At 33.5% G+C, this 69,900-nt stretch overlaps 1 protein-coding gene and 1 long non-coding RNA gene across 5 annotated transcripts; both read right to left on the bottom strand.

The window, feature by feature from the left end:
* Positions 1 to 24,244: 24,244 nt before the first annotated feature.
* LOC107918351 (zinc finger BED domain-containing protein RICESLEEPER 2-like) lies at positions 24,245 to 28,823 on the bottom strand. 4 transcript variants are annotated; one of them, XR_005922985.1, is made up of 5 exons: positions 28,678 to 28,823; positions 28,545 to 28,597; positions 26,436 to 26,703; positions 24,531 to 24,560; positions 24,245 to 24,430 (listed from the first exon to the last, which is right to left on the bottom strand). XR_005922985.1 is itself a non-coding variant. In XM_041109080.1 (2 exons), the coding sequence occupies exon 1, from the start codon at positions 25,835 to 25,837 to the stop codon at positions 24,656 to 24,658; it is 1,182 nt and encodes a 393-aa protein (XP_040965014.1). In that variant the 5' UTR covers positions 25,838 to 26,421; the 3' UTR covers positions 24,245 to 24,430; positions 24,531 to 24,655. The 4 variants fall into 4 exon arrangements, 1 of the variants encoding a protein (XP_040965014.1); XR_005922984.1 differs by lacking the exons at positions 24,245 to 24,430; positions 24,531 to 24,560; positions 26,436 to 26,703 and adding an exon at positions 27,423 to 27,926; XR_005922986.1 differs by lacking the exons at positions 24,245 to 24,430; positions 24,531 to 24,560; positions 26,436 to 26,703 and adding an exon at positions 27,423 to 27,922.
* A 26,137-nt stretch (positions 28,824 to 54,960) lies between these two features.
* LOC121225119 (uncharacterized) lies at positions 54,961 to 57,379 on the bottom strand. The gene is made up of 2 exons (XR_005922983.1): positions 56,555 to 57,379; positions 54,961 to 55,130 (listed from the first exon to the last, which is right to left on the bottom strand). It is a non-coding gene; the product is annotated as an uncharacterized lncRNA (long non-coding RNA).
* Positions 57,380 to 69,900: the final 12,521 nt, after the last annotated feature.

Here is a 69,900-nt window from a genome sequence, read left to right as displayed (position 1 = left end):
TCAGAGCCATTCATTATGCAAGTAAGACACTCAATACGGCGCAATGCAAATACACTACAACTGAAAAGGAAATGCTTGTTCTTGTGTTTGCTTGTGAAAAATTCTGGCTGTATTTGATGGCAAATAGAGTTTATGTTTACACTGATCATTCAACATTAAAATATGTCATGAAGAAAAAGGAGACGAAATCTAGATTAATGAGATGGATATTACTACTTCAAGAGTTTGAATTATGAATAATGGATAGGAAATGAACAAAAAATCAAATTGTAGACCATCTATTCAAAATAGAGAATGACTCGGAACAACTAGATTTTAAAGAAATAAAAGAGACTTTTGTTGACGAGCAGTTGTTCAAAGTAGAAATCCACAAAGCAAGGTTTAGAAATAATGCCACTCTGTGGTATGCTGATTATGTAAACTATATCGCTAAAGGCGTCTTTCCACCCCAATTATCTGGGAAGATCCGTATTTTTTCTGGCAGTGTGCAGATTAATTGGTAAGAAGATGTGTAGTAGAGAAGGAAGTAGCTGATATTCTACAAGGATGTCATACATCGCCATGTAGGGGGACATTTTGGCTGAAAAAGAATGACCTAAAAAGTACTCCAATTAGGATTTTATTGGCCAACCATAAACAAGAATACCTATGAATTTGTATAAGGATGTGACAGATGTTAAAGAACTGAGAGTATAAAAAAAAAGGGATGAAATGCCACAAACAAGGATACTTGAGGTAGAGGTATTTGATGTTTGGGGGATTGACTTCATAGGACCATTCCCAAGTTCTTTTGAGAATCAATACATTTTATTAGCTATTGATTATGTCTCAAAATGGGTCGAGGCTATGGCCTTACCTACCAATGACACCAAATATGTAGTTAAGTTTTTGAGAAAAAAATAATTTCCCCAAATTTGGAACACCGCGTGCATTGGTAAGTGATGAAGAATCCCATTTTTGTAGTAAACAATTTGAGATCGCTTTGGAAAAATACAATGCAAGACATCGAATGGCAACAACATACCACCCCTAGGCTAATGGTCAAGTAGAGGTATCAAACCGAGAAATTGTAAACACTAATTTATATAAGGCTTTTATGATTGTTTTTGGCACCTTTAACTTAAAAATAATATAAATCCTTAGTATTTGATCACTAATTGAATGAATTTTTTTATATTTAATAATGAGCATAATTTAATGAAGAAAGTGATTTTATGTTATTTTGTATTAAATTTATGCATAATTTAATTGTTTTTGGCCACTTATTGATCTTGACATTATTTAATGAAGTTGGACCAAGGAAATTATGCATGATTTATTCATCAAAAATAAAGTTACACGGACATGCCTAAATTCACTCTATATGGACGACAAACACATGTAAAATGGGTCATGAAGAGGTTGTTTTTGATCCAATTGAAAATGAATCAACTGATGGATAATTTTTTTTAAGTAATTGGGCCACCAAACCGTACAAACAAGGGAGAACAAGCCCAACTTCGGCAAAGGTATTTGGACTTCTCAGAAATTCATTTTTGGGAGATTTACTGGAGGTCCCTGCACTTGCAAACAAATTAGGAAATAACCCACCAAATTTTTCCAAGAAACCATCCTCCTCTTTCTTGATTCAAGGATGATATCATGCATGAATCAAGTAACCAAACAACTCCCTCTTCCACAATATATGGCCTGCCAAGAAAAGGAGTAAATGGGGGGGATTTTTCACACTATTTTTAGTAAACCCATCCACCAACCTTCACTACAAATACCCACCTCCATTCCCTATTTCAAATCATACCTCATCCCTCACCCCTCACTTAACATTCATCCTTCATTTCCTTTCTCATTCACTAACCTCTCATTTCTCTCATTCATAAACCTTCCATTTTCCCCTTCATTTAGTTAGCGATTCCTTGAGAAAATTCTTTCTTGGTTGGCCACCTTAAGGAGCAACTACGAGGATCAAAGACAACCACCATGATCAATTTCAAAGGATTGCCAAAATTATTTAGAGTGTTTTCTACCTTAATATTTATTTTTTTTCTTATTATTCATCATGTTCGCAATTTGCTTTAATTTTTTTTTCATTAACAATGGTAGCTTAATTTTGTTTAGCTAGAATGATTGCATCAATTCGATGAAGTTTGTTTATATCATGTTTATAGTGCCTGTGCCTCAGTCATTCATGTTTCCAATTAAACTCAAGCATGTATTTTATTCATACATGATTGGATGCATTGGAATTAGCTGAGTGATCTTAAGCAGACAACGACTATTGGACACAATAGTTGAAAAGTGCATGCTTAATTTAGATCCTAACCCTACTAAATTAAAGGCTCATAATAACTTTAACAAGCTCTATTATCTTGCATATGTTTTAGGTATATGTGATTAAATTCCTTCAAACCTAACCCGTCCCTGTTACTTCACATGAATTCTAAGAAACCCTTAGTTTAATATGATCTATAAAATGCATATTTTACTAAGTAAAAGATTTCAAAAGGACATAATTTGGTTTCAAGCTTATGAAAGATTGAGTTGTCATTGAATGTTTTCAAGAGCATTATTAAACATAATTAAAATGAACTAAGTTAATTGATGTGATTATTCTAGCCTATTCATGTTATCATTATTGAAATCTTATGAATTCTGCTGCTAAATCCATCTCATACATTTTATTGTATCCATTGCAATTAGGGATCATCTTGCATTTAGATAATTTAATTTAACTTAATCATCAACCCTCTTAAAAATATTTTGTTTTTCTCACCGAATTGTTAATACTAATTTTACAATTAATTGATTAACATACATAGTCCTTATGGAAACGGTAACTCTTTACTTACTTATTACTTGATAACGACTCGTACACTTATATAAACTACGCATTTTAGAAATCAAACAAATTCTTAAGAAAATAGTGAATCCAAATAGGAAAGATTGGGTAGCATGATTAGACGATGCATTATGGGCTTACAGAACAACATATAACACTCCATTAGGTATGTCTCCCTAGAAGTTAGTTTATGGAAGTATTACCATTTACCAATTGAATTAGAAAAAAAAAAAGCAAAGTGGTCAATCAAAGAACTAAACTTAGATCCAGAATTGGAAAAAAAGGAAAGATTATTCCAATTACATGAATTGGAAGAAATCCGTTTTATGGCTTATGAGAAGATCAAGATGTACAAGGAAAGGAGCAGACTCCAACTTGATGCAAAAATCCTAAAATGAGAATTCTTACCTAGGAAAAAAGTTATGTTGTTCAATTCAAGGTTAAAATTATTTCCTGGCAAACTTAAATCAAGATGGACAAGTTCGTATATTATAAACCAAGTAATGCCTCATGTAGTAATAGAACTCATTGGAAAAGGGGGACAATATTTTCTTTTAAATGGACAACGTGTAAAACATTAGTTTGGAGGAATGATGAACACAATTGTCGACACGTAGTTCTTGCAATGTAAAACTATTTGGAGTTCCGCGGGAATCGAAGGGATGTGGGTAAATGAAAGGGACAATGACGAAGAAAATGATAAAATTGATGACTTCGAAGCACAAAAGGAACATAGTAAAACCTAGCCCACATGTTGCGACACCAGAACCTTATGTCGTGACATCAGACAACACTCAAAGCAGGTAAATTGTCCTTGATGTCGTGACACCACTAGAATATTTCACGCCAACTCTGCATAACTTTGCTATCTGAATTGAAACTAACCACTGACGTTTGTGTAGTTTAGTTCCATTAGATTTATAATTCTTTAACCCTTTACTAAGTAGGATTAAATTATATCTCTTGAATATGTTATTATTTTCCTCAAGAATAAATTGGTCAACTATCACGATCAATCAGGTAACTTCATTCCTTATCTTTTTAGGGCTACACATTGAGGACAATGTGTTTTCTAAAGTGGGGGTAACATAGAAAATTTATTTAAATTTGTATGCTTTTCTTTGATTTTTCTTGTCAATTATGTGCTTGAGCTTGTATAAATAAAAGTGATTAGTTAGGAGCTTGTACATAGGTTGATTGTATTTACGATAAATTTGGCATGATGAAAGGTGATTTTAAATTTTTTATTATTAGACTACTAAGTTCTATATATTACATTGTAAATAGACATTAAACAATTGAATGTACCAAATGATATAGAGAATACAAAGAAACGAACATGCTAGTATGAATGATAAATTGTTGAATTTGTGATTGTTTGGTTGATTAGAGTTGTGAATATTGAGATACCTAGGGATGACTTGAGGCATTATTTGGTATACACCTAGAGCTAAAATGCTACCCTTTATTGATCTATCCTTAATACCTACTTTGAGCCAGAAAACCCTTTTTTATGAACCTCTATACAAAACCAGCGCTAAAAATGATGATTTGTACTTACTTCTTTTTTTGGTCTTAAACTGCATGGTTATATACATCTGGCCATACATATTAAGGGTTAAGTAGATACATTACGGTGATTTTGAAAAAAAAAAGAGTGATAGGAAACATTAGTAGAGTATAGTGATTATAGGTTAGCCTAAAAGTACAAAAAGAAAAATTCAAAAATAAATATTAATGATAAGTTGTTTAACGTCACAGCAATAATGTGCAAGCGTACACTGTTGGTGCAAGTATAGTAGACAGATCTGAGTCCGTCGGATATCGATCCCACGGGGTTGGCTGTCTTTTGTCTATCAATGTCACCGCAATAATTAGATAACAATTAGATAAATTTGTGAATATAGTTGTCGAAGAAATAGCTAGAAAATAATAAGATAAAATATGATACTGATAAATTGGGATTTCCAATATCAATATTCATCAGAATGGTAAGTGCTCACAAGGTATAAAATGATAGGGGATTGTCGATGCATTAAATTGCAATGAATATCTTACCCAGCTTAACTTCTATATTTAATCAAAGACTTAAACATGCACATTAGCCACACCTTCCGATGATGGCAATGGAACACTATTAACAGCAAGTGGGTTAAATTCCTCTAATCCTCAAGAAAATTCCCTTGTCATGCTTGTTAGCTTGAATTGTCACTGCACCTTCTAGTGTCAATGACCTCAATAACACTTCCATGCAAAAAAATTCAAACCCAAAGATTAAACAGTGGAAGCAAGATTGAATAAAATAACATTTAACCCATAAATCATGTGTACTTTCGTACTAACATGAAATAGGAAGTAATCACCAGCGTTTAGAAAAGAAAAATAAAAGAAACAAGTGGAGAATCATATTCCTAGACAACTCAACTTGAATCTGTCTATTCCTCCTTGTGTCGCACTTAGGGCTCCTCGTCAAGAGCTGGTTTACATCCTTTTCAAGTTGGTTCACCCGTCGGAGCTTAAGTCGCCATAGCCGAAAGCTTCAAGAGATAAGTTGAAAAAGATAATCCAAAAAGCTCTTTTTTTTCTTTTTTATGCAAATATTTATATCTTTTTCCCAAATATCCCAGGTGTTCTTTTCATCAGAATCATGCTACCTCTGTATGTAGCGGTTAGTTGTACCAGACTGGCAAGCTCACGCATTTTTGTTCCTATCCGGCCAGCTGTCAGGTGCAGCGACAATTCTGGGCACAATCTGAAATTACTCATGCAGCGACATCAGTACCAAAACATGACAAAATTAAGGATAAATAAGCTGAGATCCACTGAGTTATAAAATGTAAATTACTAAACTGAAAATGCTAAAATATGTGCTAAAGATAACTAAATGGGAACAAATTAACCAATAAGTCGGGAGAAAACATAGGTTCTGTCTAGTACTATCACATCCCCAAAATTGAGTTTTTACTTGTCCTCAAGTAAAATAGAAACTGGCAAGGCTAGACAAGAATTCACTAAGGTAAATGATCATTGTAGCAACTTGAATCACCTAAAATCCAAATGAATGATTCACATTCAAATGACAGAATATTGCATCGACAATACATAAGTATGAATGACTAAGATTGCAACTTCATCAAAACCAACATCATGCTTCAAATCTTAAATTCTATCTACCAATACAACATTTATTGTATATATATTGTGTGAATAAGGGATATCGTTGTATTACTGTACCATAGTTCCTGAGAAGTAACGATGACCGCCAGAAAATATGTAATTATGCCAACATAAACTTATGTCGTGACAGCCTTTGGCTAGATTCATTTTTCTAATGTTTGCATTGGAGTGTTCCCTTTTGAACATTTCACAATGCACCCATTTTAGAGTGTCACTTATTCATAAGTATATATACATATGAGTAGCTCTAAAAGGAAGATTCATTCAAGATTCAAGGAATGCTACTAGTCATCCATTACTAATGCAGCCTAAATCATTCATTGAAGAATTGAAGATACAACATTAAGTCAAATTTATCCAACTCATTCATTGATGGTTCACATAATTCAAGAATTAAGCATTGAATCTAACAAAAAAAATTTCAACACATTTGCATTAACCAAAAATAAACCTTGAATGCTTCATTAAATTTTTTTTTGAAATGTAGGTGTATTTCCAATCCCCATATGCATTACCCCAAACTTAAAGTTTGTATTGTCCCTAATGCACTAAGATTAAAATGCGATAACAATAACAATGCAATGACAATGTTCACTAACAAAATGAAAATTACAGTTACATGCAATGCATGAATACTACAACAAAAACTTGAAATAAAATAACTCAGTTTTCCTCGGCTATCAATGTGGCTGCACGATGTTTCTTCTTCCTCTTCTTTTTCTCCTCCTTCTTGTACTTTTTATCTTCAGAGCATTTTCTCTCCTTTTCTTTGGGCTTTGCATGATTCTCGGATCGTTCCTCAAGTTTCGGCCCTACCCCAGCATTATCAGCTGATTCTTGTGTAAGAGGGGTCACCTTGAGTGGTTCAGTATAGACCACTATAGCCAACGAATTATAGTGCTCCTCACTTGTTACCTCTGTAGCTTCTGCCAATCTAGCTCCATCTTGTTTCAAATTATCTTTAGTTGCATCCACAAACTTAGATGCATTGACAATGTCCTTAACAGATTCTTTCTCAGCAGCTTTTGTCACAGTATTTTCTTTCTCGACCTTCTCGTTCACAACTTCAACAAGGATATCCTCCTCTTCTACAGAACCTTCCTCCTCAACAGTAGGCGCCTCTTTACCAGTAATGACTTCACCCTTGACCAGGCTATAAATCCTTCGTATGCACTCCTCAACATCTCTTGATTCCTCTTCTTTCTCAACATCAGAGATGTGCACAATGGGAGGGGATCCCATCGATCTGTCTTGGTCCCTTAAGTCATCTTCCTCGGAGGAGGGTTCATACTCTCATATAATCGGCGGGAACACCGAAAATTCTGAGAGTGGGGTTGGGCTTAACTAACATAATGTAGCTATAATAGAGTTGTTATAGGCCTTAGTATAAGCGTAGAAAAAATTTTGTGATCTGTCCATATCCTCTATTGTAGTGACAAGCCTGATTTGATTATTGCTGGTAAAATTGGCCAACTTCTCAGTATCATTCATTTTGTGCAGTAATGATGTCTCTGCAGTCAACTTTGTTTCTTTGCTTTCTACTTTGGTTTTGTCCTTCCTTGTCTTGCTGGTCTCTGCCTCCTTCATTGTCAGTGTATCTTTGCCACGAGTCATTCTTTCAATAGACACTTAACTGATCGGGCCCTTAGTTTCCAATATCTTTTCATCATCACAGGGCACGATCCTTTTCTACTGGCACAATAGCATCACCAACAACAGGAAAACCAAAATTCCATTTTACCTTGCAGCGTAATTAGCAATTTCCTGGTGGAGTATTGCACCGACATCAATCTTTTTGCCCTTGAAAATTAAATGTATCATGCATATTCTATCAAGGTTGACTTTGGTGCTGTGAGTAGAGGCCAGTAGCCTACAGTTGACAAAATGAAACCAAATCTTTTTTTTGCAGTGTCAAGAAGCAGCGGTGCATCGTATAATTCTTTTGACGTGAACCCATTTACAATGCTCATTCGATACATAAATCCTTCATCAATAAGTCCCTTTTGTCGTCTGTGATATCTTCAATAAACTTGAGTGTTCATCGACATCCATCTTATTGTTGTGCAACTCATTGATTTTTGCAGTATCCCATGAGATTAAACTTTCTCAAACAAAGATAAACTCTAACTCATGGTCATAAAGGTTAGCGTAAAACTGGTGTACCAATGAAGGAGAATAGCTTCCAAGATGCGTGCAGAAAGTCACCCACTTCAACACAGAGATGGTTCTGAAGACTTGTTTGCCCAAATCTTGTTGTTTTGAAAGGAGAATGTCATATTCTGGGTGGAAGTTTCACTTTAAGATGTTGTTTTGAAATCAGTTTTTGGCCGCTTTCATTAAAAAGATCACCGACACCTTTTTCTCCATTGGCATATAAGATTCTGACTCACGAACTGCAGTTACAGAGGATGAGCTTTCTTCAACAGGTTTGGTGGCTTTCTTGACTAATCCTCTTGTCCTTTCCATATTTTGCTTGTTTTGTGGAGTGAAGATGGTTTAAAGGTGTAAAGGTACGAACTTGGAGAAGAGAAAGTGAATAAAAATTTTTGCTTGGGTGTTTCACTTTTGACACAGTGAAGAGGGTTTTATAATGAGTGAAAGAATAAGATGGAAAGACGTGACTTTCTGAAGAAAAATAAAGCTGGCAGGAATAAATATGTCCAATGAGAATTGCGTCCCCTCAGACAGATCAGGCGGCTAGGTGACTTTTGATCAAACGGTGGGATCTGAATTTCCTGAGCTGCCCTCATTCTTGCTGAGTCAAAAGTGAAAATACAATAGTATGAACTGCTTTGACAATAAAGCCCAAGTGCGTCAACAATGGTACCTAATTATTCTGCAAAAATAACAATAAAAATAATAAAACAATATTGAACAAAAGTAAAAATAAAATAAAATTACCTAGTGATAAATTATAGAAAGAAAGAAAAAATTAAAATGGTTCGACCAATTTAATGGTCTATGCCTTCTTTTGATCAATATTTCTAAGATAATATTTCAATCATGAACCATTCACTTTGAATTGGTTTCCATCATTTAAATATTTGATTGTGACTGCACTATGAGGAAATACTTCGACAACTTCAAAAGGCCCAGACCAACGAGAGCACAATTTACCCGGGTGCAATTTCAGTCTAGAATTGGAAAATAAAAATTGTTGACCTGCGATAAATTGTCACTACAAAATAATTCTGTCATGCCATCGTTTGGTATTTTCCTTGTAAATTTTAGTGTTTTCATAGGCATTTCATCTAATCTCCTCTAGTTTAGTGATATCCAATAGCCTTTTCTTTCCAGTAGCTTCATAGCTCATGTTCACTTGTTTAATTGCCCATATTACTTTGTGTTCCATTTCAACTAGCAAGTGACATGCCTTACCAAAAACCAATTGATACGGCCACATCACTAATGGAGTTTTGTATGATGTCTGTAAAGCCCAGAAAGCGTCATCCAGTCTGGAAGACCAATCTTTCCTCAAAGGGTTCACAACCTTCTCAAGAATGTTTTTAAGTTATTGATTCGACACTTCGTCTTGTCTATTAGTTTGCGGATGATAAGTAGTAGTCATTCTATGATTAGCTCCATATCTTTTCAGTGCAGCTGCCAATTGGTTGCAATGAAAGTGTGTACCCTGATCACTAATCAATGCCTTTTGTGTGCCAAAGCGGGTGAGTATGTGCTTGTGAAAAAATTTAAGCACTGTCTTTTTATCATCCTTTGGGACTGCAACAGCTTCAACCCACTTTGAGACATAGTCAACAACTACTAATATATAAAGATTTCCAAATGAACTTGGAAATGATCCCATAAAATTTATACCTCAAACATCAAACAATTCAACCTCCATAATTAGCTGTTGTAACATTTCATTGTGTCGAGATATAGAACCTGTGCGCTGACACCTGTCGCATTGATTCACAAAATTGTGGGAGTCTTTGAATAATGAAGGTCAGTAGAATCCTGATTGGAGAACCTTAGCAACAGTTCGCACGCCACCAAAATGACCTCCACAATAAGCATCATGACAGTGCTTCAGGATTGAAAGCATCTCCTCTTTTAGAACACAACACCGAATAATGTTGTCATTTCATACCTTGAATAAATATGGTTCGTTCCAATGATACTTCACAACTTCACGAAGAAATCTTTCTTTTTTATGGCCTGTGACATCTAATGGGAGTTTTCCACATACTAAATAATTAACCAGATCTGCATACCAAAGGGTTGCATCTCCAGCAAATAACTTCTCATCTAGGAATGCGTAGACAATTTAAAGTATGTTTTCATCTTCACTGCCAACTCCTAATTGAGATAGAAGGTCTGAAACTTGATTTTTTAAACCCTTACGATCTTTTATATCGATGTCGAATTCTTGCAACAGTAAGATCCAGCATATCAATCTTGGTTTTGAATCCTTCTTCGCAAAAAGATATCTCAACGCCGAGTGATCATTAAATACAGTAACCTTTACGCTAATAAGGTAAGAACGAAACTTGTTGAAAGCAAAGACTACAACCAACAATTCTTTATCGGTAGTGGTATAGTTGATTTGAGCCTCTGTCAGAGTTTTGCTAGTATAATAGATGGCGCGAAATATTTTTCCCTTACGTTGTCCTAAAACAACACCCACAGCAAAGTCGCTTGCGTCACATATAACTTCAAAAGGTTGAGACCAATCGGTTGCAACGATAATGGGTGCATTTACTAGATGCATCTTCAATTGAATGAATGCATCTAGACATGCATCATCAAAGAAGAATTTTCAATTCTGTTCTAGCAATGAGCATAAAAGTTTTGCAATTTTTGAGAAATCTCTAATAAATCTTCTTGAAATGTGGCTGGTGCGTTTGAAATGTAGCTTTGAAATGTGGCTGGTGGGTTGCAAAAATTGAAAGGCATTCAGCAGAAAATGAAAGTACTAAAGGGACAAGTGAAGGTAGTTTTTCCTTGATCCTCTGGTGCAATAGCAATCTGATTGTATCCAGAATAGCCGTTTAAGAAGCAGTAATAGGCTTTTCCAGCAAGCCTATCCAACATTTTGTCAATGAAAGGAAGTGAAAAGTGGTTTTTCCTTGTGGCTGCATTAAGTTTACGATAATCCATATAGACTCGCCATCCTGTAGGAATGTGTGTAGGAATTAATTTGTCTTTGTCGTTGCTAACCACAGTGATGCCACTCTTCTTAGGAACACATTGCATTGGACTTACCCAAGTGCTATCAGCAATAGGGTAAATAATTCTAGCATCAAGCCATTTAATAATTTCTTTCTTAACAACTTCCTTCATCTCTTCGTTTAATCTTCTTAGTTGCTCAATCACTTACTTGTCTTTATCTTCCAACTTGATCTTGTGCATGGAAAAAGATGGACTAATGCCTCGGATATCGACAATACTCTAAGAAATAACTAGGAGAGTATTGTTTTCACCAAGAAAGACGTATTTAAGATGAGTAGGTAGTGGTTTCAATTCTACAGTAGGAGCTTCTTCGATAGATGGTTTGAAAATTGGAGTTGTTCTGTTAACTAAGACTAATGATTCAATCTGTCATCCTTGCTTGAGTTCAATATTATTAGCTTCAACCATGCTGTCACAATCATCTACAAATTCATCGTCAGATGTCACTGTGACCACTTTAGAAACTATTATGCGTTGGTCATTAAATTTTGCCTCAATTAGATCATCTAGCACATCGATAGTATGCCTTTTTTCTTTATCTTTGCCTTGAGTAGATTCAAAAAAACCGAAGGTAACGTGTTCATCATTAAGTCATATGGTTAGGTCACCTTTGAAAATATCAATAAGAGTTCGTCTGGTGGCTAAAAATGCTCGTCCCAAGATTATGGGAACCTCCTTGTCTGCCTCGCAATCAAGTATGATAAAATCATCTGGAAAAACAAATTTATCCACATAAACTAAGATATCTTTAATTTTCCCTTCAGGTTGAGCTAAAAATCGATCAGCTGGTTACAATGTCATTGCAGTAGGTTTCATGTGACCAATTCCTAACATTCTAAAAGTTGATAGCTTCATTAGGTTGATGCTAGCTCCCAAGTCGCATAAAGCCTTGCCCAAATAATGGTTACCAATTGAACATGGGATAGTAAAGCTCCCAGGATCTTTCATTTTGGGGGGCAACTTATTTGTCAAAAGAGCACTACAGCTCTCTGTGAGTGCAATAGTTTACCTATCACTAAGCTTCTTCTTCTTGAACAAGAGTTCCTTCATAAATTTCTCATAATTCAAAATTTGCACAAGAGCGTCTACTAAAGGAATATTGACCTGAAGTTGCTTTAGTGTGTCTAAGAACTGTTGGTATTGTTTATCCTACTCATTCTCTTTGAATCTTTGTAGAAAAGGTAAGGGTTAGACATTAGGCATATGAGTGACAATTTGTAGGACTTCTATGTCTGGTATATCGACAAGCTCTTCAGATTCAACCTTCTCACTAGGATCACTTCACCAGTATCTTGAGGTGCTACAGTAGAGTCTGTAGTCGGCTTGCTAGTTTGTTTACCACTCTAGAGAGTGATAGCCTTGAAGTGTTCTTTTCCCCTCAGATTGGGATTTTTCGTGTCACTAGATAGTGTGCATGGTGGTCGAGTATTCATATTAAAAGTAAGTTGTCCTAATTGTGCCTCCAACGCCCGAATAGAAGATGAATTCCCTTGCACAATAGCTTCTGTGTGAGTCATATGCTCCCGTATTAAAGCTTTAAGAACTGCTAACAGGTCAGAAGGAGAAGCCTGCGTGTACTATTATCGTCGATGTTCTTGACCATGCTGATTCGATATTGAAGAATGTTGTGGCTAAGTCTGGGTCTGGTGTGGATGCATATCAGTGTGCTGATTGTAGTCCTACTATTGTTGATTGTAATTCCCTTGTCTTGAATTATAATTGCCTTAAGTGGATATATTCCTATATCAGAATGTTGCAGCATTTTGTCCAGCATACTGAGTTCCCTAAGGATATTGATTGTGTGCAGAATTATTATAAGAGTTGCCAAAAGAATTTTTGTAGATGTTACTAACATAAAAGGCATTCTCTACATGTTGTGGACAACCTTCATAGTTGTGATTGTCATTGCAAATCTCACAACAAAAGGTAGAAACATCAACTTGTTAAGCGACATGTATAGGTTTAACCTCACTAGTCCTTTGTATATTTTTTATCATATTTGCAAGAGAAGAAACTTGAGCACTAAGTGCGGGTATTGAGTCCAGTTTAATAACTCTCGTAGTAACTTTTGCTTGTGCAGCTCTAAAAATAGGGTATTGGTAATCATTTTGAGCAATTCTCTTAAGAATTCCAATCGCATCATTATAAGTACAATCCGGTAAAGGTCCATTGGCTGATGTGTCGAGAAGATTCCTCGTGTGTGAATTCAGCCCATTATAAAAAATCTTAATGTGTGTTTCCTGTTGAATGTCATGCATAGGAAAACGTTAAAGCAAAGATTTATAATGTTTCCATGTAGTGTGAAGATTCTCATCATCCAATAGATGATAAGCTGTAATATCATTTTGGAGATGAGCATTCATTGTCCGCAGGTTGAATCGCAAAACAAACTATGTTGCTAATGCATTCCAAGAAGTAATTGATCCAGCAGATAACCCAAAGAACCATGTACGAGCTCTTCCCTACAAGCAATAAGGAAATAATTGCATCTTCAAAGCGTCATCAGGAACACCTTATTAACTGAAGGAAGCACAAATTAATAAAAATGATTTAGATGTTCTCGTGCATCTTAATGTGGCAGCCCAACATATTACCCATTAGAATTCAACATTTGGAACATTATTGGCTTGAGTTCAAAATTTCCAGCTTGGATTGCTGGCCTAACAACTCTCTGTTGTAAGTCATCCAAGACAGGTACTATAAAATCTTGTATAGTCATGTTCTGTATTTGACCGTCTTGCTGCAACAGTGGGTCATTAGCATTTTGTTTTAGCATTGCGGGTATAACTGCATTGTTTCTTGGCAAAGCCATATTCCTTTGTTCTCAAAGTCTCCTCCGAACATTTCTTTCAATTTCTAGATCAAAACCGGCAATAAAATCGGAATTGCTTCAGGTCATACAATACCTAAAATGATGGCACACCTCTAAACGATGGCAATAGAACACTATTAAGAGCAAGTGGGTTAAATTCCTCTAATCCTCAAGCAACTTCCATTGTCTTGCTTGTTAGTTTGAACGTCACTGCACCTTTCAGTGTCAGTAACCGCAATAATACTTCCATGCAAAAAAATTCAAACCCAAAGATTAAACAATAGAAACAAGATTGAATAAAATAACATTTAACCCATAAATCATGTGTACTTCTGTAATAACATGAAATAGGAAGTAATCACTAGCGTTTAGAAAAGAAAAATAAAAGAAACAAGTGGAGAATACTATTCCTAGACAACTCAACTTGAATTTGTCTATTCCTCCTTGTGTCACACTCAGGGCTCCTCATCAAGAGCTGGTCTGCATCCTTTTCATGTCAGTTCACCCATCAGAGCTTAAGTCGCCATAGCCAAAAGCTTTAAGAGATAAGTTGAAGAAGATAATCCATAAAGCTCATTTTTTTTCTTTTTTATGTGAATATTTATATCTTTTTCCTAAATAGCCTAGGTGTTCGTTTCATCAGAATCATGTTACCTCTATACGTACAAGTTAGTTGTACCAGACTGGACAACTCACGTATTTTTGTTTCTATCTGGACAGCTGTCAAGTGCGCCTCTCACATAAAATTATTTTAGTAATTCTTAATTGAAATTTATGGACTTTTGGACTGATTTTCGGACTTTTATTTTTGGCTTCGAGTTTGTTGGATTTTAGTTAATTATTTTAAAAATTCTGCATGATTTTTGATAATTAAAATTAAACGTTCAATTTTTAAAGTTAAATAAGTCAAAAGATTTTCCGCTACAAAACAAGATGAGAAATCGAGTAACCTGAAAAATAAATGAGTTATTAGTATATCTTTTATGTCTATTCGGTAATGAATAACAAATTTTTTAAAGAAATCCTTATTGTAGAATGGTTTATTTTTGCAACTAATAAGTGAAAATGAGTTTTCAAAAGTCTCTTTCACCAAAAAACAAGTAGAAGTTTCAGAAAGTAACAAACTAATTTTTGAGAAATTATTGTAACATTCAAAGATCTAGTTGTAATGTCTAAGCCGGGTTTGGGGTGTTACACGCCCCTAAGGAAATATCTAGGCAAGTGAGACTAAGAGGTAATCTTGTTGCGAACTCATTCATTAGTCCCGTATTGATCAGTGAGATCGAAAAATAAATCAGATTAATTCATCTAAGCCTGTAAAATTGAGATCAAAAGATAAAATGGAGTCAATTAGTAATCCAAGTGATTTTTTTAGTAATTTTTTTAGTTAACTTCTTAGTTTTATACTCTTTTTCATTTAGTCCATAGATTAGCATATTTAATTTTCTTGCAAAACTTTCTTGTTATGGTTTGTCATACTATAAAATTGTATTAGTAGCCACTTAGACTCTATTGTGTATGCTATTTATCGCTCAATTTCTATCTCTTTTGGGTTCGATCATTGGAATATGTTGGTGTTCTATTGTAACACTACAAATATTACAACTGACCTATACACTTGTAGTAAAGCCGCACTTATAAAATTGTTTTATAAAATCATTTGTTTTATGCGCACATGCAAACATGATCAAAGTTGTTAGAGTCGATGTCGGGGAGACGATGTAAGATTGAGTAATTCTTAGTGTACATCTTAAGTGGAGATAAGTAGCCAAAGTAGGATTAATAGATACAACTTCGTATTTCTATTTTAATGAACTTTTTAACTTTCTCTTATTGATGATTGATTGGAAGTCATGTTTAATGCTGAATATAGGTGGCCCAAAGGACTGTTTATGTCTGATGTGGATGGTTTTAGATCGGTTAACTGGGATGATTATGGCCCTTGTAGGAGACAAGGATATGATTCTTGTTATGATTCGTATAGTTACAAATGTTTAGTGGAGAGTGAAAATAAGGAATGGGAAGGTAGTTGCCCGATATATGACCCATACAACCCTTATCCTTCAATTTCATACGACGACGAGAATGCATATTGGAAAGAACCTAAAAGGCACCACTACCAACTCACTTGGGAGAGCTCTTTTGAGGATAACATGTCTGAATGCAAGGAAAACATACAAGTCATACGAAATCAGCTAGACTTGGTGTTAGATGCCATCAAATGTCGAATTAGGGAGAAAGCTTTAGAGGACAAGTGTGTCAAACCAAACACTACCTATATTGAGGAGGAGACCTCCTATGCTATTATTGAAAAAGAAATCGTGAAGGTAATTGTCAACAAGATTTAGAGGTTAGAGACTCTAGTGAAGCGTTAGGCGATATAAAAAAGACCCCAAATTGTAATAAAATAATTGTGGGAGAGCCACTACATTTTTGAACATCGAATAAAAGATCCCACATTCTAAGCTGATCGAAGATGTGCCCCATCAAAAGAACATGCAAATAAAGATAGAGAACTCAGAAGAAGTTGAGTTTGTAATTCCATTGTTGATGATTCCTTGGGAAATAGAATGGAATGGGTTAGATTTTGATGAAAAATAGCTCGAAATGAGCGAAATAAAACGACTTAAGTCAAGACAAGACCGATTTGTAGGTTTGCTAAAAAGGGCCCTGATTAACCCAATGATGAACAAGCGAAGGGTTAAATTCTCTAGGACTTTGTGGAAATTTCATTTCAGTGGAATGACAGAATGTCCAAAAATAATGTTTTGAACCCGTTTTTGCATATTTAACTCTAATTTGTGAATAATCAGTGTTTCAACCCGAAGCTCACCTTACACGACCCTTGAATCTAAAAAGAGTAAATACATGAGATTTGAAACAATATAATCACAATATCCATCACAGGATATCGTAACATCACTGGCAGTTCAGTGAAGAGGGTTTTTAAAATTTTTTGGTATTGTGATACCCAAGTCGGGTCATGTCAAAAACGGGTCCTATTTTCGTGACCCGCATGTTTTTAAAGGTTTTTAAACCCCCTCACACTTTAAAATCCCTAAATCCTCCAACTTAGTGCCTTAGCCACATACCACATTCATCTTTCAACTCTTCTCTCTCCAAGAACTCTTACAAGCATCTTTCAAACATGGGAAACTGAAAAAGTAATGAGGTAATAGTATCTATAATTGTTCGAAGGTGAACGTTTCAGAGACGAAATGTCTTAAGTGGGAGAGAATTTTCACAACTCGAGATCAAGGCCGAAAGTTTTGGCCATGCGAAGTAAGGTTCGCTAGTGTTCTGGTGAACCGAGTATTCCAAGATTCAGGCGAGCTAGGTGTTCGCCAATGAAGTTTCAGCAAGGATGTTCGTTGAGCTATAGCGTACGCCAAATAAAATGTTAAGGGGTTCATTAGTTTTACTATGAGATAGGTTCATTAATGTGTTAGCGAGCTAAGGGTTCACCAGTCCTTTTGGCAAGCTGGGGTTCACCATTCAAAGTATGCACTGGGTTCACCGGTCAACGATATAGTCAGACTCAAATTAGGAAAAAGTGATTTAGCGTATCTAAGAATACTTTACGTGCAAGTAATGTCTTTCTTAAATTAGGCAAAGTGTACAACGATATTTAGAACTCTTAGGTCTATAAATAAGCCCATTGATTCGATGGCAATCTTTACTGAATATTCTGTTGTCAAGTCTCTATTCTAAAATTTTGTTTGTAGCAATCCGGGTAAGTCCTTGTCTTGTTAGGATTGATCGTCCTTAGAGCTAAGTTCGTATACATGTGTGAATTCTGCATGTTTTTCTAGTAATATATTTGTTTGTTGTGAACCAGCCGGACCGTCTTCTAGCAAGGATAAAGGCAAAGCCAAAATCATTTAAGTTCTCCATTTCCGGTGAGTGAATGGTAACCGTTAGCTTATGGGTTTTAAAAGGTACTCTAATTATGTTTGCTAATGGCTATAGTTTTCATTTTGAAAAGATGTTTTTTAAAGTAAAATTTTATGCGAGCTCCTATGCGAGCCTTTGATTATAAGAATTTTTTGAAAGAACGGTTCTAAACTGCGTTTTTAAAAGGTACTTAACATGCGAGATTTTTATAAGCAAATGTTTTAAGCTCTGCTTTGTGCGAGGTCTCTATTTAGCTTTGCCTTAGTGCGAGCTTCTATTCTGTGAGCTCCTTAGTGAGCCTTATGATTGGTATACTAATAGTGTGAGTACTCACCCATGTTATGTCTCAAAGTGTGTGCTCCTTTGTAAGTTCGATTGGGTAATTATATATTCAACGAGACAAAGTTTGCTACTTAGTGAGCCTAGCTCTGTATATGAGCTAATGTGATATGTCTCAAAGTGTGTGCCCCTCTGTAAGTTCGATTGGGTATTATATACTCAATGAGACAAAAACTTTGATTGAGGAACCTATCGTGCGACCTAAGGTCGACTCTGTTCGTAAGTGTGAACTGGTCTTGCGACTTAAGCCAGACCCTATTCAAAGGAAAGTTTTCTGAAAATCATGTACGCGTTGGTTTCACGACCAAAGTCGAACCCAATATCAGGTTGTTAAATATTTTTGAAAGAAATATGGCCTCGCAAGTTTAATGCGAGCCCCATTTTTTTAAAGAAAGTTTTTAAGAAATTTGTATGCATTGTTTTTAAACTATTTTCAGGAAAATATGTTTTTTAGATATGAACTGGGTCTCGCATCCTCACCTGTGAACACAACACGCAAAATATTTTCAAACTAAGTTTTCTACTATTTGCAAATACTATTTTGAAGCATAACCTAATGGTTTCTGATTATTCACTGAGTTCTCCCCAAACTCACCCATTCCTCTCTTACTTCTCAGGTAAGTAGATCGCGGATGACATAGGCCAGGTCGATGATTTGGCAAGGCACCTGACTGATATGGGCGAACCATAGATTTGGGCAACGGGTTTATGCTATGTTGTTTTAAAAAAAGTTACAATATTAAATTGATTATCGAATAATTTTCTTAAGTATAAAAGTACACTATACCATGTCATTAAGTTTACTCTATTTCTACGAACCATGTTATGGATTTTGCCTTTTGTTTCTTAATTAATAAATCAATGTTATTCATGCATGTCTAGTTTGTTGATTGCAATCCTTGTATAAATTACTTACATACTCCTGTAAGTATTTTATTATTTACATGCGAGCCATTGGTTATTACAAACTATGTTTACTTGCGTACCCCTATTATGTTAGTTTTATTACATACAAAACCCTAGGTATGTTTAGCATAATTACAAGCATACCTTTAGCTTTGCGAACTCATGTTTTTATGCAAACTATGCTTAAATGGGATAATCTTCTACATGCATGTTTATTTGGTTTGTGAAGCTTGTCACTTGGTGAAACTAGGATATATGTGTAATTTAGGTGTTTAGTGAGCTATAGTGTTCCTAAAGTTTGATTTCTTTGCATGCGAATTGTCGGATATTGTAAACTTATGTTTTTGTGCGAGTCTATAGTAATATGCGAACTTGTGTTTGTTTGCTAATCTGCGACCTCTTATGTTGTTAACAGTATGCTAGCTATGTTCAAATGTTTGGTATGGTGTTTAAGTGTAGTGTGAACCTATTGATATTTTTAACTGTTTAGAAGTACTGCTTCGTATTATTATATACTCTGATGTTTTGTGCATGCAAACCCTTGTGTTTTGTGTAAGTGTGTTTTCCACTGCTTTGCTAAAGATTAACACTATGTTTGCATGCTATGTATAAGTGGTGTGTTAGAGGTTAGGTTGAGAGTTAACGGAGAGTCACTTTAGTGGCTAATCTGGTACGACAGATTCGAATTGGATCTTCTCTGTTGGGTTTGGGGTGTTACAAAGGGAGCCGATTGGCTAAAAGGGTTGGGTGGAGTACGTCACTCTAACGAAGTAAACTTTCCATGAGCAAGCAGGGAGTATATTATTTATGTTAGTTTATTTTATACTTTTTCCTTCATGTGACAAGGTTTAACTATGTTGTAATAAGGGAACTCATTAAGTTCATATGAATTTACAGCAAGGTGCTAGTGTTCGTAGGACTTGCAATAATGATTGAGGACTCCGATGAGGGACCAAGCCAGATGAACAGAGATTAAAGATCGTAGGAAGTTTAGAGTTATGCACATAGGAAGGGGGCACCATTAGAGTATTCACCTCAAAACCAATAACAACAAAGCCAAATAGCAAATCTTAGACTAGACCCAAGATTAATTAATTCTGAATCCGTTTATGAATTAATTCACTTGTGACGTTCATTGTGTGATTTACCTAAATCCTGAGTTAGTCACTGACCATGCGTATGCAACTCATGTGTTTTGATATAAGTGGAGGCTTATACTCTAAAGATGATCAAGCCCGTAGCCAGTATGTTGGGTATATGAATTGTGTATGGCATGGCTTTACTAGCAACAGTGAAATTCATAGTTCAATTAAAGAGTTAATGATATTCTCTCATTGGCATTGTGTGGATTGATAAATATGGAACATGACCACGAGTTGCTTGTTTTCGTACTAGCAATTTATCATAGTCATTTGTTAACAGTGATCATATTAATCATTAAGAAGACACAATTGTAACAATGAGATAAAATAGGATTGTATTGAATGAACGGATTTAGCTCAAAGGAATCAAGAATATCATATGAGGGTAACACACACATGACGAGGTCATTGGACAAAGCAGTTGAATGAATTGCTTTCGTAAATAGTATACAATAAGTAGTTTTCAATAATGGTACTTCTTGTGGACTGAATCCATGGTTAAGTAATTGCGAATTATCGTAATGATGCTTCTGGACATAATTGCAATCACTAGAGCCTAATTGTATATGCCCGATTGGTCCCTCAGCTAGCTCAACAAAAGCTCGACTGGACTACTTTTGAATTAAAAGAAAATTCTACGACTTTAGGAATAATTTAATTGAGTCAATTTATTCGATGGGGAATTAAATTAAGTGGTCGTAAGAATTGTTCAACTAGAGAATTTGATTAAGAATTTTCTTAAAAAAATAATTTAGAAAATCTAAGTGATTTTTTGGAAAAATTAATTTTGGTCAACTAAAATTAAATTAATCAAATCATTTAAAATTAATATAATATTTTTGGAAGTTAATTTTCAAGTCAGACATTTGGCCCAATGGGTAATTGAACTTGAAAATAGACCTAAGATCGTAAATTGGGCCCGGGAGCCCAAAACCAAGACCAAGACCCAAAAGTTGGTAGAACCGAACTCGATATGTTAAACAGGACCGATGGTCCAACCGATGGCTAGACCGGACCGGCAGAGTCATCATTGACCCAAACCGAACCAGTAGTAGTCAAACCGGCTCGGGGTGCCGTAAGGGTGTCGCACCTGCATCATTGGATACAACGGTATCGGTGGCCAGCAACAGTTGAAAATCGGTGGTTGAGTAGTGGAAGAGTTACACTTTTACTGGGACTCTACCAGAGAATTTGATTTCAGATTAATTATTCCAAAAATAATATTATTTTAATAGTTTAATATTACTTTAAATTTATTGCTTATCTTAATAGTATTTTACTAATTTAATATTAAAGTGATTATCTTAATATTAAATTTAATTTAATGTTTATCTACAAGATAAACATTCTATTATTTTAATAAGATTTAATATTAAATTTAATCTAATACTATATTAATTTAATATTAAAGTGGTTAAGTTTAATCATAGTTGAACTCTCTAAACTTTTCCTATATAAAGAAAGCCTTGGGTTGTTATTTACACACACTTGAATTCAAGAGAAAATTGTAGAGCGAAAATTCTATGAAGAGATTATTCCAAAAAATTCCTAGAGATATTTTTATGATTTACAACTTGACCCAAAAGTTTAGAGAAATTGTAAAAGGACCCCATTGGTAATTTTTGTGAAAAATTTTCTAATTCGAAGCAAGCCCACACTCGACAGAAATGAGCTTGAGGATATCGGAGAAGACTACTCGGTTGAAGCGTTTGCCCTAGACGAATCGAAAAGGTACAATTTTAATTAAGTGTTTATTACTTTAGATATCACAACCAAGATCTTATTTTGGAAAATTTTTAAAACTCTGATTTTTCTTTAAATTTATTTTCCACTGAAACTCTGATTTTTCTTTAAATTTATTTTCCACTGCGTTTTTCCAAACCGGTTTTTCTAACATAAGATTGTATAAAATTTAAATCCCATAGGACTCTCAACTTGTAGAAAGGCTTTCATCTTGATTGTCGATGTAAATTAAACTTTACTGTTGCGGGGGTGCTCAATTATGAATAGAGGTCTTCCCCTTTATTTGTAATCATTCAATTGTAATTCTTCAAAATAATAGAAACACTTTAAGAGAATCTACTCAAAAACTTGGTGTACTTAGTTTTCTTGTAGTTTTTTTGTTCGCTTTTTGCTTCTTTGTTTGAGAGTTTGCTTCTGCGTTATTTTGATACCTTAGAGAATTTCTATTGAGAATTCTTATCTTTCGAGAGTTAGGTTCACTTAGGCGGATTTGAAGTTTAGTTTCTGCCTAAGGTCGAACGATTTGTGAGATTTATTAGATTTTTATACATAATTTAAAATTGATTAAAATTTTTCATAGGTCATTATATTTTTATTTTCAAGAATTTAGTTAGTCTACTTTTTAGATTTAAAAATTTAGGTCTAATTATTAAACCTTTTAATTTTTCTTTATTAAATTTATTGGTGTGTCATTTTAAAATGATAAAAAAACTACTCACTTGGTAGCACTGCAATAAAAAAAGGCATAATGACTTATTTTGCCTTTCAATTTTACAACCCTGCATTTAAATTTTCGTCTTTTTTAGCCATTAAATTAGTATTGTTTGTCAAATTACCCCATAAAGGATGGAAAAATGAACATCTATTCATTTTACTAATGTGGCATACATGTGGATTTCCATATGGATGCCACGTCAGCAATTAATTAATTTTTTTAATTTTAAAAATTCAAAAAAATTATAAAAAGTATTTAAAAATTATAAAGATTAAAAATTATTTTTTAATTTTTAAAAAATTAGTTAATTGCTAAGGTAGCATAAACGCGAATGCCTCGTTAGCAAAGTTAACATATGTTAACTTTTTCCATTTATTTTGAGGCGACTTGACAAACAATATAAATTCAAAGATGACTAAAAGAGATGAAAAATTAAATGAATGGCTAAAATAAATTTTTTTAAAGTTAAAAACTACTTTTTTTTTAATTGTAATGCGAGTAGGTTTTTTTGTAAATTACTTGTGTGACATATTTTAACTTTAACAATATTTCCATTTCGTTTGATTAGTTAGTGTAATAATTTGTGGCGCCGCAAACTCCCGCCGAAAGTTAAGGATTTCGTTTGGCGATGTATCTGACTGTTTTTGCCAACGCATGTCCGCTTGGTTGAGAAAGGTATTCCGGTGACTCCCTCGTGTATACGGTATGGGGAACCCGAATGCTTGGATCATGTCTTATTGCTTTGCCCTTATGCTCAATCTGTTTGGAGTGCGGTTGGTTATTCTCATGGCTATGCGATCAGTGTGCTCTTTGATTCGACTGAGTTTAAGAAATTGTAGCGGAGCCTTTTTCTGTTATGGATGACATGGGTACATTGTAATTATTTGGTTTGGAAGGGCCAAGGCACAGTAGCTGCATCTATTATTCGAGCTACGAATAATTTTCTGTTTAATTGGCTGCAAGTTACGAGGGTTTTTGCTACTACCGAGGCTGGTGGGAATGTTGATGTGACACGAGTTGTTGGAGTGGTTGGATGGAAACCCCCGACTGCAGGTGTATTGAAATGCAATGTTGACGCTGCTTGATAGGGGTGAGCATTCGGTCGAATCGAATCGAATCGAATCGAAAATTTTCGAGTTAATCGAGTTTTCGAATCTCATTTTATCATCCTAACTTTATTTGAAGTTTTATCGAATCGAATCGAGTGAGACAGAGATCGAATCGAATCGAATCGAATTATTTGTTCGAGTTAAGTTTAAAAATAAAATAAAATTATTGTTGTTTATTTTTATGTAATTTTTCAAAAAATAATTTTCTTTAAAGTTTTTAAACATAATCATACAACAAAAAATTGAAGTAAATAAGTGAATAAATAAAAGTAACACAACATCAACCCAAATAAACAACAAAAATAATACAAAAAGATTATAATAAAAAACATAAGTAAAAATCTAAGTAAATAGCATGAGTCGAAATAAACAACATTATAATAAAAAAACAAAACATAAGCAAAAGTCCAAAATACAATAGAAACCTACTCCAAAAGAACACAACAAAAGTCCAATTAACCAACAACAACAACAAACCAAACCAAACCAAACTAATAACAATAACACATCAGTTCAAAAACCATTACAGAAACGTTTAAGTTTGTTCTTGTGCTTCAAACACTGTTGATAATCTTGAAACATCTAGTAAAAGTATTGAATGAGTTAGTTAAATAATAAAAAAATTTTGCAAAAATAAATTAAATAAACATTTAACTTTATAAACTAATGCTAAGTATGTTACCTTCTTGATCTTCGGGTATTTTGGATAAGTCTAGCAAATTTAAAAACAAAAGTGTTAGTTAAATTATGGGAATGCTTACTATTACTAATATAAAGAATACAAAAGCTTATTTTATAAATTAAAAGTTATACATTACCATCTTCCATTGATTGAAGTTCATCAAAATAATCTTTAAGATTGATGGCATCAATGGATTTTCGAAGCCAATCTTGTGTGCAAATCAAAGCTTCGACCATGAGAGGAGTTAGAGAACTTCTAAAACTATCGAGAACACGTCCACCCGTGCTAAATGCACTTTCCGAGGCAACTGTTGAGATAGGAATAGCAAGAATATCTCGAGCCATTTGTGCAATAATAGGGAATCTAGGACTGTTCATTTTCCACCACAATAGTAAATCAAATGAACTTGAATTGTTTACTTCTTCATCCTCACCCAAATATCTATCCAACTCAGATTTGCTTTCTAATCCAACTTGTTTCTTCTTCTTAAGGTATTTTTGTTTGGCCAAGCCCGTTTTCATTTCTGACTGATCTATTTCCATTGAACTACAAAGATTTATCGAAGAACTAGATTTACCTTCAAACAATTCAATTCTTCCGGCATTAGAAGAATACTCATTGAACAAGCAATGCAAATCTTTATCAATCATTTTCATAATGTCATTACCAACATTAGGAAAAAGCAAGTTGACCCCAAAGTCCAAAAAACTCATTTTACATCGCGGATCAAAGATGACCGCCAAGTAAACTAGCTTGTTGATCTTGTTTCCTTCACCCCAATACTTATTATATTTCTCTCTCATTTTGGAAGCCATAGAAATTATGTCTAGATCTCCACAATCTTGCCACCCATCAAAAAGACAATACACATCCGTCAATACTTCAAAAAGTGAATGAGAGGTAACATGCAAAGATCCGGACACCTTCAATGTAAGATGATAAAAAGGCTCTAATACTTTTATAATTCTTTGAACAATTTCCCAATCATCAAATGTAGGAACTCCATCTTCAGCAGTAAGGTCAAGAAAAAAATTATGGTCATCACGTACATATGATTCAAATGCACGCTCATATTTTCCAGCCACCTTTAACATCATATATGTTGAGTTCCATCTAGTAGGCACATCTAAACACAATTGAGCCTTACTATCTATCATTTCTTCTTTTACCCGTTGGTTGAATTTTGTCAACCTCGATGGTGATGCTCTTATATACCTCACAGCACCTCTAACTCGATCCACAGACACAGAAGCATCCTTAATACCGTATTGCACAATGAGATTAAGAATGTGTGCAACACATCTCATATGAATAAATCTTCCATTGCAACAGAAGCATTTCGATGATTCAATTTCTTTCTCAAATATTCAATGGCAACACTATTGGCGGATGCATTATCAACTGTAATAGTGAAGACCCTCTCAATCCCCCAATCTCGAAGACATTTTTCAATGGCTTGACCTATGCTTTCACCTCTATGAGCGGATATTGGGCAAAAATTTATAATCCTTTTTTGCAACCTCCACTCATCATCCACCCAATGTGCTGTTAAAACCATATAAGATATCCTTTGCAATGAAGTCCAAGTGTCTGTTGTCAAACAAACTCTACTTATATCTTTTTCAAAACAATTCTTCATCACACTCTTCATGGAGTTAAATAAATCAAGACAATCCCTTCTAACTGTCCAACGAGATGGAAGACTAAACCGTGGGCATGCTATAGAAAGAAAGTATTTGAAACCCTCTCCCTCTACAATTTTAAAAGGTAGTTCATCCATAATTATCATACGAACCAATGCTTTTCTAACAGCATCTTTATCAAACACCCAAGTTGATAAATCCGCTGTTTCTTGGCTAACCTTCACAAATGTTAATTCTGATTGCTTTGGATTAGAAGTATTACCTCGAGGTCTTTTTAGGCATGCTTCCAAATGGTTATTCAAATTCGTTGTAGAACTCTAAGTTGATTCCATTGTGTAAGTAACATCACATGCATTGCACCTTGCTCTCTTTTCCCCCTCTTCAGTCACAAATTTGGTGAAATAGTTCCAACAAGCTGACCTTGGAATAATCTTTTTTCGAACATTTTTCTTGGTTGTTGTTTGATCATCTCTACTTGGGGAAGAATTTTGTGAACTTTGAGTTGAACCATCTCGCTTTGGATCACTCATCTACAAGTAAACATTTGTTGCAATCAGTAACCATGACCAAAAATTGATTTAAAATCAAACTTAATAAATCGATTAAATTAAAAATTAAATAATATACAACAACATAAATTAAACAAAAAATATATATGTTAAACTACATTTATAAAAAATGGTTGAATTGTTTTATTTTTATAATTATAAGTTTTTGAATATATAAAATAATAACTAAATTAGAAAGAACAACAATAAATCTGCAGCTTCAAAATGATGGCTATAGTTTGATGATGATTGGTGCATACAAAAATAATTGACATTATTTTCTCCTCAATCGATTAAATTAAAAATTAAATAATATACAGTAGCATAAATTAAACAAAAAAAAGTATGTTAAACTACATTTATAAAAATGGTTGAATTGTTTTATTTTATAATTATAAGTTTTTGAATATATAAAATAATAACTAAATTAGAAAGAACAACAATAAATCTGCAGCTTCAAAATGATGGCTATAGTTTGATGATGATTGGTGCATACAAAAATAATTGACTGCATATTCCCACTTAGAGAATTTATATTTCCAATATCAATTTCAACAATCTTTAATCCTTGCAAAGGTAATGAGGTGAATAATACATACATATACTGATATACATATATCAGGTCTCAATGTATCATTCCTTAACACATAATCAAACATATATGCCTGAAGAATGGAATAAGAAATAAAAGAAGTAGCAGATCCAGAAAAGCAATCTAAGTTTCAAATTTCAACAACATTAAAAGCAACCCATTGAAAAGAAAAACAAAACAAAGAACACATTCCATAGGCATAAACGATGGCAGAGCTATACAAAAGAACCCCAAATAGAAATAAAAACCCAGAAAAGAAGCTAACTAACCTCCAAAACAAAAAATAAGAATCTTTAGAGAAGTGTAATAGATTATCTCTAAGATTTCGATTAAGAAAACACACTCAATGGGGTGTTGGTAATTCATCTCAACTCAGAATAGGAACCAGAGAAGATGGGATGAATCCACCCAGTTGAAAAGGCACATCCTCCTCCTGAATTGAGATGCAACCTAATCTGCAGCTCTGTTGGCGTCTCTTGTTGTCAGCAAGTAACAAACCTTCATGCATAGCAAGAGCCTCAACTTCAAGGGTAGAGCTAGCCAAGAAACTTCTTCCCTTCTCAGCAACTAAAGCAGCCATAGAATCTCTAATGATCACCCCAATTCCAACTTCCTTCGACAATGAATTGAAGGCACCATCACAATTAACAATCCAATAACCAACCGTAGGCGCAATCCATCTTACTTGCTTACATCGATCCTTCCTTCCTCTAAAAGATTCTTATTTTATGTGTTGGTTATGTTTAGTACCAGAGATGATATCAGTTCTTTCTCACCACCCCCACAAGAAAAGCTTAAGAACTAAACAACAAGTAGCGAAAATAAAAGGGAATTCCACTCTCTCCCTGCAAACTTAAAGAAAACTCAAGCATGCTCTGCTTTGATAAACAATGAAGAAACAAGTTTCTTCTCTCTTCGCCAAAAATTTACGACCGTTCAACGCATAATTCTTAAAGTTCAATCCAAAAACCCACGAGGCAAAATTGAAAACACTTATATCCTACACCAAGAAACAAAAACAAGACAAAATAAGGGAAAACTAGAAAAAAGCTTATTTTAATGACAGAAGCCAGAATTTTTTTTTCAATGTTTTTTCTTTTTATTTGTTTCAACAGAAACCCATAATTTCTGATAAAAGATTTGTTGGTTTGGATCTTTTCACTGGGATCAAGAGGACTTCTTTAACAGCTGACAAGTGCAACTCTAACAAAGAGGGAAGTTTGAATGTTACCTGTGTACCCAATCAGTTGCTTTAGAAAGATTCGCAGAGCTCAAACCAAGGTACTGCAAGGAAGAAAGTGCAGAAACTGAGAAACCCATTGAAACTGAATACAGTGTAAGGAAAGGAATAAAAGTTAATATACCTTAGAAATCAAAGGTAGAAGACGTAAAAGCACCGGCGGTGGAGCAGTCAGCCGTGGAAGACCCGGGACTTGAGGTGGATTGGTGGAGGAGGGTGGACCGGAGGTGAAGATTTTCGAATTGGGAAAAAAGGGAGGAGGGAAGGCACATGCTTAGTTAGGGATTTTGGAAGTGATTTTGTTTTAAATATAGTGTATTTTAAAAATAAAAAATATATGTAGTATATTTTAAAAATAAAAATATAGTTTTTATTCGAATTATTCGAATTATTCGAGTTATTCGAATTAGAAAATTCAACTCGATTCGAACTTGAAATTCGAAAGAAAAAATTCGATTAATTCGATTAATTCGATTAATTCGATTAACTCGATTCGAATAATTCGAAGTTCAAAAATTTTTTCGATTTTTTCGAATCGAATCGAATTTTGCTCACCCCTACTGCTTGGTTCGAGCAAGATGGTGCAACAGGTTATACGACAGTAGTACGAGACTGTACAGTTCTTGTGATTAAAGTGTTTGTTAGGATTTGAGTAATTTGAAAGGCGTTTTAATGGTTAAAAATGTTGTTAGGTAAATAGTGAAGTCAGAAAATTTATTTAAAATAGTTGAAATTAAATTGTATATTTTTACGATAGTAAAAATATTATTTTATTATTTTAATAGTTTATATTTTTATAATTTTTAAATGATTTAATCAAATTTTTATTATTTTTTAGGTCCAAAGTATAATTTTATCATTATTAATTTAAAATTTGATAAATTATAAAAGGCTAAATGAAATTTTTTCCATTTTAAAGAGGCCAATGCCCTTACCAGCCTCCTTTGGCTCCGCCACTGTCATAAACTTATTGAGTCGGATTGTTTGTTTGTTATATCTTCTTTATTCCGTCCATTATATGATGTTTTCTGACTTAAGTGTCTTGTTATATGATTGTTTGCTAATGAGAAATTATTTCCAGCACCTGTACTTTTCTTGGACTCGTGAGTGTGCAACGTATTCATTAACACGAGTGGTCTTGTTATATGCAAACCACATGGAATGAGATGTCCTTCCTATCACTTTGTTTAATAAGAATGTTCTGTTTGTACCTAATGTTAGTATGATTGAGGACTGAGGATGATAGGTCCGGGTGTATGAAGTGGGCCTGTTATCTCGAGTTTAGTAATCGTATCATCTATTTACTTGCCTTTGTAACTTTCTCATAAAAGAAATTCTCTCTTTAATTTTCTTAAAAAAAATATTTGTATTAAAAATATTTCTTAACAAAAAATCAATATTAGCATATTTTTAAGTAAAAAATATGTCTATGTATAAAATGTGGCTTTTTTCCTTAAATGAGAAAAACCGCTAATAACTCAAATATTTTTCATGATAAAATAATTTTAAAATTTATATTATAAATGCAGTCACTTTTTTTTTTCAAAAATATTTTGTTTACCAAGCACATTAACTTTATAAAATTTTATGCTGACGTTTTATAAATTTTTTTATGTGCCTATGAAATTAATTTAATTTGAAAAATATTTTTAAACATTTTATAAAATGTTTCATAAAATAAAAAAAAATAAAACTTTGCATGTAACTTTATAGGAATAATATATTTGAAAAAAAATTTAAAGTTAGAATTATTTTTTTTAAAATATTTTAATTTTTTTTCCAAAGATATATGGTTTTAAAAAATTAACTAATCAAGGAAACTTATTGATTGAAAATAAGAGTAAAAGAAGTGGAGGGAGAAAAAAAACATAATTGTAATTTTGTTTTTTGAGCAAGGTCCTTTTAGGAAAATAAAAAAATAAAGGTGCATTTAGATAAATAAATTTATTTATTTTTGGACAAAAGTTTATTAAATTTCCCCAAATTGATTTTATTATTTTTCTCCAAAAAAAAAAACATGTGATGTCCCAATATCCACCCACCTCATGCATTAAATTAAAAATAATATTAAAATTGACTTTAATTCAATTAAAACAGAAAATTAAATTAAAAACAACTTAAAATTTTTTTTAATTTGGTTAAAGTCGAAATTTAAACCAAAATCTAATTTAACTCAATGCCTTAAAATCTAATTAATCGTGTCCGAAGACAAAACTTAACCTTTTGGTAATTTTGAACCCTAATTTTAAAATTTATAAATCTAAACAAAATTAGATGTCTACATTATTAACAACATGAATAGTAGCTTAATAGATAGTTTACTCAATAAAATCATAACTTACAACTGCAAGTCTTTCTCCAATTCAATGAAGCGAAACTCAAGCTTAGTTGCTTAAGATGATGTTCTACTCTTTCACTTGACAATCTTATGACCTGTTGCTAGAGTGCTCTTAGTTCTAGACAGTGTTGACACCATTTTTTTGATGAAAACGGGGTCGACTTGGGTTTTGAAAAATGAAACGGGAGTCGCCACCAATCCTTTTTTATGAGGTGTGATTGGATCACCTCGAAAAAGGGTTGTTTTTAATAAACGGTTTGATTTTATTAAAACAACAAGTTTGGTCCACGAAATTCAGAAAAACGGGTTCTGGAGTCGGTTACGCACGAGGAAGGATTAGCACCCTCGACACGCCCAAAATTGGTACCTAGTTGATTACTTAATGTCTTAATGTTGAAAATTGAGAACTTTGAAGAATTTTAAAAATACGATCCCTGTATTAAAACGTTGAAAAATTTCAGGAAAAGGGAGATATTTCACGTTATTCGAGAAAGAGAATCATATCCAGTAAGTTAGGACACAATGTCTTGAATTCACGAAACACGAATGAAAAATGCTTATTTAAAAGATATTTAACTATCTTGGATTAAAAAAGGGATCACGACCAGTAAGTTGGGACACGAATGAAAAATGCACTCTTTTAAGAAAAAAAAATCATTTGGGCATTGAAAAGAAAAAAAAAACAGAAGAAAGAAAAAAAATTCTCTCTGGACTAAGTCCAGATTCCGACCAAGGCCCACCGCTCCGGCGTGGCGCCGGCCACCGTACGCGGTGGCCTGAAATTCGAAAAAGGTATATTTTTTTCTTTTTTATATAATATGTATATATTTATAATATATGTATTATTACAAATCAAAAATAGAAAAACGAATGAATAGATAAATAAAGTTGGAAAACTAGAAAAATCTTTGTGTTCCTTTGCTTTTTTCTTGGATTTTTATTTCAGAATGAAACCTTAAAAAACCTTTTCTTTTACAGCAGATTCAAATTTTGCGGAAAGAAAGAAAAGAAAGAAAAAACCTCCCCCTAGTACATTTGCTTCGGCTTTTTAAAGCCTCCTCTTTGCTATTCTGCTGTTTTTTCTTTATTGTTTGCAAGCACAAGTGGGAAAGTTGGTAGCGATGGGACAGTGGCGGTGGTGGCAGTGCAGCGGCTTGCAGAGATGGTGGCAAGGCAAGTGGGGTGCGGCGGCAGAGGCTAGGGTTAGGGGCTAGGGTTTCTTTGTTTCTTTCTTTTTTGTTTTTGGGTTTGGGCTAGGTTTTTCTTTATTTGGGCTTGTTTGTAAATTGGGCTTCGGGTTTTGGGCCAGTGTTTAAGTGGGTTGAGTTTGGGTTATTTTGGGTTTGTTTAGGTTGGGTTTTGATTTTGGTAATGGGCTGGGCAAAATGGGCTGTACAGACAGATAACATAAAAAATATATAGATATATTATACTTACCAACATCTTTTACTAAAATCTTAAACTTTACTTGGTAGAGTAAAAAAAAAATTATAAGGACAAAAAAATAGAAAAAAAAAGCTTGAAAAATAATTTTCCTTCTATCCATGAGAGACAAGGGATTGCAATTTATGGATACCAATTCAATTATCAAGGAGAAAAGATTCTATGAAATAGGGATATTATTATTTTTTAATAGTTTTATATCACATCAGTAATTTTATCTTGAATTTAAAAATTTTAATTTGAAATTGATTTTTTTTCAGGATGAAAATGTTGAAACTTAAAATGAAAATACTGATGTACATAAAACTATTAAAAAAGGGATACAAATGACATAGCATCCTTGTATTATAGAATCATTTCCCATATCAAGAGATAGCCCCGATCTCTCACTTATTTTTTGCGGATGATCTTGTATTAATTTAGAAGACTAACCTTGATCAAGCAGCTTTAACGACTTGATCACTTTTGTTTTTTTCTTGGCATAAAATTAATGCACAGAAAACGAAATTATTTTTTTTTCTTCGAATGTCAAGGCCGATGACACTTCTGCAATTAGCAATCTCATGGGATTCCAGGTTGTAGATGACTTGGGTAGTTATCTTGGAATGCCACTGTTCCACAGATGGGTCACTAGGAGCACTTACCAGTTTTATGGTTATGATACAAAGCTCATCTTTTTCGCGGGCCATGTTACAATCGCCAAATCAATTTTGTTTGCAATTCCCAACTGCTTTATGCAAATTGCTTTCCTTCCGGTTGGAATTTGCAGTAAAATTGAGCAGATTGCAATAAATTCTCGGTTGGATGTCCTCAAAGCATTTCCGAAGCAAATTGCTCTTATCTTTGGAGGTCTTATCAAAAGTTTGGGATTTGCTTCGGATGAACATCTATTGGTCTTTGGTTAATGGTGGAATGGTGAAATTTTGGTATTATGTTTGGGTGCCTGATGTGGGACCTCTGTGAAATCAGGTTGCGTTTAATCATGTTTGTGATAACCAAGTGTTCAGGATATGGTGAATGTTGATGGTAATTGGAATTGAGGTTGTTTTGCACATCTTTTGGATAATTTGGTGTTTCTTAAAATTGCTTTGATTCCCCACCAAACGATATTTTGGGTTCGGACAAGTGTATTTTTGGTAAGTTTACGGTTTGAGTAGCTTACAAGAGCCTGGTTGTTGAGTATTTTGAACCAAAAGATACTTCTTGGGGTCTAATTTGGAAGCTAGCAGCTCCGCAACGAGTTAGACAATTCTTGTGTCTCGTTCTAAGGGATCGTCTTCTAACTAACTTTAAGAGAAGTCGAAGGGGACTCGTTGATGCAGCTACTTGCGCAATCTATGGTAATGCTGAGGAAACAACCATTCATTCGCTGAGAGATTGTTATTGTGTACACGCTATATGGGTACGTTCGGTCCCTTCGAGAATGCAAGGAATATTCTTTGGAATGGATCTTCGACAGTGAATTTTGAGTTCTATAGTATTCAGTGGGGAATATTGTTTGATATTGTTTGCTGGCGTATTTGGAAACAACGTAATGCTGTAATTTCTAGAGAGGAACATTGCGATGTTGATAGCACTATCGCAAGATGTTGGGGCTGAGCGTTGGCAGTTATTAAATGTGATGCTGAAGTCAAAATACGAAGTTCTGTGCCTATAGAGAGGATATATGAAAGCTACCAACACCATGTTATATTAAAATCAACTCCGATTGAGCGATAATTTGATGGCTCAAGAGCAGCAGCGGGTGGAGTTCTAAAGGATGCGTATGAAAATTGGATTGTTGGCTTTCGGCGTCAGATAGGAGTAGCGTCTGTTATGGAAGCAGAACTGTGGGGGATCTTTCATGGACTTTCAATTGCTTGGGATCGAGACTTCAAGAAAGTTTAGGTGGAGTGCGATGGTTCCATAACAATTGAGGTCTTCAATAATGGAGCTCATGTTTCAAATTCTATTGCGTAGCTTCGAAACATTAATGAGCTTGTTTGTCGGTGCTGGTAGGTGTGGATATCACATATTTCTCGGTCATCAAATATAGTTGCAGATATTATAGCAAAGAAGGCTATTGGCATGGATTTGCAGCTGCAGATATTTGAAGACCTTGTATCTGTTATCTAGTTTCAACTTATTAAGGATTCTAAAGATTTTATAGCTGCTAGAAATTAAAAAATTTCCTCTCATTTTCATTCATCTTATCATTAATTTGGAAGTTTTGATACAATGATACAACAAAGAGAAGGTACAAAGGAAAGAGTGGTGGTAGCTGTGAAGGCTGGTTCACCTAGATAGGGTGGAGAGCTGAAGATTACAAACTGTAAAGGTGATGAGAGTGTTAAGATTGAGAGCTGAGGATAAGTTGACAATCTAGGTTTGGTATTCTTGGTGAGTCGTTCTTTTCTTCATTGTTTTTAGGGTATTTAATGGCGAGATTCCCATGTAAGATGGTGTTAACATGTTGGACTTGCATTCTAGCCATCATTATAGGACGCATGGGATGTGTGTCTTCGATGGGATGAATATGTTTATGATAGGACAAATTCTATGTTTGTTCTAACTTGATAATATAGGGCAGTTGAGCTTCGTGGTGTTTAATGACCAACAACTTTATGTTCCCAATGAAAGCTCAATTACCTAGATGTTTGTTGGTTCATGCTTGTCCAGATGGTCATTTCGAGTGGGAAGTTTAAGGGAGACCTTCCGATTTTTCGATAACTGGCTTATTGTTTGTGATGTTCTTCTGGTTTGCCATGTGTCTTCATACAAATGAAAGTATTGATTTTTATGCATTAGGATGAAAATGATTATCCCTACTATTTTCTTTTCCTCTTATGTTTTTTTCTACCAAACATATTTATTTTATCTTTAAAGCTTTCTCTTAACACCTCAAGGTACAACGTTGAAATTGTGGCAATCACATCCATAATTAATCATATAGAATGGATAATTTGAAGAAAACAAAGTGTTGGGTTATGAACTAAATCTAAATAAAAATAATATTATTTTGGGAACATGCAGATTGGATTCCTCCTTTTCGTTAGCCTTTGGTTCACTGGTAAATGGTAATGGACCTTGAAACAGCCACCACTCTCAGTTCAGCGTTGGCGACAGTTTTCTTGTACGCCGCGGTTCATATCGTGGATCAAATACGTTTCGGTCACTGATTACACTTGTAAACTCCTCCTGGGATTTCAATACAAACCAAATGAAACGTACCCCATTTTGTTGTGGTGGTTGGTGATGATGGAAAGTATTGCATTGCATGGTTGAAATGAAAAGAAATCAGAATTGAGGTGACCAAAAAAATCAGATCTTGGTTAAACCCAGAATTGTATGAGAATCTTTTGGGGGCAGAATTATATGATGGCTGGCATATTTCTGGGCCGCACCATGGATTACTTGTGAAAGAAAAGGAAAAAGACAACGTCTTCGCCATTTACTTTGTATATTATAAAACATTTTAAAAATAAATTTATATTATTACTTATCTATATTTATTTGATTGTGTTGGTGACTCTAATTTAATTGATAAATCATTAACTTCCCCTTTATATAGAAAGTTTTACTATTATGATAGTGTGGGTTTTTATTTGAACTTCTGACTTAATGAATATTAAACATTTAAGTTTACTATTTCAACCAAAAATTCATTTGATTTTTATATACTTTCTTTTAGTATAATGATGATTCATACAAAGATTATTCCTTGAGAAAGCAAATACCAAATTAATAGGCCACAATTTAAGTTCTCTATATAAAATTTTAAGAAATATATTTATTACATAATTTTTTTACTCACATCATGAATGTGCTATAGTGTTTTATATTTATAATAAATTTAATTAAAATTCGAGTAAACCCAAATTTCAAAATATCCCATCTAACACTTTGATTATATGCTTTTTAATTTTAATGAACTTGAAAATATTTGGGGAGAAGCTATGCTATCTAAATGTCATTTGCTTAATCAAATTACTTATAAAAAAAATTAGTAAAACACTTTAAATCTTTTGTATTAGTTTAATGATCAGAGTATTTATTGCCCAGAGTGTGACCTAGACGTTACTGTTAAGACTTGGCTTTACTATTATAATTCACAAAAAAAAAGAAAAAAAATATATGAAATATGAAAACTCCTCCCTCTTCCTCTTGCACTATCGGTTGACTATTAATTTATTTTTGGTCATCTTATTCATTGTAATAGAAAAGTTGATTAGATATTAAGGGATACATTATAGAGGAATTATTTATAAAGACAGTGCTTGACATGCTTAAAGCTTTTGTGCTCGAATATCTAAATTCTTTTTCTTTTTTCCTTTTTTCAACGGTATCATTGATTGAAAACTGTAGCTAAAACTCTTTTTTTTTTTGCATTTAGCACAATTAATTATTAAACAAAAAAATTAATTAATAATAAAAATAATGCCCTTGTTTTTAAATGTCTTTGCAAAAATTATTACAAAGCGATCCAAAGCAGAAGAAGGGAAAGCAACCGTTAAATTTCAGCATCCAAAATTCTTTAAAAGGGTATAGCAAAACCTAGCCACCAATGCTGCGTTGTTTAGCTTTCTTAAGCTTTTTACTTGTTAACGCACACCCTCTATTTTGTTCATCAATAGCTTTCCAATATGAAAATGAAATCCGCTAATTTTGTCAATTGAATTATTGATAAATGGTGATGTGCAATGAATCGTATGTAGACTTAACAATTTCTTACCTTACCTTACACCTCTCCAAATCACATATGACAATTATTTCCCAACAACATTTTTAAAAAGATATAGCAGAGAAAGTTAACGGAAGGACTGAAATGAGCAAATAAATTAATTAGAGGGACCTGCATTTATAAAGGGAATAAATCTGTAAAATTCGATAGTACATGGACTGTCCTTAGAATTTAATCTTTCAAAAAATTATTGATACATTAAGTTGTGTTTGTTTCACAATAAAAAAAATATTACCATTTTTTTTGTATTTTTGTGGATTTGTTTAATAGAAAATAGCTTGGTATATAAAAATGTCTTACCGGTCAATGAAAAATAAGTCTTTCTTTCCTTCGAAATTGACTTTCCATTTTAATAAGCATAGTTCATTTTTCGAAAAAAAAAACACTCATTTATCAATAATTTGATTTTTTTATATAAAAAATGAACTAAAAATATTTTAAAATATTAAAATATTGATCTCAAATACTATAATTTTTAATATTATCAAATGTACATATTTAGCTATTTATATTTAATTCTATAAAAAATTATTAATACAATTTGTTATTTTAATAAATTATTTAATTTTACAATTTCAATTTATAATAAATTTTAATATTTATTTTAAATAATCTTCTTAATTTTTTAAAAAGATATATTTATATTAATATCTTAATAATACATATATTCTACAATTTATAAATATTTAATAATATTTTTTGTAGTTTAAATATGAATATTTAATAATATAAATATGTGTGCTTGTTTAAATTATGTTGAGCTTAATTTATCTCTTTGAGATCCAACGTACCACTATCCACTCTCATATATGTAACTTTGAATAAAGTTTTAATTAGACATTATTTATTGTTAAGTTTATATAAGATATTAATTATTATAAAATAAATTTCAGTTGTCAATGAAATGCTTCTATTTAATATTTCATAACAAATATGATTTATGGTGCATTTGTTTCATTAAGAACAAATTTAAAAAATAGTTTCAAGAAAATTTATTAAATAAAAAATTATTTTACACAAAATCATCAAAATATTAAAAAATATCAAAATTTCCAAAAATTAATTAATTTTTCGAAAACTGTTATCACATTTTAAAAATTTTGCTTTAATTAAAACACTACACCAAAACAGGCTTTTAGCGGCATTTAGACAAAAAAACGCCACTAAAAATCAAGCATTAGCGGCTCTTTTAGGAAAACGCCGCTAAAGGTCGATTATTAGCGGCATTTTTTAAAAATCGCTGCTAAAAATAAGCATTAGCGGCATTTATTTGAAAGCGCCGCAAAAAGCCTAAGCCAAACGGCACCGTTTTCTGAGTTTTTGGGGTATTTAGCGGCGTTTCTGTAATGCGCCGCTAATTCTCAGGTCTTTAGCAGCGTTTTTTTAAAAGCGCCGCAAAAAGCCTAAACCCAACGACACCGTTTTCTGAGTTTTTGGGGTCTTTAGCGGCGTTTCTGTAATGCGCCGCTAATTCTCAGGTCTTTAGCAGCGTTTTTTTAAAAGCGCCGCAAAAAGCCTAAACCCAACGGCACCGTTTTCTGAGTTTTTGGGGTCTTTAGCGGCGTTTCTGTAATGCGTCGCTAATTCTCAGGTCTTTAGCGGCGTTTTTTTAAAAGCGCTGCAAAAAAGCCTAAGCCCAACGGCACCGTTTTATGAGTTTTTGGGGTCTTTAGCGGCGTTTCTGTAAAGCGCCGCTAATGCTCAGGTGTTTAGCAGCGTTTTTTTAAAAGCATCGCAAAAAGCCTAAGCCCAACGACACCGTTTTCTGAGTTTTTGGGGTTTTTGGGGTTTTTGGCGGTGTTTCTGTAAAGCGCCGCAAAAACATTTTATCTATCTATTTGCTATGTAATTTGTTTATTTATATTAATTAAAATCCAATTTATTTTTAATTGAATATTTGTTAAAAATGAATAAATTTGAAATAATGACACGTAGAAATTATTTGAAATAAAAAAAATAGAAAAATATTTGTTAAAAATGGAGAAATTACAATAATATTATTTAAAATAATTTTTAAATTTTTTGGGTACATAATTGATTGATTTTTAAATTATATATTAAATAATTTCAAATATAATTGTAAAAGATACGATAGTATTAATTTTAAAATATTTAATTTAATTATCATTATAGTTTAGGGTATATATATATGGTTAATTTAGGATTTAGGGCCGGTTTAAGAGTTACAATTTTAAGGTTTATAGATTATGGAATTAGGGTTTATTAGTTAGGGGTTAGGGGTTAGGGGTTAGATGTTAAATTTAACCTTTAAAGGTTAAAAGTTTAGGGTCTATGGATTCGGTGTTAGGTTAGAGTTTAGGGTTTAGACTAAGTAATATATATTTTAAATTATATAATATTAAATAATGTTTAGGGGTTAGGGATTTAGGGTTAGGGTTTAGGATTTAGATTAATTAGTGTTTTTTAATTTATATATTAAATAATGTTTAGGGGTTAGGGGTTAGTGATTCGGGGTCGAGTTAGGGTTTATGATTTAGATTAATTAGTATTTTTTAATTTATATATATTAAATAATGTTTAGGGGTTTGGGGTTAGTGATTTGGGGTCGAGTTAGGGTTTAGGATTTAGATTAATTAGTGTTTTTTAATTTATATATATTAAATAATGTTTAGGGGTTTAGGGTTAGTGATTCGGGTTGAGTTAGGGTTTAGGATTCAGATAATTAGTGTTTTTTAATTTATATATTAAATAATGTTTAGGGTTTAGGGGTTTGAGGTTTGAGGTTTAGGGTTAAGAGTTAGTGATTTAAGGTTTAGATCAGATTAAGGTTTAAGCTCAGATTAATTAGTTTTATTAATTTATATATTAAATATGTTCTTAATAATAAGGCATATATATTTAAATTATGAGTATATATTTCTAAAATATATTAATTTATATATTGACCGCCCGGCTGCGCGGTTTTGTTTCCCCAATTTTTCGTCACTACCATACTAATTGATACAATTATATTTGAGACTTGTTAAGGTTTATTTGAGACTTGTTAAATGATACAATTAATTAATACTAAATTGTCTGAAAAATATTTAACCTTAACAATTTGATATTTTTTATATGAATATATATATGTAATTAATTATTTAATTTGGACCAAAATATAAGAAAAAATAAAAAAATATAAAAAGGAAATAAAAAAACTAATAATGTTAATTTTATCAAAAACTTTTAAAGATTACTTTAAACTTTAATAATTATTTACTAAAATTTTTAATGAAAATACAACAAAAAAATAAATAAATAAATAATGTGAAATTTAGTGGCGTTTTTAGAAAAAACGCCGCTAATATATATACAAATTTTCCAAAACGGCACCGATTTGGTAAAAGAATTTAAATTCCTTGGTGGCGGTTTTGCCAAAAACGCCGCTAAAGGTAGACATTACCGGCGTTTTTATAAAAAACGCCACAAAAAAAGTCCAAGCTGTTCTGATACGACGTCGTTTCAGTTTATGGATAAAATTTAAAATTTGGGAAAATGGCGCCGTTTCAGTGGAAGAATAGAATCTATTACTGGCGTTTTATTGAAAACGCCGCAAGGATATATTATAAGTGCTTGTAAAAATGGTGCCGGTTCAATTCAGGTAATTAATTTTTGTGGCGTTTTTTCAGAAAATGCCACAACAGGCACTATAATTTATTAAAACGGTGCCGTTTCTTTATGTGCTTTAAAATATTAGTGGCGTTTTTGTCTAAAACGCCGCAAATGTGAATACAATAGAGGCGTTTGTTTTAAAAACGCCGCAAACGAGACTTAAAATTACCTTAAACGGTGCCGTTTCCTAAGAGGACATTTTTACTTCATCCCTCCCCTCCGTCTCCTTTACCAAAATTTTCAGAACTTAAGCAGAGTAACAACAGCGATTCAAGAGGGAAGAAAAAAAATTAGCAACTAAGTTCTAGGAGCCGACATCTCAGGAATCAACTTCGTTTGGAATTGATCTTTACACCATTGTTGGGCAAAGCTGCGAGATTTGTATCCCAGGTAAGCCATTTCTGTCGATGACCGATTAAGATTAAAATTTTAAGGTTTTGTTTTTTTGGGATCCAGGGTTTCGAATAAACTGATTCTGTCATAAAAAATTGTTTATTCGAAGAATCGATTGGGAATAGGCAATTTGCGAGATTTCTAATTATTTCTGTCAAAAAAATCAGCCACGTTTTTTTTCATTCTAATTATTTCTGATTTTTACGAGATTTCACTTTTCAGAACTTCCCCTTTTCTTCTAACTGAGAAAGCCCAATCGTTAAAAGCCGGCGAACAGAAACTACGGTAAGCTTTCCGTTTCTTCTCTGACATCGAACTGAGCCAAGGGTATATTCCCTTTTCTGTTGTTGTGATTTGATTTTATCATTTAATTAGAAACTTCTTTTACATTTTGTAATTTGATTTTACGTTTGCAATTTCCTTTTGATTCAGTTCATGTGAAATTGTCTGAAGTTTGTGGTTGGATTTCAAATCCGTTCAGTTTTGCGGTTATACTTTCATTTTTGTTGATTTTTGGACTAAAACTAATGAAAATCACTAAATTGGTCAATTACATTAACAAATTGTTCCATGAAATATTCTAATCCTCTTAATTTTTTTATTTATAAATCAATGAAATGGAATGTGCAGTAGCAAAATTCCATATTTAAATATAGTGAAAGTATAAATTTGACTCTAATCCGAAGTACCAAATTCCGCAATGATGAACAGTTTCAAATCAGTAAGCCTTGGCAAGCAATTTTTTCATTAGATCATTGACAGAATGTGTAAGCTTACACATGCTATTAATTATTAAATTGCTTAAAATAATTCTTAAATTACATAAGTTAGTTAATTAAAATACATAAATTACATAACTAATTACACTTATATTATACATAACTTACATTAATATTATACTTAAATTACATAAGTTAGTTAATTAATATTATACATAACTTACATCACTTACAACTTATATAACTTACATTAATATTATACTTAAATTACATAAGTTAGTTAATTAATTTTATACATAACTTACATTAATATTATACTTAAATTACATAAGTTAGTTAATTAATATTATACATAACTTACATAACTTACAACTTACATAACTTACATTTTTTTTAATTATTCGTAAATTACATAACTTACTTAATTTTCATAATAAATAACTTACATAAATAACTTCTTACATAACTTATGTGACTTACATAACTTACATAGCATAATTTTCATAATACACAACTTACATAATTTGGGTAATAAATAACTTACATAATTAGGAAATACTTACGTAGCTTAACTATACTTATTCCCAAATCCTAAACCCGTGCAATTTATTGTCAAGATTAGGCTTCAAGAAATAAGAAATGGACCGGTCTTGGATGAATTTGTCAACGGTAAGCTACGGTTATCGAAATGGAGTACAAACTTTTCTAGATTTTGCATTTCAATATGCAAGCTAAGAGAACATGATTCTTTGCCCGTGTAAGAAGTGTGTCAACATAAACTGGCATTATCGTGAAGTTGTATACGAGCATCTAATTGTTGATGGGTTTGTTCGTGGTTATAAACAATGGTTTTTTCATGGAGAATGCCCACCTAGTACTTCCTCTTCAAGGATGGATGTATCTTATGATAGTACTGCTTACCATCAGTCTGTTAGAGGGGATGACATGGAAGGGATGTTGCGGGAAGCATTTAATATTCACAGTCATGGTTTACAGTCGTTCCCACCCGACTTTGTGCCATTTGATGATTGTAATCTCGGTGAAAATGCTTTTACCGAACCCGGAAGAAACCAACATCATGAAGAGCCGAATGGAGAAGCGGCAAAGTTCTATGCGCTACTTAATGAGATGAACGAAAAACTATATGAGGGATCGAAATTTTCGAAAATGTCTTTCTGCATTCGTCTTTTCCAGTTAAAATGTTTGGGAGGGTGGACCGGGAACTCATTGACAATGCTGTTAGAGTTTTTGAGAGAAATGTTTCCGTTTGCAAAAATCCCTCAGTCATGCAAAGATATGAAAAAAATAATAAAAGACTTAGGTCTTGGGTACAACAAAATCCATAGTTGCCCGAATGATTGCATGTTGTATTGGGGCGATCGGAGAAACCAACAGTGCTGTCATGTATGTGGTGAATCCCATTGGATAGATAGAAACACAGAAGATGGGAACGACGATGAAAATGATGCACAGCCAAGAAAGAAGCCGATCAAGATTTTGCGGTATTTTCCACTGATACCAAGGCTTCAAAGGCTTTTCATATCGTTGAAGACAGCGAAGTCAATGACGTGGCACCATGAAGGATGAACCGATGATGGATTATTAAGGCATCTGGCAGATTCTTTGGCTTGGAAATCATTTGACAATAAATTTCCAAGCTTTGCAAGTGATCCAAGAAGTGTGAGGCTTGGCCTAGCATCTGATGGATTTAATCCTTACAAGATCATGAGTACTGCATACAGTACTTGGCCAGTAGTGCTTGTTCCTTACAATCTGCCTCCGTGGATTTGCATGAAGCAATCTTCCCTTATCTTATCTATGATTATCCCTGGAGAGAAAAGGCCCGGGAATGATATCGACATTTATTTACAGCCATTTATTGAAGAGTTAAAACAATTATAGGCTGGTGTCGAGACATACGATGTGCTGAGAAAGGAGAACTTTAATTTACGTGCAGCTTTGATGTGGACCATTAATGACTTCCCCGCTTATGCCAATTTATCCGGTTGGAGTACCAAGGGTCGTTATGCGTGCCCTTGTTATGCTGCACAAACATGTTCGTAATGGTAATACAATGGGAAGAAGTTCTTTTACATGGGGCATCGTCGGTGGTTACCGGAAAATCATAGATTTAGATTTCAAAATTCGGCATTTGACGGTACTGAAAAGTTCAGAGAAGCTCCTTCGCAAACAAGTGGATCTGAAATCTTGTTAATGTTGGAAGATATGAATTTCAGTTATGGGAAGATGAATCAACCGGCAAACACGCAAAGAAATAGAAGATCAAATGATGAAGCTGATGATAACTCCGATGAAGAGGATGATCCTAATGAGGCGGACTTGTGGAAAAAGAAGTATTTTTTTTAAGTTGCCTTATTGGGAGCACCACCTTTTACGACACAATCTTGATGTTATGCATATTGAGAAAAATGTCTGCGAGAACATTGTCTGTACAATTTTGAATGTAGACAGAAAATCAAAAGACAATCTTCAGAGTCGACTTGATTTAGTTCAGATGGGAATTTGACTTGATCTTCATCCGAATCCACTTCCGAATGGTAAATATCGGTTGCCGCCTTCTATTTTCTCAATGTCGAAGACAGAGAAAGAAGTGTTCTGCATGGTGTTGAAGGATATAAAGGTTCCAGATGCGTATGCATCAAATATATCTCGATGTGTTAGTGTTAAAGATCGAAGACTATATTCGCTAAAATCACATGACTATCACATCTTGATGCAAGATTTACTGCTAGTTGCTCTACGATGTTGTATTTCGAAGAAGGTGACGTCTTGTATAATTAAACTATCCAATATAATGAAAGGCATTTGTGGCAAAGTTTTGGATGTTCAAGAACTTCAGAAGGTACAGGATCGAGCCGCTTTAACTTTATGCAACATGGAGAAAATCTTCCCACCTTCCTTCTTCACTATTATGGTTCACTTGATAATCCATCTCCCGCATGAAGCAATTCTTGGCAGATCCGTTTTCTATCGATGGATGTATCCCATAGAAAGGTGTTAATTACAATTTTTAAAATTTTCCTTCATTCACCTATATGCCTTTAGTTACAACTTTTGATAATGTTGTATACCGTGTTTAGGTTCCTATCCAAATTAAAGTCTTATTGCCGCAACAAGCGTTATCCAGAAGGATCGATTGCTGAAGGCTACTTGGCAGAGGAATGTATGACCTTCTGTTCAAGATATTTGGAAGATGTTGAAACAAGGTTGAATAGACCAAATAGAAATGCTGGACTCATGGATCATAACTTTGCCGAGACTTATTTGTTCAAAAGTTTTGGAGAACCAATCGGTAAAGTTGAAATTACAGAATTAGATGATTTATCGTGGGTTCAAGCACATCGATATGTTCTGTTTCACCACGAATCAATGGAACCTTTACGTAAGTAAGTTCTAGAAATTTGATAAATATTCATCATTTAAAAATTGTTTATAGTCTAACAAACTGAACATATTTTTAACATAGTGAGTACAAACAAATATTGAGATCTCGTTCGCGCTCCCGAAGAACACAACATCGAGATATCAATAAGTTGTTTACAGAATCTTTTCATGAATGGTTAAGCCAAACGGTATGTAATTAGAGCTTTCACCGACAAATAATAATATTTACTTAAAACATTTTTAATTACTCAGTTTACTTTCCATTCAATAGGTTTGGAGTGGGAAGAACGTCACCGACGAAGTTAAATGGCTTTCCCAAGGTCCAAATCGGGTGGTTAAAAGATATAGTGTGTTCCTCATAAACGGATTTAGATTTCATACAAAATATCGCGAGAGATTGAGGAGAACGCAAAATTGTGGAATAGTGGTTAATTCCTTAATTACAAGTTATGCTAGTGCTAGGGACAATAATCCTGTGGAGGGAAATGTGGAATATTTTGGACTTCTTACTGACATAATTGAGTTGGATTACTACGGCAAATGGAAAGTTGTCTTATTTCGAGGTGATTGGGCCGATGTTAATACTGCACGTGGAATCAAGCAAGATCAATTTGGTTTCACAATGGTAAACTTCGCTCGATTGATTCACACAGGACAACAATTGATTGATGAGCCGTATGTATTTTCTTCTCAAGTCAAACAAGGTTTTTACTCAAAAGACCCAATTGATGAGGGTTGGTACGTTGTACTCCGTAACATCCTTAGAGACTTGTTTGACATGGGCAGTGGAAGTAGAGATGACATTGACGACAGAACACAAACTTTGCCATTTCTAGAACAGAACTTAAACGAAAACATCCCTAGTACTAGTACACAATTTCAATGGGTCTGCCAGGATACGGATGAAGAGATTTACGAATTATAATGTAGTAAGCTTTTACGATTATCTAATTACATCTACGAATGATGATATTTCAACTATTTTATATGTGATATTATTGTTGTAACTGTATGCTAAGTTTTCAACTAATTTATTTGTATTGCAGATAAAATGCCTAGAAGAAAAGTGCGATCGCACCGCATTGTTCAAGGTACTCCAAACTCGGCGAAAACAAACAGTACTGAACAACAGACTGCTATTGGATCTTCGAATGTTCCGGTTACACCTGAGGAACCTATAGAAGTTCAAAGTAATTTAACATTTAATTTACATGTGTGTTGACTTCTTGTTTTTTTTTTAAATTTCGTATATTACAATACTTTTATTTTTTAGATGAAACTGGTGGGATGCGGAGAGGTCGCGGACGTACGGTACTAAGCGATTTATACGACCTAGATCCAGTTGAGCGTGTCCAAGTATCCAGTAATAGCTTTGGTCAGCCTATTGGATCAGAAGCTCGCCTTTTAGCAGGATACATGGGCATTCTAGCACGGAATGCAAATATGTTGCCAATTAACTTCGAGTCATGGCATAAAGTGCCCGAGAGTAACAAGAACCAAGCTCTCGATAACATTAAGGTAACAAAATGTGTATGTCATTTATAATACTTGGGTTTAAGTTTCGTTTACATTTACTTTCTTAAGTTGTGTTTTTTGTAGGCGAGATTTACTCTAGAGGTCTCCGATGCTTATGTAAAGAAGGCATTGGGAAAAAGATGGAGAGACCATAAGAGCAGTTTAAAGAAAGACCATTTTAAGACAAAAACAACACTCGACGAGAGATTACAAAATGTCCCGCCGGGAATGCTGAGGTACCAGTGGGAAGAGGTTGTTAGATTTTGGACTTCGAAGAAAGGAGAGGTATGTGTAACTTATAAAATTTTGTAATTATTTTGGTGTTTAGTATTTCCTAATTAACGTACTAATAATTTCATAATGTAGGATCGTGAAGAAGTTGGAAAAAAAAGTAGGCAGCAACAAAAATTCACTCACACAGCTGGGTCGAAAAGTTTTGTGTGTGTAACTCATGCAGAGGTATTTTCAATTTTTTAATATTGGCAGTTATTTATTACTTACTTACATTAATATTTTTACTATTGTATTGTAGGAACTGTCGTCCGGTCAAAAAGTTAGACGCCTTCAACTTTTTGACATTACACATAGGAAGAAAGATGGAAACCCTATGACTCCTGAAGCTGCAGAAATTATGGTACGTTTGCTTAATTAATACAATTTCACTTGTTTTAATAATTTATAGTGTTTATTTTCTAATGATTTATTTCATTTATTGTAATGCAAATATTGTTAAGTTATGTTGCATTGGGTTTTTTTAATATATATTGCGTTCCTAACTATTTGATTTATTTTTTAGGAAAAATTAAAGGATAAAAAGGCGGAGTACGAAGCGATTGCTTCCAGTGATAGTTCTGTTCATATTGACGACATTGATAACCGGATTATCACTGAAGTTTTGGGTCCTAAAAGGTATGGTCGGGTTCGATTTCAAGGATCTTTTGTTAACTCATCCCAATATTTTGGATCTAGCTCGCAACAATATATGCCTTCGGGGAGTCGAGCTGAAGCTGAAGTTCAGAGGTTAAGAGACCAGATGGCTCAGATGCAATCGACAACAATTGAGCAAATTACACAACTTAAAGCGGAGGCAACATCGAGAGAAACTGAGGTTCAAAAAAGATATGAAGAACTCCAGCTACAACTGAAAGCAGATGCAACAGCGAGAGAAGCTGAGGTTCAACGAAAGTATGAAGAACTCCAGCAGCAGCTTAAAGCAGATGCGGCAACAAGAGAAGCAGAGGCGGCAGCGTGAGAAGTACAGGCTGCAGCGAGGGAAGCAGAGGCTAAAGCGAGGGAAGCAGAGACTGCAGCGAGGGAAGCAGAGCAGCGTCAAAAGTTCGATGAACTCTAGCAGCAGCTTCAGAGTATGATGAAGATGTTTCAGCAGTCGCAACAACCGCTGTCTTAGACTATCGTGTAAATATACTTCGATTTTGACTTTTAATTATCATTTTAACTTTTAACATTTTTGTAAGAATAATACAAATTTTATTTTATTTATTGATATTTATTATTTTATTTGTTTAATATATAGATTTATTACTTTTGGCTGGTTTAGATATGATTTCTTCTGATTTGTTTTTACAGGAGGGCTGAAAATATAAAAAATTTTATTTTACAAATCTGCCAAATTTAGTGGCGTTTTTTTAAAAAAACGTCACTAAAGGCGTTGGCCTTTAGTGGCGTTTTTGGTCAAAGCGCCGCTAAAGATAAGGGTCTTTAGCGGCGTTTGTGGAAAAAGCGCCACTAAAGATCATGGTCTTTAGCGGCGTTTGTGGGGAAAACGCCGCTAAAGATTAGGTTCTTTAGTGGCGTTTGTGGTCGAAGCGCCGCTATATGATTTATGGTGCATTTGTTTCATTAAGAACAAATTTAAAAAATAGTTTCAAGAAAATTTATTAAATAAAAAATTATTTTACACAAAATCATCAAAATATTAAAAAATATCAAATTTTCCAAAAATTGATTAATTTTTCGAAAACTGTTATCACATTTTAAAAATTTTGCTTTAATTAAAAGTCTTAAACTTTTGTTTCAATTTTCAATTAATTTTTATTTTGTACAGTCAATGCTCAAATATGGACATTAATTTGCATGAATTTGAGATTTGAACTAAAATATTTAATTTGTTTTTATGATGGGAAAATTGGTTAAACTTAACATCTACTTAACGGCTGATAACTAATTAATTAAGACTAATTTCGTCTCTCATAAAATTTCCTCTTTAAAATTCAATTATTTAATTAAAAATTTTATCGCGCGTGTATGCGTGTGAAAATTACAAATTTAGAATATAGATATGCATTTAAAAACAACATAAAATAAATAATGAAATGTATGTGGTTCAAAAGTAATTAATCATAATAACAAATGAAATATGTACGATATTAAAATAATTCTTTTTAGTAAAACAAAGTTTATAGGAATAAATGCATTATGTTAATAATACTAAATGTATTACAATTATTTATCTTGGTGTTGTCCTCAATTGTGAGTTAGTGTCAAGTTGAGTTGTGGCACTAACTTAATTAACAACATTATTAATATATACAACTAGTGGATATAATAAATTGTGGATGTTAAAATGAAAATGTATAACATATATTGAAATGAAGCCTTGGTTGAATTGTAAATTTAATGTAATCGGAATGGCATATACATATTTTTATTTATTTTGTAACACTAACTCAGAGGTAAGAAGGATGCAAAAGGAAGTTTACCCAAAAATATTAGGATTTTATAACATGTTTATGACATCAAATGTAGGCGTGTAAGAATCAATTTACGGCTTTAGATTAAGCCTCATACTTATTTGCTTTAATAATTGCGACCAAGTTTGAATTTGAAGGTAAGTACGGACATGCGTACGTGTATACTTTAGAGTTTTTTTCTTTATATTTGATTATTATATCTAAATATGTACGAGATATAGACATTCAAAAAATTGGGTATGATATGCATATAAACATATAGCTAGCTTGCATGTGTGTATGTAACATGCATGAAGATGACATCCACATTCCCTATCATGTGAATAGCAAGAAAAAGGAAAAAGGGAATTGCTCCATGGGGTTCATTTCGCTTTTGTGGAAAAGTGTTTGAGATTTGTTCAATTCAAGTCATCCATGTATTTGTAATATTATGTCGCAAGTTGATGGAACCTTAGAAAAAAAAATCAAACCAACCCTGATCATATTTTTTCAGGTTTTCATCATACAGCCCTAAGCTGTTGTGGATGCTTTTGTTTTGGTATTTTTCACCATGACAAATGAATATTTGATATCAAAAACCATCTTCAATGATAGTACTACATGTATGATATTAAGCAATTATTGAGAACAGTAAAAAAGTTAGAATGTCGATATTAAACCCTAAATATGTTTGCTGTATAAATCAATTAAGTTAAATTTCATGGTTTTTACATACAAAATTTTCTTTGTTGAATTTGGTTTAATGGATTAAATCATTGATTAAACGTTTGAAGAAGGATAAAGGCAACAACTCAGTTCGATGCACAATAGTAGAGGTAAAATCAGAATCCTTGATAAGGAAAGGTCCGGATATTTATATAAAATATACATGTTCAAGGTAGGTCCGACTTAAATTAAATATTGAATTTGTATTAGATATTACAAGTATTTAAGTTTATTTCTTATCTAATTCATATTTAGATACTACTTTATTTTAGTTTACTAAATTAAACTAAAAATGTTACTACATTTATCATTAAAAATTATAAATCCTATAAAAGAAATCAATTTTTTTAAAAAGAACTTTGAAAAATTTTAGAAGACCAAACACAAAATTTAACATTAATTATAATATTAAAATAAAATTTTCAAAACTCAAATTAGACTCTTTTTTTTTTTACAAATTTTAGAGTGTCGGGTCACTTGTCCACAATAGAACTTAGGTAAAGAAATATCGAAAGAAAAAGTAGTTTTCAACATTCGAACTCAAAATCGTTGATATGATTAAAAAGAAGGGGCAAACTATTAAAATATTCACTTTTGTTTACCTCAGGTTACATTTTAGTCACTTACGTTTGAAATGTTACGTTAACGTGTTGTAACATTTTAGTCACTAAGTCATTAATCATTGTTAACAATGTAATGGTAAGCTGACGTGGCACGTTAAATCATCATTTCAAACAAAAATTTTAGGTTAAATTATATAATTGGTCCCCATGGTAAGTTGACATTGTTTCACAAATTCTTCAAACGAGCTCTACACTCTCAATGACTAAAATGACCACTATACAAAACTTGCCCAAACCCAGTTTGGTTCCATGTTCCCTTTCTCTCTTTGGTTCATCCATGCTCGGCTTCCAATTAAGCTTGCCTGGGAATATCCAAGAAGGTTTAGATTAATTTTATCGTTTGCTTAATTTTATTCATAAAAAAAAGAAGAAGAAGAAGGAAATGAATAATCTACACCATTCTGTAAAAGTTTGGAAAAAAATTGTTTTGAATATAAAGAATTCAATTTATGTTTACATTTGATTAAGGATATGGTTTTTTATATTGATTAGTTAGATCCAATTTTAGTTTCAAAATTAGGTTATATTCTAATTGAGATTTTATTAAGAATGATTGATATTTGGTTTTGAGTAAAATTCAATTTAGGAATTATGTGAAAGAAACAATGGCTTAGTTTTTTTGGTGGGCAAAAATTATGTTTTTGTATTGAAGAATATGAGAAGAGAGAAAAATAATGGGGAAGACGAAAAGGAAAATAAAGAAATAAAAAATTAAATTGTTCAAAAAAAAAATAAAAGTATAGGGACTAGTTTTAACAAATGGAAAACATAGAAAAATTACGTTAAAAGAAATGGAGAATAGAGGAAAATAGAGGGAGAAGGAGAAGAGAATGAAAAGAAAAAGAAAAAAAAGGAAAATTCAAATAACATAAAAGAAAAAAACTTAAATTGCTCAAAATGAAAAAGATATAGGGACCAATTGTATATTTTAACCTAAAATTTCCGTTTGAAATGATGATTTAACATGACACGTCAGCTTACTGTTACATCGTCAACGACAATTAACGCTCAGTAACTAAAATGTAACTTGAGACAAACAAAAATGACTATTTTGATAGTTTACCTAAAAAGAAGTGTTATATTTAAATTTTTAATATATAAAATTAAAATTTGTGTATGGGTATCAGATGGATCATAAATATAATATGCATGCCAACTAATAATCATGCAAATTGTGACATTGTCGAAATCTGTTGGAAAAGTGAGTAGGAAAACTAGGCCTTTCTTGTGGCGTAATGCAGGGTGATAGTGTGGATGTACAATAACTTGCTTGGCACCAAATGCCAACTGTCGGAAAGGAACGGATGGTAGCAAAGAAAATTTTATAAAGAAAAAGCTTATATGCCAAAAGCATTGAAATGCAGAATTTTCCTATCCAAATTGAGAAAGATAATGTGTTAAAATACCTAACAAGTAAGGACATTTTTCTAAGGTATTCTTCCATCTTAAAGCAAAAGCAAGGCTTGATAACTACATCCAAGAATATAGAAAAAAAAACAACGGCAAATAGCTCAACTTGAGGTGTTCGATGGTCAATTTTCTTGTTTAATTGTTATGTTGTAATTCCATGGGTTAAAGTTATTGAATTTAATCTACGGAGAAAAAATTGAATTTATTCTAAGTTTGGTTAGAGTATTAATGTTTAAATTAATCAAAATTCATTATTTTTAGTCACTCGCATGTTTTGTTTGTGGTAAAGTTGGAGAACTTTTTGCTTATTTTGAAGAGATTTTTTTTAACAAGAGCTTTTCTTTCTAATTACATGCTTAAATTTGTACTAATTATTCTTTATTTTATGTTTAACTATTTGTTGGGTTCAAATTGATATATGACAAACAACACAAGCAGTGCCAAAAGTAGTGCCAAGGCTAGTTCCAACTACTTTAGGCACAATAAATGTTAAGTGCGAAAAAATAAATAAAATAAGAGGTGTTTATACGGTTCGATTTCCCTATATAAGCGGGACCTTACCCAGAGAGAATATTCACTTAGTACTTTGTACAACAAGTGATTCCAAGGTCTAACACTCACCAATGTAGACTTCTCACTTTAGTACCTAAGATCTAAATATCTCCCCTCTAAGTTTGCCCCTTGATAACTTAAGACTCTTAACCAAATAACACACTTGATTATTACAAAATAATGCACTCTCAAATTAGGTTCCTTACTAAACAAAATAAATGCTCTCAACTCATGTACAAAATCTATACAAGTTTGCATACTTTAAATATGAGTATGGACTTGCTACCATAATCTCATCCATACAAACAATTATCCCTTAACATAAGCAAGATAAATGTGACATAAATCACAAATGATAAGTCTTCCAATCATCTAAGGATATCTTCCCATTAATCTACTGGATTTGTTCCTTAATTTTATGAATGTCAATTGAGTTAGATCCAATCCCAACAAATCCTCAAGATACCGTGCATGGGTAAATTGAATATCACGAATGAGCTAGCAAGAATCACAATCAGCCAAGTAAATCATAGTCCAATTATATTTGTTGCCAAAATTTACCAATCCAAACATGGTAATTTTCTAGATTATCAATGCTAGAGGCAGTTGGCATTGTTCTAGGCTGAATGAAAAATGTACAAATTATCAAAACAATCTTATTTATATTAACTATTAAATGTATTTAAAAATTTAGATTAATTTATATTAAATTATTTAAGTATTTCATGTACCATTATATATAATTATTTAAATATTATTTACAAATATCATTATAGTAAATTATTTAAATATAATTCAATATTTTATTTTAATTTTTTAAAATATTTAATGTATCATTAAATTTAAAAATAATTTATTAATTACTTAAATTATATTTAAAATGTATATTTTAGGTATAATTATATTAAATTATTTAAATATTATCTAAATTAATTTATTTTTTAATTTTTAATATCATGTTTAAAATGAACATTTTAACTTTCAACCACAATTTTTTATAACAATGTTAAACAATTGATATTAACAAATCACATTTTCTCGCTGCACTTTCCTACCCTGCTTTCTAAAAGCGAATTTTTCAAATCAAACTAATTAAAAACACTTCTCAACTGCAACAATAATGTCAAAATAACCCGGTGTCTTGCTTCTGTAACCACTTTCATATTCCACATTCACTGCAACAACGGAAATTGTTGTTAGCCACTCTTAACGTGCGGACATTGTATACTGATGACTCTTTAACTAGGGAAAGGGCAACAACAGGTGTATTACTTATAGATCCTCAAGGGTGTGAGTGACATTATTATTATTATTATTATTTGACTTTTTCCTTTCTCGCATCAAATAATGCTGCAAAATAGGAGGCTTTTATCCCTTAGTGCCAAGAAGGTTAAATCTTTATGGATTCTTAGCTAACTCAACAGACAGTAGGAAGAAAAGGAGATAATATTAGCCAAGTGTCTCAAGATTTTGAGACAATTAGTGAAACATTTTGAAGATTTGTATCCACCAATTCTAGAGCTAATCCCCTTTCTAAAATCTCTCATGATTTGGAAATTGATGTGGAGGCAAAATTTTACTGGAGCAGGTCATACAACCCAAATATGAACAATCTCCACAGGTTCTAGCTAGGCTAATGAGATTGAGAATATGAGTATGAAGCTTGATGACGTGCTATACAAAAATTGTTCACAGCTCAAATTTATTAAAAGGGTGAATCGGTGTTTAAAAAATAATCTCCAAATGAAATATAAAATTTTGAAAATAAATCAACAAAATGATTTATAGTGTCAATTGCCTACTTCCATTTCCTTAACCTCTTATGCTAAGGATTTTCACAATTATCTGTTTTAAAATTGATATATTTCAAGGACAATGTGTAATATTTACAATGTAACTTCTCCAACTCGATCCAAAAATTATAACCTGATTTTGAAGGTCACATTGGCTACCGAAATGGTCTAGAAAAATCAAACGGACTCTCAAAAGCTTATTTTCAAAGTATTCACTTATTTTTTGGAAAACTGTAGTGGGCGTCTCTTTTTGCTAAGTTTAATTAAAATTACAATTAGAAAGATTCTCATTAAATTTAAAAACATATTACATATTTGACCATTAATTATTATTTAGAGTTTCTAAAAAAAAATCTAATTTTGCAATGGAAAAATCAGTGTTCAAAATTTTTTAATAAAACCATAATTACTAACTTTAATGATCAATTATTAATTTAGTCAATTATTTAACTTATCCAATTCTTAAGGTTCATGCATGCAATAACTAAATATATCCCAAAAATTAATTCCATGTCGCATTTCGTAAAATAAATTATTACAAACCAAATAAATAAAATATACAATTAAATAATTTATTTAATAAAAACTGAGACGAGACCTCCAAATTGCCGAATCCGAGCCCTAACCTTGCGAACTACCTGAAAAATATTAAACTAATGGGATGAGCTTAAAAAGCCCAGTGTAAATCTTAATCAACGGTAAACAAAATATGCAAAGCGTACAAATCATGCAAGAAACCCATTTAACAATTGAGCACAAAAGCTAACAGATTATGGTAATTATAGTAGTACACAAAATTCACAGAATCATGGTGCTTCCAATAGTTATGCATATGCATGCTCGAGAATGACAATTCAAAAAAGTCCTACCCATCCATCTGTTACACACCACGAGTTCCCTAGAACTAGGTCTACTGAATCACCAAAACAATTGGGAGCCACGGCCAAGCATGGATAAACCACCAATAACAGTTTGCAGAAAAGCTGCTAGTAATGTGGACGAGCCACCAGAAATACAGATAAACTGCCAGTAAATTGCTATAAACCGCCAATAATGCAGACAAGCTGCCAATAAGATACAGATGGTGCTGCCACTGTCATGGTCAAGCCACCAATATCCAATACCTCCTACAATACTCCGATGCAGTGCACTGACAACAATATTGCAGATTTAAATACCTTTAAAACTCCACGAAACTCCTCCATCACCCATCAATCCCAATTCTCATGCAATGTAATATGATATGCCATGAATGAAACACAATCATGCATGACAGAAATAATTATAGTGCAGAACAATGACATGTTTAACATGCTTTCGGTAACAGCTTCAGTGTATGACTTGCACACTTTCAGTCAATCGATCAATGGCACCAATGGTATGTACAAACAAACAATGTATAATACAGTCAGGGCATACTTAATATGCAATTCGAGTATTGTCACAGAGAGTCACATATTATACATGCAACCAGTGAACAATAACAATTTTCATAATATACAATACAGTGCACGTCACAATCATGCATACCTTTAACATTCGGCCAAATTACTTTATACGTACCTTGCTCGGCATTTCCCTAATTTGAGTTTAGGGTATTCAGCCATGCCCAAACCAGCAAGCTTAATTTATTCATTATTAATACATAATATCAATTACAAATAGTGCACACAAAGGTAAGATCCACACTTCACATTCAACATGCACAAAAAAGAAAGATATGTGCATTCGATTTCCCCCTTAAAGGGTGCACACACAATTTGACCAAACACAAAAAATAAGCATCATTCAGACAACTCTCAAAGACACATCATTATTCAAATAAATTTAACAAGAAGTACTCACATACACAATTCACATTTAACTAAGTCCCACACTTGAATTACGCAAGTTCACAACCCAATTGTTAAACCACAATTTTACCCAACTCAAAACTGAACGAATCTAATCATACAACACGGACAAAATAAGGTTAAAATCAGCCTAAAACACCTTTATGGGGTTTGGTCAATCAACACAACATAAGCGACACTTCAGATCCAACTTTGGTAAATAAACTTACATTATTTCGCTACTAAACGGAAATGCAAATTAGGTTTGTCGTCACTATTGATCTGAGGAGTTTAGATTCGATCCTTCAACATAAAAATCATAAAAAATCAGTAGCTAAAAGAAATAATTGGTTAAGGCCTTAGATCACTACTGAAACAATACTTATGCTTCACTATTTCTAGATCTGAGATAATGATTCAAACTAAATCGGATGCAAACTAAAATGGCAACATTAGGGGTTGTTTTAACATGGGAAAAGTGAAGAAAATGGCATTACAAATGTGCAACAAATGGAAAGAAAAACAACAGGCTCTTTTGGTGTTTTTAAAGGGCAGCAACACCACAAAAGTTGGTAGCAAATGGGGTTGTTTTGTTGCAACGATAAGGAGGTTAAATGGACAACAAAAGGGGCAATTTCCGCGACCAAAATAGAAACTAAAAAGGCTAGAAAAATGCTGGAAAACGACAAAAGTCGAAGAAGGAAATAGATGTAAAGTGAAGACTTTTCGGGCAGTAGCGCAAGAGAAAAATCAGTAACAAAAGGGGCTACAATGATGCTGAAATGGCAGTAAAAGATTCAGCCTAAAAAGGTGTAAAAATGCTAGCAAACAAAAGGAATAAAACAATAAGAATGGAGGAGAAAGGGGCGGCAAAACAATGGAGAAAACTAGATTGTAAGGGCGACACAAGTGAGAAAGTGGAGAGAAAAATCGTAAGAAAGTGGAGAGAAAAATTGTGAGATGAGAGGAAAAGGGAACAAGGGATGGCAAAAGGAAGAGAAAAGAGGAAAACTGAAAGAAAGAAAAGATAAAAACAATTAAAAAAATTACACTTCGAAAAAGAAAAACTGATAAGGCTTTCAAATAATTTGTAAAAGTCAATTATTTTATTCAAGATAATCAATTTTTTTCAGTGTTTGAGTTGGACTGGAATTTGACAGCTAACTAAGTATATGGATGACACTGGCTTAAATGAAAATAAAAAAAATACTAGCAAAAGTAATCAAACTCGATTTCTTCTAACCCGATTTTGGGATGTAACATACAAGTCTGTATCTTTTATAGTGGCTAAGATAAAAATACTATAATTTTTTTGACTCAACTAAAAACTCTCTCCCTTTTACGAATGTGATTTAGTGTAAACAAGAAATACCTCTTTAAAGTGGGTGGTTACAAATATAATGTCTCTTAAATAAAATTAAGGACTTGAATGAAAATAAAATGAAACTCTACCCAACAAGTGTTCATGTATAAAAAAGAAATAAAAGAATGAATCTTGAAATATAAGCTCTTTGATCTTTGAATCGTTAAATAAAATATGCTTTTATTGAGAAAAAAGAGATCATTTTAATTTTACAAGCTTCTAATGTCTCATACGTTGCATGTGATTTTATGCATTTAATATTTAATCAATTTTTAAATATTGTATTTTTAATTGTAGTAATTAATGTGAAATAATATTTCTCATTTGAATTATTAAATGTAATTAAAATATATTAACTTGTCAATTCAAATATTACAATAGAAAGTTTGCAAATAATAATTAAAACATTTTTAACATATTCAACATACAAGCAATGTAACATTATTCAAAATAATAACTAATTAACTTTAATATTACTTAAGAAGATACTTAGAATTCTATTCAAATAATAACTCTACTTTACATCAATAAAATTAGCATAATTTTTGTTTAAAATTTGCACAATTGTAACTTAAATTTTAATTATTTTTAAATGTGTAATTATCACAACTTCTATTAAATTATAATTATTTCTAAATGTATAATTATCAATCTTCTATTTTATTTCAACTTTTAAAAGTATGTAGCACCCCATACTTGGCCTAGACGACAAGGCCAAGCCTAGAGATCTACATTGACTATTTATCGAAACACAAAATCCATAGCTTAGTTTTTTTTTTAAATTAACCAGAAAATAAAAGGAGTCCACACGAACAAATCCTATCCGAGGTTTATCATATGATAAAGTTGAATTTACGATAAATAAACTAAACATACTAGCAGCCTATATGATAATAAGTAGAACGACCGAGCTCCTGATGTGTCGAACTGATCATTCTTGTGGATTACCTACAGTTCAATCAATAGTCAAAGTGAGTACTAGTTCAATGAATAGATTCAAAATACAATCAATAGAATTATATTCACAGAAATAACTTCTCAACCATATGCATAATCAGAATAAAGAAGGTACAGTTCAGTTTAACAAAATGGATTTTTAGAAGAATGGTCACTTTCAGATTCAAAACAGATCATATTCAAATGCAGTTTCCTACCCCCATCTGCTATGCACCGTTTCCGTCCAACTCAACACACCACAATAGGTATTTAATTCCTATCCAGCCCTACACACCACAGAGTGTCAGTATGACACGTTTCAGAAGATTTGTTGCCTAACTGTTGTACAGATCGCGTTAAATGCCGAATTCAATTACAATATTTACGGTATAGCCACTGATTCAGATTAGATCATTACCTTCAATATACAGTTCCCAGCTCAATGTAGATACATAATTCAAGTGATGGTTAATACGGAAGGTTATACAACTATTGATATACAGATCAAAATCGTACAAAATATACATCAATATCATAGCAATTTCACACGCAATATGTATACAGATTTTCAGTACTCAGTCTAAGATCACAGAATAACAGTTTAAACAATTCAATGCAATTCATAAGAACCCTTCGAAAGGTCGGCATTCGTTTCAAACAACGCACGCAGGGCAAGAGAAAATTCAGTTCCTGATCTACATGTCTGTGTGGTTTCACACAACCTAGAAGTTGGCCCGTGTGGCTTCACATGGCCTAGCATATGCCTGTGTGCCTACCCTTGCGTCTCACATAGCCTAACACACGCCAATGTCTTCTGCTCATGTAGTCCTAATACGCAAACAGTGAGTCACACGGTCGAGTCACACACTTGTGTCTTTGGCTCGTGTATCTATAAGTCCTAATCAATGAGTTACACGGCCTGGACATACGCCGGTGTCCTTAGCCCGTGTGTCTCTTATTCATGAACAGTAGGTTATATGATCTGCCACACGGCTTAACACATAGCCGTGTGGTTCATTCGGCCTACCACACGGCCTAGCAAACGATCGTGTGGTGTCGACAGCCATGTTTTTTAGCGTCTAAAATTCGTAGAAAGTCGGGTTTTTGATCCGTACCTGAAGTAATTTTGAAGTAGGATCAACGTAGAGGACTCTTGAGACCTAAAACGAACATTCAATAACCAATCAAACGACAAAAATGACAAAAAAAAAATGGCACAAAATAATACTCAACCAATTATGTTGAAACTTCGACGCGAACTTCCAACAAAACCAATACTTATCGAAAACTCGACGTAACTAACTCGAAACAACATGAGGAGGATCACTTCCCATAGTATTCCCGCCAAAAGAAAAAGATCAACAACATTTAGCAGAGAATTGAAGTGAAAGAATCCTAGAAACCCCATTTCTACACAAACAAAAAATCAACAAAAACTTCGCGAAAACACAAGAATTTACTATAGAACTTGCACAAAGATCTTCCAATGACACAATTAACAACTCAAACCCTCAATTAGTTCTAAAAGCCACTTCACGAATGCAATCAAAAAGAAAAAAAAAGAAAAAGAAATGAAGAAAGAAAGGAATACACTATCTTTTATTTTAACCATCAATCAAACTTCTAACATTTAGCAAAATATTTGTAACGCATACGCCGAGACTCGAACATAAGACCAGAGAGAATACAGAAGCTTAACCATTGAACCACTAGGCTCATCATGGACATAGGTTTGCACAGAATTAAACTTAAGTCAACGGCTCAAGATTAGAGGTTAATTTAAAATAAATTAGTAAAACTTCCTAAAAATACTACTCAAACCCTTGACCTCAAACACATACACAGAGCATATAGCCACTAATACAGGCATTTAATTACGACGGAATTCAACGGTTAGGCATTCAAATTTTTGGGCATTACAACTCTCTCCCCCTAAAAGAAATTTCAGCCTGAAAATTTACTTAACTCAAACAAGCAAGGAAATTACTAACAAATGGACTATTCGAGCTCCCAGGTGGCTTTCTCAGTGCCATAATTCAGCCACAACACCTTAACCAGAGGAACAAATTTCTTTCTTAGTACCTTGACATCTCAGTCCAGAACCTGAACAGGTTTCTCCTCAAAAGTCAAACCTGATCATAACTCAACCTCATCAATAGGGACAATGTGTGACGGATCAGACCGATACCGTCTCAACATCGAGACGTGGAACACATCATGGATTCGATCCAATTAAAGGGGTAATTCTAGTTGATATGCAACAGGTCTAACACTTTTCAGGATATGGTAAGGTCCAATGAACCTCGGGTTCAACTTGCTCTTACATCCAAATCAAAAAATATTTTTCCACGGAGACACCTTCAAAAACACCCGATCACTTACAGAAAACTTAATATATTTTCTCTGTAAATCTGTATGGGATTTCTATCGATCAAAAGTGACTTTAAGATGGTCTTGAACCAACTTGATAGTATTCTTAGTCTTAAAAACTAGCTCAGGACCTAAAACCCGACATTTACCTAACTTGGTCCAACACTGAGAAGTACAACACTTACGACCATACAGAGCCTTGTAAGGTGTCATTTGAATACTAGACTGGAAGTTGTTATTGTACGCAAACTCAGCCAATGATAAATAGTTCTCCCAACTGCCCCGAAAATTAATGACAACCCTGAAGCATTTCCTCTATAATTTGACTAACCTACTCAGATTGTCAATCAGTCTAAAGGTGATACGCATTACTGAAATGAAGTCGAGTGCCTAATGCCTCATGAAGTTTCTTCCAAAAACAGAACATAAAGTACGAATCCCAATTAGAGATGATTGAGATCGAAACTTCGTGCAGTCTCATGATTTCAGAAACATATAACTTTATGAGCTTCTGTAGTGAGTAATCTGTCCTGATAGGAAGAAAATGAATTGATTTGGTCAATTGATCAATGGTGACCCAAACCGAATCCTTCTTAGTGGGTGTTAAGGGAGACCCACTAAAAAAATCCATCGTTCCCTGCTCCCACTTCCACAGAGGGACCATAACCGACTGAAGCAACCCAGAAGGCAACTAATGTTCGGCCTTAACCTTTTGACATGTCAGACAGTGAGACACAAATGTAGCCACTTCTTATTTCAAACCAGACAACCAATAAAGTTCTCGTAGCTCTCAATACATTTTATTTCCACCAGGATGTATAGCATAAGGGCTACTATGCACCTCCTGTAGAATCGATCACCTCAATTCTTTGTTGTTAGGCACACAAATTCAACCCTTGAAACACAAAACCTTGTTGCCATTCAAACTAAAATCAGAAGTTTCACCCGAATCCATCTGACGCAGACACTGAACTAGAGACTCATCACTTAGTTATTTAGCTCGAATATGATCAACCCAATTTGGTTTAACTTGTAGTTCAACTAGCAGAGTCCCATCATTGCACAAACTCAAATGAGTGAACATTGCTCTCAGATCGATCACTGTTCATGACTAAAGGCGTCGGCTATCATATTAGCCTTACCGAGATGATACTCTATTGTGTAATCATAATCCTTAAGCAACTTCACCCATCTACGCTGCTTAAGATTTAACTCTTTTTGAATTAATAGATATTTGATGCTCTTATGGTCGGTGTAAATGATACACCTCTCACCATACAAGTAGTGCTTTCAGACTATCAAAGTAAATACGAATGCAGCCAACTCAAGATTGTGAGTAGGATAGTTACCCTCATGTGACTTAAGTTGTCGTGACGCGTACGCTACCACTTTACCATCCTGCGTCAAAAAACATCTTAGACTAACGTGTGACGCGTCACTGTAAGCCATAAATTCTCGACTCAATTCGAGCTGAACCAAAACAAAATCTTTTGTCAGAATAGACTTGAGGTTTTTGAAATTAGACTGCTGCTCATCAGACCACACAAACGAGGTATTCTTTTGCAGTAGCTTCATCAAAGGTGACGCAATCAGGGAGAATCCCTCAACAAACCTTCAATAATAACCTACCAAACCCAGGAAACTCTAAAGTCCAAACACATTTTTGACTGTTTCCACTTGACTACAACCTTAATTTTCTTGGGATTGACTCGAATCCCCTCAACAGTCACCACGTGCCCTAGAAATGAAACCTCTTACAACAAAAATTCACACTTGTTAAACTTAGCATACAACTATTTCTCTCAAATTATCTGAAGAATAGCATGAAGGTACTTGTCGTGCTCAGACTCGTTCTTGGAATAAATCAATATGTCATCAATAAAGACAACAACAAACTGATCTAGATACGATTGGAACACTTGATTCATTAAATCTATAAATGCGGCCAGAGCATTTATCAACCCAAAATGCATGACCAGGAACTCGTAATGTCCATAATGGGTCCTAAAGGTAGTCTTATACACATCAATCTCTTTAACCTTGAGTTGATGATAACCCGAACGGAGGTCAATCTTGGAGAAAATAGATCCCCCTCAGAATTAATCGAGTAAATCATCGATCCTCGATAGCAGATACTTATTCTTTACTATCAGCTTATTTAGCTGACGGTAATCTATACACATTCTCATCAATCCGTCTATCTTCTTAACAAACAGGACCCGTGCTCCCCATGGAAACACAGTCGGTCTAATGAACCATCGATTGAGAAGTTCTTGGAGCTGAGCTTACAGCTCCACAAGCTCCTTTGATTCCATGCGATAGAGTGCAATGGACATAGGGGCAGTACCTGGTAATAGATCAATACCGAACTCAACCTCTCTATTCGGAGGTAGTCCCAGCAAATCAAGAAAAATATCTAGAAAATCACTCAAAATACGAATATCCTTTATAAAAAAACTTCGTAGGTACAAAATTGGACACAAAAGCAAGATATGTCTAGCCCCCTTTTCAAACTAGCTTTTCAGCTACCAAGGCGGAGATTACGTTAGAGAGGTAATGTTAAAACTCACTAATCATAACAATCTCACTATTCTCACTGGTTTTCAAAGTAACCTTTTTAGAGGCACAATCTAGACTGTTCCAATGTTCCATGAGCCAATCCATTCCTAAAATTAGGTCAAATTCACCAAAAGGCATTTCCATTAAATCTGCCAGAAATACCACACCCTGAATTTCTAACAGAACCTATTTATATACTTTATCAACTCGAACCGATTCACCCAGAGGACTAATCATAGAAAACACCCTAGCAATACTCTTAATAGATATACCCATATTTATAAAAAAAAGTACTAGCTACATACGAGTGAGTAGACCCAATATCAATCAAAGTAAAAGACGAAATAGAATATATAAAGAACGTACATGTTATACTGCCGGTGTCATCATTGGCCTCACAATGTCTCATCACATAGACTAACGCATGCTACCGTGCCTTAGTCTGACCCACACCTCTACCCGATGCTATCTGACCTCTACCAGAACCATTACCACCCTTGACCATACCACGGCCCCCAGGTGGTTGTTGAGCTACTCTCAAAGGCTGAACGGGACCTTGAGTTGGAGTTTGTGCCACAACAGGCACCTGATCTGGTGGACGAGGATAATCTTGAACCCAGTGCTCCACCGACCTACAACAGAGGCAAGCTCCCAACTTTCTCTCAGTACTCTCCCGGGTGACGCCTCCCACAGTCACTACAGAGTTGAATCTTAGTCACTGTAGCTGGTGCCTCAGTCCTCGGAGGCCTGTCAAACTTCGTCCGTTTCTTAGGGCATTGTCCAGAACTAAAGGAACCAGAATCCTTCTAGAACATACAATGGCCACTCTATTGGTCTTTCATCTCGCGCTTATTGCACTTCACCTCCGCTATCTTTATTTTATCAACCAATACTGTAAAACCTCACTCCTTCTGAGGAGTTATCAGAACTCACAGAGCATAACAAAACCTTTCTTTAAACCTCACACACCTGTCGTAGTCAGATGCTACTAGAGCCCGAGCATACCTACTCAATTTCAAAAACTCTACCTCGTACTCAGCTATAGGTCTCTCACCTTAAACCGGATTCATGAGCTCGCGTTGATGAGCTTCCACGTAACTCGCCCACACATACTTAGTCTGAAAGGCATTCTTAAAATAGCCTTAATTAATCTGTTCAGGTTGAGTACCTTTCTCAACCGTTAGCCACCACTGATAAGCTTTGTCTTGGAGTAGAGATATAGCACCCTTCAATTTCTGAGTAGGAGTGCAGTCTATATCGATCATAATACGCTCGTTGGCCTCTAACCAATACTAAGCCACCGTAGGGGAGACTCCAATGACTCCCCTGAACAGTTCAGTATCATTCGATTGGAGTAGTTCAGTAACTGAACCTCGCCTTTCAGATCCAGAATAGGTCCCTGTAACCCTCTTTAACGCTCAAATCATGGCCTGAGACAATGCGTCGTCCCCAGCCGTTAGAGTCTAGCACCTCGTCTCAGTAGTAGGAGTACCAATAATCTCAATGGTCTCTAAATTAGGCATGCTGCCCATAGAGGATGACTCTGCTCGAGCTCCTCATCGGCGTCCACAACACCCATGAGAACCACGCCCACGACTACCGTTTGAACTCATAATATCAGTTTATCTACAATATCAGAAGTGCATAGATCAGTTCAAAGGCTTTATTACAATTCTCCTACCAGTTCATATAAGAATGTTTAACCAAACAACAATTCAATCACTACAGTGTCTCAACTAATCACGATAATGGAACAAAAATACTTACAAGTTTAGCGTCGAAGGCTCAGTCATTTATAAAATCGGTTCTAAAAATGACTCAGATAGCTTATTTTCATTTAAACACCTTTTTGACACAAAATAAGAGCCTAAATCACAGCCCAAGTGTTGACTAACCTGGCTCTGATACCACTAAATCTAGCACTCTATACCAAGCCTACACGACAAGACCAAGCCTAGAAAGCTACATCGAGTATTTCTCGAAACACAAATTCCAAAGCTTAGTTTTTTTTAAAAATTAACCAGAAAATAAAAAGAGTTTTCAAGCACAAATTCTATCCGGGGTTTATCATATGATAAAGCTGAATTTACAATAAATATACTAAACATACTAGCAGCCTAAAAGATAATAAGTAGAACGACTGAGCTCCCGATGCGCTGACCCGATCATTCTTGTGGATTACCTACAGTTCAATCAACGGTCAAAGTGAGTACTAATTCAACAAAAAGATTAAAAATACAATCAATAAAATTATATTCACGAAAATAACTTCTCAACCATATGCATAATTAGAACAGAGAAGGTACAGTTCAATTTAATAGAACAGATGTTTAGAAGAATTATCACTTTCAGATTCAAATGCAGTTTCCTACCCCCATTCGTTACACACCGTCTCCGTTTGACCCAAACCACAATAGGTATTTAATACCCATCCAGCCCTGCACACAATAGAGTGTCAGTATGACACATTCCAGAAGACTTGTTGCCTAGTTGCTGTACAGATCGCGTTAGACGTTGAATTCAATTACAGTCTTTGTGGCATAGCCACTGATTCAAATTAGATTACTACCTTCAATATACAATTCACAACCAATGCAGATACATAATTCAAGTGACGGTTAATACGAAAAAAGAAATGAAGAAAGAAAGGAATACATTAACTTTTATTTTAACCACCTATTAGACTTCTAACATTTAGCAAAATATTTGTAATGCATACGCTGAAACTCAAACAGAAGACCAAAGAGAATATAGAAGCTTAGCCATTGAACCACTAGGCTCATCGTTGACACAAATTCACAAAGAATTAAACTTAAGTCAATGGCTCAAGATTAGAGGTTAATTTAAAATAAAGTGACAAAACTTCCTAAAAACACTACTCAAACCCTTAACCTCAAACACATACAGAAAGCACGTAGCCACTGGTACAATGATTTAATTACAATAAAATTCAACGGTCAAACATTCAAATTTTGGGGCGTTACAAAGTAATAATTCTAAATTAAGGTGTTATTTGATGAACTAAAAAATTAAGTGCTGAAAAAATAAGCATTAAAAAATTAAGTATTGAAAATTTAAATATTGAGTTTAAGTTATAAAATTTGTTTGATATATTATTTAAAATCACTTGAGAAATATAATTAAATTGTTTGATAAATATAGAGTTTAAATTATAAAAAATTATATTCTACATTTTATCCTTATTTTTTAAATATTGTAACACCCTAAACTCGGCTTAGACGTTATGGCCGAATCCTGGAGTGTTACAAAAAAGGATTTTTAAACGGATGCAACTTCGATAAACCAATGTTTAGTTATTTGATAAAAAGTCCAAGCTTTATAAAATATATTAATATATATATTACTGAAATCGTTACATGTTGTTCTTTAAAGTTAGTCAATTATTTCGCAGCGGAAGTTTGAAAATCGTTTAAAACAAAACCATTGGCTCGTGTTTTCAAAACATTTATTCACATAAAATCGCTATTTGTCAATCACCATAATTTTAAAAACTTAAACGCAACCAAACCAAAACTAACAATTAAAATCGTACAGTCCTGAGAGACTCAAAAATTACAAACTCTCAAATAAATCTAGAATTTAAAATACCAAAACTAATGGTAATGGGGAAACAGTTTCCCAACGAGTGCTCACCGCTGAGCCTCCATCGCACCGACCCACCTATGACTGAAGGTTACCTGTACAAATCAAACAAACAGATGTGAGTTTTCGTAAACTCAGTGTACAACCCAACAGAGATAGTCATGCAACATTCACAGAATCCCATATGCAGATAGAAATAGACTCGGACCTAAGTCTTTAACAGATACGATATCAGAATCAGATGTATAGAATAGATATATGGAATCCTACCTCCCATCCTCTACACACCATCTTCAACCATCTCATCACCCCATGTGGGGTTAAAAACACCCACCCATCCCTACACACCAGATACTGTCAATGTGACACATAACAGAATAATATGCAGCCGAGCTGCCAGATAATAGGCGGAAGGTCGTCGTACAGATCACTTCCTCCACATACGTAAATCCCAGCCCAAACACAGATACAGATTACAGAATTATCATGCTTATCATGCTCGTATACAAATAACATATATACTCAAACAAAATAGTCAAACATACATATCAGTTTCCTACACAGATAAGACTATCAGGATATCAGATCACACGAAAAAGGGTTTGGTTAGCCCTTACCGACCCTACGGTAGGCCTACAATCGAACGAATCAACCCGTGTGACCTCAATAAAATTTTTAAAATTTTGGGCCCACACACCCGTGTGGCCCACACGGCTTGGCTCAATACCCACACGCCTGTGTGGCCCATATGCCCAATTTGGCCTAGCCCGTGTGGCCCACACGATCACACCATCGCTGTTACACGGTCATGTCTCGCGCACGACCACACCTACGACATTCACACGGTCGGCTACACATCCGTATGGCGTCAACAGACCCAATTTTTGACTTTCGCCAAACCTCATTTTCTTGTGTTAGGGGTACACACCTGGTTTGTTTTTTACGTGTAAGCAATTCCGAGCCCTTCAAACTTAAAAAGAACACCATTCAATCGATCAATTCCAAGTACCGAAACAACAATCTATCAAAACCCTAATCGACATACTTGAAAATTTTACTCAATCGAAAGGCTCAATCACTTACCAAAACAGTTACGATAGCCCAAACACACTACACGATAGAAGGTGAATTCCGATCCCTTTGATTAACACCTATACAAGAATTCACCACATTAACACACCCGAAAACGATTCCCAATTGCACAAAACTTCAAGAATACTTACCTACCACAGTCCGAACAGGGATTAGGGAACCCAAAACACAGTGATTGAATGATAGTATAGCAAACAGAAATCAAAGAAAGAAGAAGTCAAAAAGAAAACGTTTGGAAGAGGAATTTGGAGAAGAAACGTCAAAAGGTATTTGGGAAGAGAGAAAAATAAAAAAATAAAAAATAATAAGATAAAAATAAAATTGATTTATTTGGACACAATCCCACTACATCCACTAACAACCCAACCAACTCAGAATTTCAAGTCCATCCAAACTCTCTCAGCTAATCGAAACAAAAATTATCGTCCTCATTCACGCAGGGATTCGAACGGAAAACCCCCAGCAAGCTAACTTCTTACCACTCAAACCAGCAAGCTCATTCTAATATAAGTTTACTAATAAGAAAATATAACCCAATCCACCAAAGATAAGGCTAGGGTCTAAAAGAACAAAATTTGCTAAAAGTGGGACTTGAACCCAAGACCTCATACACATACCCAAAACACTTAGCCACTAAAGCAAATACACATTTTATCAAGATTCACAGAAACGAGATTAAATTATTCAGAGCGTTACAAATATTTCATCTTATTCTAAACAAAAATCAAATTTTTAAACGTAAAGTTTTTATAGGATAATATAATATTAAAATAAAATAGACTTAATTGAAAGTATTCTCTATTTAAGTGATAATTAGCTTTTATCTACTTATCATTCTCCATATTTTTTTGTAGAAAAAATTCTATCAATTTTTTTTATTTTTTATTATCAAACATATGTAAAAAATTAAATCGATGAAAATATTTTATTTAATTTTCTCAGCAATTTATCAAAGAAGGCCTAAATATTATAATTATTTTTAAATATGAATTTAGTAATATGATAGGAAAATAAATAGTTTTAAAAGTTTTTCCAAATTCATGCTTTTTATATATTATAAATAAATTATAGATTTAAATTTATAAATAAAAATTTGAGCTGAAACAAATTGAATTAGATATGTATATATATACATATTTTTTTTAACATTAATAATTTCATTATATGTCCTTATTATATCTACTCTTTTTTTATATAATACCTAGAACTACTTAACTTCTCCATAACCCTCAAATAGGAGAACAATGTGCTTTAGTGCACTTAAACCCACATCCTCTTGCATTGGAAATAATGTCGATACCAATCAAACTAAAACTCATTCAACAATTAAATACGCATATTATATTTATACGTAACTAGTTAACGTATATAATATACTTATACGTAACTAGCACTATGTAGTTAAGCGTATTAGATACATCAAGAAATGCATACATATTTCATTAAACTAAATTCCTCTATATATAATGTAGGCTATATATAGAAAGAGTGTAGGCTTTTGAATTACCAAAAAACTTTGTAGGGTTTTGGGATAAGGAATTGATGAGTTTAAGACGTATGAGTTTATGCTTTCTTGGTTAATCACTTTTAACAGGATAAGATGAAAAAATAATGTTATTGGAAAAATTATCTAAGTGGATACAATTTCAATAC

This window comes from Gossypium hirsutum, chromosome D13, assembly GCF_007990345.1.
Source record: "Gossypium hirsutum isolate 1008001.06 chromosome D13, Gossypium_hirsutum_v2.1, whole genome shotgun sequence".
Lineage (NCBI taxonomy): Eukaryota > Viridiplantae > Streptophyta > Magnoliopsida > Malvales > Malvaceae > Gossypium > Gossypium hirsutum.
The sequence above is the reverse complement of the archived record's forward strand: the minus strand, read 5'-3'. Positions and strand labels throughout refer to the sequence as shown.

Coding starts and splice junctions, on each gene's coding strand:
- LOC107918351 (XM_041109080.1), bottom strand. CDS start 25,837: ATGAGATGTGTTGCACACATTCTTAATCTCATTGTGCAATACGGTATT.